The sequence below is a fragment of the Notolepis coatsorum genome, assembly GCF_963971535.1.
Source record: "Notolepis coatsorum genome assembly, chromosome: 13".
NCBI classification, from domain to species: Eukaryota; Metazoa; Chordata; class Actinopteri; order Aulopiformes; family Paralepididae; genus Notolepis; species Notolepis coatsorum.
In genome coordinates this window covers 41,941,690-42,013,778 of record NC_140177.1, presented here as the reverse complement: position 1 = coordinate 42,013,778, position 72,089 = coordinate 41,941,690, and the positions used below count along the sequence as shown (strand labels likewise).

General features: G+C 43.9%; 1 protein-coding gene across 1 annotated transcript; it reads left to right on the top strand.

Annotated features, from left to right (window-relative positions):
* Positions 1 to 36,083: 36,083 nt before the first annotated feature.
* LOC311238735 (calcium-activated potassium channel subunit beta-2-like) lies at positions 36,084 to 59,769 on the top strand (the record flags this gene model as incomplete). The annotated part of the gene is made up of 4 exons (XM_084326908.1): positions 36,084 to 36,176; positions 47,810 to 47,986; positions 48,289 to 48,484; positions 59,485 to 59,769. The coding sequence occupies exons 1-4, from the start codon at positions 36,127 to 36,129 to the stop codon at positions 59,767 to 59,769; spliced, it is 708 nt and encodes a 235-aa protein (XP_084183034.1). The 5' UTR covers positions 36,084 to 36,126.
* Positions 59,770 to 72,089: the final 12,320 nt, after the last annotated feature.

Here is a 72,089-nt window from a genome sequence, read left to right as displayed (position 1 = left end):
GACATTACACATAGTGGAGGAGATACAAAAACAAGGTGGTAGTGCGGTACTGATTAGCCTAGATGCAGAAAAAGCATTCGACAGTGTGAGCTGGACATTTTTATATAAAACATTGATGAGGTTCGGACTGAACGGGAGGGCAATGAAGATGATCAAGGCGCTATATCAAGAACCGACAGCGAGGGTTAAGGTGAATGGCAGCCTGACGGATAGAATCAGATTAGAGAGGGCTACCAGACAGGGATGTTGTCTCTCACCAACGCTCTTCGCCGTTTTCATAGAACCACTGGCACAACTGATCAGACAGACGAGGACATTAAGGGAGTAAGGATAAAGGGAACGGAATATAAACTAGACCTATTTGCGGACGACGTGATAGTATACATGAGGCAACCAGACAAGAGCTTCCCGGCACTGATGGATCTACTGAAGGAATATGGCCACTACTCAGGATACAAACTAAACGTGACAAAGACACAGACCTTAGCATGGAACTATACCCCAACGACGGAAATTAGGGAACAGTACGGGATAAGATGGGACATGGACAAGATTAAATACTTAGGGGTGAACATCACGAGAGGGGTGGGGAAACTGTTTGAGGCGAACTATACACAGATAAATCAGACCATCAAGAGAGACTTAGAGAGATGGACAGTAATGCCCTTGGACTTCAATTCAAGAATAGAGGTCATTAAAATGAACATACTATCAAGGTTACTGTACCTGTTCCAGTCACTACCGATACAAATACCACAGAATCAATTCAGGGAGTGGGACAGACTGATATCGAGGTTCATATGGGCGGGGAGAAGACCACGGGTCAGATATAAAACACTACAACTACCAAAGGAAGAGGGAGGGATGGCAGTACCCAGCCTACAAGATTATTATTATGCAGCACAACTGAGAGCAGTGACGTGCTGGTGTAACGACAGATATGAGGCAAGATGGAAAGACATTGAAAAAGAAGGGGAGGGATACAAGCTCCTGGTGGGAGATAGGGAACTATTCAAAGAAAAAGAGGGACTGTTAGATCCAATCACCAAATGCACCTTGGAACAGAGTAGTAAAAACACACAAATTGGAGAAGCAGTCAGGGGTTCTAAGATGGGTAGCACATGACAAGAGATTCAAACCAGGGAGGTTGGACCATGGATTCAGAAGGTGGGAGAGGGGGGGGGGGGGGGGCAACAGCGATATGCAAAATGATAGAAAAGGGGGAAATGCAAACACTACAAAAGGAGAAATTTGGACTAGAAAACAGGGACCACTTCAGATATCTACAGGTTAGAGACTACTACAACAAAGAAATAAGGGGGGCCAAAGACGAAGAACAGAATGGAATAATCAAGATGATAGTATGGGCATACGAAGGGGGGCAAGGAAGAGTAATATCAGCAATATACCGGGCTATAATGAACAGCAAGGGACACACGACCGATTACATAAGGGAGAAATGGGAGAGAGAACTAGAGATAGGAATAACAGAGAAGGAATGGGGTAACATATGCGAGGTACAACATTCAACAACAGGATCGAGGATATGGAAAGAATTTGGATGGAAAAACATAATCAGATTCTTTATAACCCCAGAGTTGAAGGGAAAATATGCACCAACACAAAGGGCATGCTGGCGGATGTGTGGGAAGGAGGGGGCAAACCACACACACATATTCTGGGGATGTCAGAAGCTGAAGGGGTATTGGGAGGAGATAGGGGAGGCAATGATCAGAATATTAGGATACGGGTTACCACAAACGGGACTGGTGCTTTACTTAGGGGACCTGACACACGAGGGAATACAAGGGGGGGACAAGTATTTAATAAAGATAATGTTGATATCGGCCAGAAAAGCAATAACGAGACTGTGGTACAAAGAAGACCCACCGACAATAGCACAATGGGTAGGAATAGTAGAGGAGATACAGGATATGGAGAGAATAACACACATGCTGAGGCTACAGGAAGAGAAATTTGGGGAAAGATCGGGAAAGTGGGAGGATTATAAGGGGAACGAAAACGACATCACAAAGGAAGGAACAAATGAAACACAAGAGGGCGAAGGGTAAAGGAGGAAAGAGGTTCAAGGAGGGTCTCTGAACCCATGTCACACACTTAATGTTTTCTAATTTTATTTTTGTTTAAGATATGACAATTGTTTTATGTTTTTTTCCACTTCATTATTTATGTATGTGAATATTTGCTTAAGTCAATATTTTTTATTTTCGTCTTTTTGGGTATTACATTTTTTATTTATTATTTATGTCTGTTTAATAGTGTTGTTGATGTTATTGTATATGTTGTGTTGTTTGTCTATAAATGTTCAATACAAATTTAAGTTTAAAAAAAAAAAATTATATATATATATATTTTTTTACAAAACGAATTATTTGCCCTATTATAAAAATTAAATCGATCTTAATAACAGTGTGACTATTCGAATTTTTGAATATTCGGTCCCATCCCTACTGCAAACGTCGAGTGAATCGTCAAGTAACGTTAACGTCATTGCTACTTTAGAGCTGCTCTAGTCTACCGGTATAGTCAAAATCCATACCGTAGCGCAAATTCATATCGATGTACTTTCTATACTGTCCACCCCTACCTGCACCTACTTGATCAATAATGAGAGCGGGAGAAGGGAAAAGAGAGAGAGAGAGAGAGCACTGCCCGGCAGGAACCATGACACACACTTGGAGAATGGAGAATGGCTTAAATGATTTTAGAATACTTCAGCTAATGAAGTTAAATGTTTATTATCATCAACTAACTTGTATCAAGTTCATTTTTATAGTGCAACGTTTTGCTACTTAAATGTTAATTGAACCAGTAGAGAGAGGGAGGGAGAGAGAGAGATGGCTCCCCCCAGAGCCCCGCTGCCTCCCACCCTTTCCTTACTAAATCAAATCAAATGTATTTGTAAGGCCCGACAACACACGTTAATGTGTTCAAGAAGAAACATAACAATAAGTCAAGAACAAAACAAGAACACACCATAAGGCCCAACAAATTTAAAATAAATGCAAAATAAATGAATGAATGAATGCAAACACTCCCAGACATACTCCATATACTCCACTAGTGGTGGAGATGAGCAGCTGTTTTCTCTGTCTGTGACTGGGTTCGCTAGCTTAGCTTAGCTAACGTTAGTGGGCATCAGGAATGACGAGGATGCATTCCAAAGCTTGTTAGAAGCATTGGAGTTTTCACTGCACATAGAAACAGTGCAGGAAAAAAAGCTGGGACTTATTTCAGGTTGTATTATACGACCAAAGCACTATGCTGTAACGTCTTCACACGGACGTTTCATGAGCTGTTGTTGGTGGGCGTATATGTAGCTACCTTTGGCTACTTCTGATTGGTGAGCAATGAGAGCACATAAATAAAATAAATAGACATAAAAACGATAGTACCATTTTGAATACTGAAGTATACTTACGGTAGTTGCACCGTTCTGGCCAATTCATTCAGAGGTAGACAAGCTGATTTGGGCCAATTGATTTTGAAGCCTGATAGTGTACCAAATTCGTCAATTATCCTAAGTAAGTTTGTGGCCGATTGGGAGGGGTCCTGCATAAAAATGTGTAAGTCGTCCGCATAAAGAGCAATTTTGTGTGGGGTATCTTATATTATAGGGACAATTTCTCCTGTTTGTCTTGGGCTAATGGTTCCAGGGAAAGCGTGAAAAGTCCGGGACTCAAAGGACAACCCTGCCTAGAAGATCTAGAGACTGGGAAGAGATGGGAGCATATTTTGCCATTATCATTGCTGATGGGGAAGCGTAAAGTACTTTAATCATATGTATACATTTTTGCCCAAGTCCCATAGCCTCCAGTACCAGCCATAGATATGTCGGCACGAGAAGACTTAGGGGCCTGTAGCTACCACAGTCATTTAGGTCCTTGTCCTTCTTAAAGGGCACTATTTGGGCAACTTTACACAATTCCTGTGAGTCTATTGAACACATCTGTAAGCTTTTATTAAAAAAAAATCATTGTTTTATATTTCTAATCAAGTACTCAAAAGCCACATTTTTCTCACTTTGGATTTCAGGCTGTGTTGGCCTGGCTCCGCCCATAAGCACTGTGTAAATGAGTATGTGCTACTGCTGCTTCCCCGCGAGGTCCAGGTTGTGTGTGAATGAGTATGTGCTACTGCTGCTTCCCCGTGCGAGGTCCAGCCCAGGTTGTGTGTAAATGAGTATGTGCTACTGCTGCTTCCTCATGCTCGGTTTGTTTCCCCGACAGAAGCTCCTCTCTCTCTCTCTATCTCTCTCTCTCTCTCCCTCTCTCTTTCACTTGCTCGTTGTCTGCCTCGCTCTGTTTAAGGAAGTGTCGGGTTACACTATCTGCCTCGCTCTGTTTGCTGTCGCTGTCAACCATAGAGGGGGCGTTAGTTATGCAAATCAGTACTATATTAACTTCAGCAAAACCATCAAATCAGCAAAACAGCTTAGGCCATGTCCAGACTAAAACGATTTTGGTCGTTTTAGGCAAAGTATTTGATCGTTTGCATCGTTCTGCCACACGGAACTGCGTTCTGGCAGCCTTTGATTGATTGATTGAAAACTTTATTAACAGATTGCAGAATGGGTACAGTACAGTACAGCTCAATACATACAATTGTTAAGGGGATGCAGACCAGAGAAAGACTTTCGTCTTGTTTACATCAGGGTCCCCCATTTTCAATTCGCCTGAAGACGGTACTTTCTGATGCCAGCTCCCAGAGTGCGGAATTCTGAAGACGCCGCCCACTCCGTCACCATCTTTACAAGCGATACACGTCTTCTCCTGAACCGATGACGCATAGCCCACCTCTCCCTTACCCGCATGTGCAAACTCAGCCAAACATCACCAACCACTGTCGACAACAGATTGACATCTCCCTTAACAGTGTTACAGAGCTTGATCGGGCTTTTACAGCTAAATGTACTTTTTCTGAAAACCCAAGTAGTAGCCAAGCATACTGTTCCATAGCATACCCCTTCAGTTGATCATGACAAATCCTCTCTTACCTTGACGATTAAAAAGCCTCCATAATTTAGTAAATAGTATCCCCATGGCATGGTGTTGAGCTGTAGCCAGCAAGCTATGCTATCAATATTAGCTAAATAATTAGCGTCACATATAGCTGGCCTTTTTCTGAAAACCCAAGCACATATTGTTCCATAGCATACGCCTTCAGTTGATCATGACAAATCCTCTCTTACCTTGACGATTAAAAGCCTCCATAATTTAGTAAATAAAGCTGTAGCCAGCCAGCTAGCATTGATGCTATTCAAAATGCTATCCACATTAGCTAAATAGCTAACCAACTAAATACAATAGACAGTGGTATCCTGAGGTAACGTTAAATACAACGTTTGCTAGTCGAAATGGGAGCATGTCTATGTTCCCCGGGTCCTATGTTCCCCGGGTCCTATGTTCCCCGGTAGCGATAGATAGTCAGACCACCAGCCCTGATTCCAAACTCTAACCTTAACCAACTTCGAAAGAGGGCCTAAGCTTAACCAGTTCGAAACAAGGCGGACATTAATAATTAATAAAATAATAAAAATTTATAAAATGTTCAATCAATCAATCAATCGGGGAACATAGGACCCGGGGAACATAGAACCCGGGGAACATAGGGATGACCCCATCGAAATGACTGGAGACACACAGGGACAAGTTAAACATCAATCAATTAATTTATTCCAACAGGTAGTTTGAACTGCATGTGAGCCGCGGTCTTTCTCTCCTCTCCTTTGGAAACGAATGACGTTACGTTAGCTCGAAAAGCACAGAACCGGCCGACACAAGTTAAGCTGCTAGCAACAGACACTATAACACTTCCGGTCAGGGGTTTTCAAAATAAGAAACAGGAAAGACATTTATTTAGTAAATTTGTGGCATGCACTTATTATCTTGAGACGTTTTCGTTTTTACGGAAACCTTAAAATGAAACGAAAACGAAACAGATAAAATCGCTTTAGTCTGGACAAGGCCTTAGTTGAGTGAGGGAGGATCTCGTGAAGTCGAGACTAGACTGATGAGTCAATATGGTAATTAGAGACACAGACCCATTGATACTAACCCGTATTACTATAAAACCATGCTAAACACAGAAAAAAGCCATTTATAATGCATGTCCCCTTTAAGTAGTAGAGAAATAAGCCATATTGAGAGGGCCATGGGTAATAGCGAGACATTGAAGCTGTCGTATAGATTGGGAGAAGAGAATAAGTAGTCAATCCTGGAAAAAGTATTGTGTCTGGCAAAGAGGCAGGAATAGTCCTTTAATGTAGGGTTAACTAGGCGCCATAGGTCAGTTAGACCTAGGGATGGGTATCGTTAGTATTTTATCGATACTACTAATCTTATCGATACTGCTTAACGGTTCGGTACTTTATCGATACTCGAAAATTATAAACGGTAAGAACTGTAATACCTTTGAAACAATAGTATATTTTAAAAGTTTGATACATATTAATACTTACCTGATTATATTACCTGATATATTGTTAACACAAAAAGAGGATATGGAGAGGGCTTCAGCGTTCTTGTTTTTGTTTCGGTAGACGTGCTCTTTGGATTAAATCCGGGGTAGGATTAGTTATAAAAAAGTTGAGATCCAAGGCAGCTCTACAAGTTTTAAAATGTCTTTATTTTATGGCTCACATTATTTAGAGAATTTAAAATAAACCGACATGTTTCGGCCTACACAGGGCCTTCATCAGGGTGTTGATAACTGCGACCAAACAAAACTGTGACTAATAAAGAAAAAAGAGAAAACAGAACTCTGGGAGAGACTCATTACAATGGGGGACAGCTGGTGTTAAATGAATGGAGGCACAGCATACTTAACATGACAGTTAGAAAAGGGTCAGTAAAGAATACAATCTACTTAATGGTAGGCTATGTCAACGTGGAAGGAATATACAATAATACTAAATATATATAAAATAAAAAATGAATACATTATATATACACACTCAAAGTATTGTATAAGGAAATTAGTCAAATCAAACAGAATAGAAAAAAATAATAGAGAAAATATCAAGAAAATATCAAAAATAACAATGTAAGAGTAATGAGTAATGCAAGAAAATACAAAGAATACTATATAATAAAGTAACCTACTTAGCCTATAGAAATGACAACATGTCTATGGAGTCATTTAACACTTTCCGTGCCGGCTGTGTTTTCCTTTTTACCCCCTTGAATGCCGCCACCCACTTCAATGATAGCGCTCTCATATTTGTGAACACATAATCTACACTGTAAACCCGAATAAGTTTCCAGAACTTAAAAAAATTGAGGCCATACATGGCCTCAATTTTTTTTAGTTGATAAACTCAAATGTTTTCAGTTGGCTAAGACTTACAATTCTCAGTTAAGGCAACTCAAATATGGTCTGTTACTGTGACTTAAGGTTCTCAGTTAAGTCAAATCAAATATGGTCAGTTACTCTGACTTACAGTTCTCAAGTGGAGTCAACTCAAATATGTTCAGTTACTGTGACTTACAGTTCTCAGTTAAGGCAATTCAAATATATTCAGTTACTGTGACTTAAGGTTCTCAAGTGGTGTCAACTCAAATATGTTCAGTTACTGTGACTTACAGTTCTCATTTAAGGCAATTCAAATATATTCAGTTACTGTGACTTAAGGTTCTCAAGTGGTGTCAACTCAAATATGTTCAGTTACTGTGACTTACAGTTCTCAGTTAAGGCAGTTCAAATATGTTCAGTTACTGTGACTTAAGGTTCTCAAGTGGTGTCAACTCAAATATGTTCAGTTACTGTGACTTACAGTTCTCAGTTAAGGCAATGCAAATATATTCAGTTACTGTGACTTAAGGTTCTCAAGTGGTGTCAACTCAAATATGTTCAGTTACTGTGACTTACAGTTCTCAGTTAAGGCAGTTCAAATATGTTCAGTTACTGTGACTTAAGGTTCTCAAGTGGTGTCAACTCAAATATGTTCAGTTACTGTGACTTACAGTTCTCAGTTAAGGCAGTTCAAATATGTTCAGTTACTGTGACTTAAGGTTCTAAAGTGGTGTCAACTCAAATATGTTCAGTTACTGTGACTTACAGTTCTCAGTTAAGGCAATGCAAATATATTCAGTTACTGTGACTTAAGGTTCTCAAGTGGTGTCAACTCAAATATGTTCAGTTACTGTGACTTACAGTTCTCAGTTAAGGCAGTTCAAATATGTTCAGTTACTGTGACTTAAGGTTCTCAAGTGGAGGCAACTCAAATATGTTCAGTTACTGTGACTTAAGGTTCAACCTTAAATCCATGTGATTAAGTTAACAGAACTCAACGACATTGAGGCCATCCCATGCCTCATTTATTTTAAGTTAATCAACTCAAATGTCTAAGTTAATCAACTCAAATATTTGCAGTTACTATAACTTAAGGTTCAGTTTTAAAATCCATGTGAAAAAGTTAACAGAAAAATAACTACACAAGCACATTATATCAACTTCAAACAACTCTTTTATTTTTTTCTATTCAAAGAGTATAAAAGAGTATACATATATAATCTGTATGTTAGCAATGTACAATAACACTGTAAACACCGTACACTGTTTTTGGACTATATATGTTAACAATACCGACCAGGTATTAGTGCCTTGCAAAGTGCAGATATGAAGTTTTCCCCTTTTTTTTATGCATTTAGGAGGTTTTGTTCTTCATCGAAACTATTTATCTTACAAAAACATTGTGTTACAACTTCAAACTCTTTATATTTATTTCTATTCAAAGAGTATACATCTATTTATCTTACAAAAACATTGTGTTGCCCTCTCCAACATTATGGCAATGTTAAAATTGAAAATATATATATATAGAAAATATATCTAGAAAATAAATACATGCATGTTATAACATGTACATACAATGTAATGTATATTACACATTTAATCCCTCTGGTCACAATAGTGTAATAATGTTTGTTATAAGGCTCTGAAAATGTTACTGAATGATGTATCAATGTATTTCCAGCAAATATTGAAATAATAAAGGGTCTCAATATGTGCAGTGCACATGACCAGAGCCGTTTACATCCTGGCTGAATTACTCAAATTTGTATAGTGTGGTCATAGAATGAGCAAACATGTTGACGGCAACTATTGTGACCGTTGGGATAACACAGTGTATCTATGTACAGTACAGAATAAAATGTATAGATTATCTGAAAATTGTCAATCCGCTTGGCACATGTAAAATTCACAAACGTTGTGCTGTATATTGGGTCCTGCCAATGTGGAACCAAAATACCAATCCACATTACATGCTATACAGCTGGCAATACTGTTAATAGTGCACATACCTACATATGGAAATGCAGCTGCATGTATTTGCTCCATGATGTATCATGGAACAAGATGGTGTTTTCATTGAAAGAGTTAGTCAGAATGTCAGAGGCACCATCCGTCATTTAGAGCAGGCTATGTTTGCAGAATGATAACTAGAACACTACAGTACTCTGTACTAAGAACACTATACAGTACACTAACTATACTGCCCTGTCAAGGCAGACCGCAGTAACTTCCAAACAGTGAAACTGAGAAAAATGGCTTTAAAGTTTTTTGACTTGCCATCCAAAATGTGTTATAGGTAGATAGATGATAGTACCCAGATTTAACATGTATTAATGAAGTAATCTTTAGGCATACAAAAATATGACGTAGTTATTTTAATTAACCCCAAAAAAGCAGATACTGCACTCTGCTGCACGATTTCCTTAAATAATTATACAGGTAATGTACAGGCAAAGTGCAGTAACTTCAAATGCAATGTTGTTTTCCCTCCAGCTTTCATAACTTCACCTAGCCATTTTATTTGGATCATCATCATTCCAATATATTCAGGTATTAAATTTCATTTTCAAAATGGCTAGGTTAAGGCAAAGTAGTACAGCAACTTTTGAAGGTATTATTTTGACATGACAAGACATTTCAGATGAGTTTCTATAGACACACTTTTGAGGTGTTGGTAAGTGCTTTGGGGTAGTGCATAGATTAGTCCAAACATTACAGGAAGGAATCACCAAATCTGGGGAAGCTGATCATGATATGACTTTCAATGACAATAGAGATTGTCACAGGCTGGTAGTGAACTGGACTTGTGTCATGATCACTGATTACAGTAAGGAATAGAAACTCATCTGAAAGAAGGATGTGGGGTGAGGTATTAATTTCCTTGTCATGTCAAAATAATACCTTCAAAAGTTTAATGCAAGAGCGGTCAGGTGACGTAGCGGAGATTGCGTTCGTCACCAACGCTGGAGACACTGGATTCGCGTGTTCGAATCCAACTCCCTGCGTTGTCACCAGCTTGGCTGGCCGTTCACACTAATACAATTTGGCAGTATTAGGGGGTGGGGAAGCTGGCGGGTGGGAATCTGGCGTTGTGGACAGCGACGCCTACAGGTCAGGTCTCGGCGCTTGCTAAGCGGGGCAGGACTTGGTGGAGATAGCGTGCCCTCCCACGCGTTACACTTCACCAATGAGAGCCCTCGCTGCCAAGTGAAAAGACGTCACTGGCTGTCGGCGCACGTCTCGGGGGAAGCGTGCGATCGACTCGGGACGCCCTTATACCGACTCGTAGGAGAACATGCATACAGCACCAGGTAGGGGGGGTGGGGGAATTGGCACAACGACTAATTGGGACGGGGAGAAAATCCATTGAAAAATCAGAAGAAAAAAAAATGATTGCATCATCAAGTCATTCTTGAGAGTCTGCAACCTGGGCAACAGTTTACCAGCTTCTAGACCTAGTAAAATCTTCTGAATGAATTCAAAAGTGTTGGTAAGTCCCTTGGGGTAGCTGAGGTGTAGTGCATAGATTAGTCCAAACATTACCAGGAAGGAATCACCAATCAGAGATTGTCACAGGCTGGTAGTGAACTGGACTTGTGCCATGGTCACTGATGACAGTAAGGAGGGCCACTGCAACACCCTGAAGCTCTGGCTCATCAGGCGTGTCCTGAAGGAATGAAAGAGACATAATAATCACAAATAAATCCATGGTTTCTACAAAGTGCAGCACAAAACTAAGTATATGGAGTTGTGTTTGTAAGTTGTTTATATTTTAGTTAGAACAATTTTTTTGGTGAGAAGGTTATTTTTATTTAACCAGGTTAGTCCTGTCGAGATCAAATATCTCTTTCACAAGGGAGACCTGGAAGGAAGGAAGACTGATACTTAGCATTTTGATTAACTGTTCACTTAATATACAGTTGTACTGTAAATTATTTTCACTCGGACTCACTGTGCAGGTTTTGAAAAATCCAGAGACTTCCTCATGCAGATACACAGGCAGGGCATGGAGAACAGTGGTACGCCTGGTGTGAACATCATGGATTTCCTATTAAGATGTAAGATTAAGAAGAAAAAAAAGAATTGTATTATATGGAAATGTTTACTGAACAAAGCGGATTTTAAACAGTCCAATCAGATATGTCCACAAATAACATGTTCACATCTTTAATGCAATCAGAAAAATGGCAAACACAATGGTGGACTAATTGTAAAATTCAAAAGCTCATTTGAATCATTGAACCTGTTCAATGTTACAGAGGTTCGACCTATGACATGTCATGTATAATAATCTATTCACCTGTTCATCGTGGATTTTTTTAAATGTGAGCCAAAGCATCTGCCGTGTTCCCAGTTTTGGACGCCTTCTGTCTGAATAACGTCATCAGTCGAGGAAGATGGCGGTCAAGCTCAGCGTAGAATGTGTTGGGCAGGTTCTGGTTGGCAATCAGCTGGAACTCTGCATACACCTATATTTAAAAACAGCAGGACAATATAGTATATCAACATCAATTAGTCACTTCAACTTGGTGGATCTCTTACTTTGTTTGGTTTGGGCTTCAGAGCATGACGGCGGGATTTCTGGCATTTTGATTAACTGTTCACTTAATATACAGTTGTACTGTAAATTATTTTCACTCGGACTCACTGTGCCGGTTTTGAAAAATCCAGAGACTTCCTCATGCAGATACACAGGCAGGGCATGGAGAACAGTGGTACGCCTGGTGTGAACATCATGGATTTCCTATTAAGATGTAAGATTAAGAAGAAAAAAATAATTGTATTATATGGAAATGTTTACTGAACAAAGCGGATTTTAAACAGTCCAATCAGATATGTCCACAAATAACATGTTCACATCTTTAATGCAATCAGAAAAATGGCAAACACAATGGTGGACTAATTGTAAAATTCAAAAGCTCATTTGAATCATTGAACCTGTTCAATGTTACAGAGGTTCGACCTATGACATGTCATGTATAATAATCTATTCACCTGTTCATCGTGGATTTTTTTTTAAATGTGAGCCAAAGCATCTGCCGTATTCCCAGTTTTGGACGCCTTCTGTCTGAATAACATCATCAGTCGAGGAAGATGGCGGTCAAGCTCAGCGTAGAATGTGTTGGGCAGGTTCTGGTTGGCAATCAGCTGGAACTCTGCATACACCTATATTTAAAAACAGCAGGACAATATAGTATATCAACATCAATTAGTCACTTCAACTTGGTGGATCTCTTACTTTGTTTGGTTTGGGCTTCAGAGCATGACGGCGGGATTTCTGGCATTTTGATTAACTGTTCACTTAATATACAGTTGTACTGTAAATTATTTTCACTCGGACTCACTGTGCAGGTTTTGAAAAATCCAGAGACTTCCTCATGCAGATACACAGGCAGGGCATGGAGAACAGTGGTACGCCTGGTGTGAACATCATGGATTTCCTATTAAGATGTAAGATTAAGAAGAAAAAACAATTGTATTATATGGAAATATTTACTGAACAAAGCGGATTTTAAACAGTCCAATCAGATATGTCCACAAATAACATGTTCACATCTTTAATGCAATCAGAAAAATGGCAAACACAATGGTGGACTAATTGTAAAATTCAAAAGCTCATTTGAATCATTGAACCTGTTCAATGTTACAGAGGTTCGACCTATGACATGTCATGTATAATAATCTATTCACCTGTTCATCGTGGATTTTTTTAAATGTGAGCCAAAGCATCTGCCGTGTTCCCAGTTTTGGACGCCTTCTGTCTGAATAACGTCATCAGTCGAGGAAGATGGCGGTCAAGCTCAGCGTAGAATGTGTTGGGCAGGTTCTGGTTGGCAATCAGCTGGAACTCTGCATACACCTATATTTAATAACAGCAGGACAATATAGTATATCAACATCAATTAGTCACTTCAACTTGGTGGATCTCTTACTTTGTTTGGTTTGGGCTTCAGAGCATGACGGCGGGATTTCTGGTCAACCATGTCATTACATGCTTTGCGGAATCGGTCGCTGATGACTAGCTCGCGGGGGCGCACAGAACACACACGCAGATGCGCCGCTAGAGTATATAAACCAGGCTTAAGAATCACAAGTTTCACTTTAAAACACACAGAATGTGCCAAATGTTAACACAGGAAAGAGAGCTGATCTATATTACCTCAGACTCCATTTTGAGAGCAGGCCAGAGGTCCATGAGCTCTTTCACTGGTGGGCTGGACTTCACTATGGTCTGTCGGCGCAGGGCAAATGTGGTCTGCATCAGCTTTCTATGTCACAAATACATGTAGAATGTAAAACGTTGGGTTGGCAATAGTTTAGCAATAGGTTAAAAGTGTACTTATATCATTTTAAGTTTTCTATTTGCGATCGTCTATTCTGACCCGGAACCGGAAATGGAAATGTTGAACCATCGGAATTGTAGTTTACTTGCCATTTTGTAGAGGAGATCGCTAGCTATCGGCCTGCGTTGAAATTTCTCCAATCTACACTTCCTGTCACATACTATGGTGGTTCAAAGTTCAGCGTTCTGAATGAATCATATCAATAATTGTTATGATTCGCGATAATAAGCTACAAAAGGTAACGTTTTTGACAAATATTGAAACGCAGTCAGTTTCTCCACACTATTGTTACCATGTAGGAAGAATTAGATCTGAAATTAGTTTCAAAATGGTTACACTGTGGGGGAAATAAAATAGTACAGTCGATTACAGTAAATATCAGTATCTGTTATTATGCACGCCTGGTGATACTATATCCAAATTGAACTCGGCCATTTGAAATATACTATATGTATATATATATAAATGTGCTAATTGGCTATAATAAGGTAATGTATAAGCATATATTCTATATTCTATAATAATATTTCAAATTGCATTGGTCCGGATGGGAGAATTCAGTACTGTACATACAGAACCTTCAGTTTGATCATCTTCCCTTTATCAATTTCCTTAGATCTTTTGTACACATGATCTCAAGAGGGTACTGAATGTTTAAGTTTGGTCATTATTATCATGGTTTTATTCACTGTCAAAGATGAAAAGAAAAATCATAATTCATATTTTCCTTTGTTTCATCACAATTTAAGCAAGCCTAGTAATAGACACAATATTTCTGACACTGAGAATACATTCATTGAGGTCCATAGATGTTCCTAGATACCAAGAATATGCAAATAGCCCTTGTAGAAGTGGAGCAATATTCCATTTACCTAGGTATACATTTTATGCAGATTTTCACCTGGGGTGGAACAGGTCACTAGTTACAACAATGCTTATGTAACTATTAAAAACGTACATTTTAATCACGAAACAAAATGGCAGACTAACGTTAGCTAGCATGCTAGCTAGCTAACGCTAGTAGCATGCTAGCTAGCTAACGTTAGTAGCATGCTAGCTACTGTAATAATATGCAATACTATTTGCTAAAACAAGCTCCAAACTATTTGCCACGGCACAGAGATAACATTTAGTCAAACGATAACAGCCCGGTGATGGTATCTGAACGTGATCATACTATTCCCATAAGAACTCACTTACCAGTTAACTAGTATTATACTATCTAGCATGCTAGCTAATAATGCTAACAATGCTACAAGCTTCGTTCTGCACTGTAGGCTACTAGTTGCTTGCCACCACGGTAATAATTCACAAAGTAGCATGTAGTCAAACGATGACAGCAAGATTATGGTATGTGAATGGCATAATACATTATATTGTCAATGACTTATGTAGTAAATTCCTACAGACTTTCTACAATAATTCGAGGTTATTGTAGCACAATACAATGAGATTGATTATCTGGAAGGAGGAGGAAAGATTCATACTTGATAGAATTGTTGGTCTCCTCATTCTGACTTAGCAGATGAGGAATAAAACGTGTAGGCCAGACAAACCAGAATTGTAGTTCAACTCAGCTGATTTATTTGATCAGAGCCAGGAGTCCAAGGTGAATAGAACAAAGGATTTATCAGAAAACATCAACATGGCTGCTGTGTACAGGAATCAACAATCAGGTTTGCATCTCAAACCTAAATACTGCACATCAAACAGTCACTTGGTTAACATAATTTGAACCTACATGGTTTACTGTACACATTATACATGAGTAAATCTGGTTTACAGATCAGGGATCTGTACATTACTCTAATCTATAAACAACCATTGGTGTTTCCCATGATTTACTCACGTAAAATGCAATCAGCTCACAGTAGTCTCTGGGTGGAAGGCGGTGGAGCCCCCAGACCCCCTTTTGTTGGGTCCGGCCTGAGAGCTCCCGAATAACCCTATGTAGGGCCTTATATCCTATCATTTCTAGCCAATAATACATATGGCTGGTCCAATCCAGCGTCTTCTTGTGGGGGTTGATCTCTTGTGGGGGGTGTCCTTGTGGGCGCTAGCAGCCCCCCCCCCCCCTGGGGTTGTGGCGACATGATGGGACAGACAGAAGGGGCCCATCGGTGGCCCACGTCCGTGTGATCTTTTGCTGAAATGAAGGGGCCTAGCTTGTCTCACGAGGGGGGGTGTGACATGATCGCTTTGACCCTTTGGGCCTTATTTACCATACAGTACTAATCTGATCACCTAGTGGGGGTTTATTGACTATTTCTGTAACACCAGTATCACTTAAAACACCCTCCACTGTTGAAAGGGCACACATTCCTTTTTGCAGTATGGTTCTCTAATTTATTCACACATATTAATTATGAAATTCCAAGGCAATATTACCACATTCCCCACTTTGGCAATTCAATTGTCATATACTGTATATTGACTTGATTTTCATACTAACCATACATAATAAAATTCATTTTTTCCCAAAATTAAAATTCATTTTTTCCCAAAATTAAAATTCATTTTTTCAAAATTTCTCCATTTTTTCTTTGGTACATCTCATTGTCTTCTTCTTTTCTTTCCCACATTTCCCCTGACTATGGCCCCCTCCCGGGGAATCCAAATGACCCATTCATCCAGATCCCCAATTAACCTACTCTGCCCTCATGATCCAGTGTTTACCACCTACTATCATTGGGCTTTGTTCCTCTGGGCTCACAGCCAGAGGCCTATTTGTTGAAAACAATTAAAACAATTTAATCTAAACATTACACATTTAAAGTCTAATCAATCACAATTTTTTTTAAGATTACTGTATTCGTTTACATGATCTGAGGAGGACACAGAGATTATTATTCATTCTTTCATACATTTTGCTTCTCCTCTCCTGTTAATTCCTTTTCCAAGTCAGCCCAATCACATTTTGCATAATCAACTCAGTTGGTCTTCTCACCTCTCCCCCCTTTTATGAACATCCCTATGGACATAAACCTTACCACCTCTGCGCACAGACGGACAGGGAGGGCGGAGCAGCACCCAAGGGAAAAAAATGTTCACCAGAAATTACCGGCCATAACCTACACCTAATCTCCTACCTATGTGTATGTGTTTAGTTCAGTACTCTTGCGTTGTGTCATAATCTATACCAGTTGTTACCGTTCAGTCACTTCCCGTCCAACATACCAATCAATCACACAGAGGCCCTTGTTCAACGCTTTGGTTGCACAGTCTCCGACCGTTTTCACCCCCCCCCCTCCACCCCATGTCGGCCAGCCTCAGCTGAAGCCAATGTTTTTAGGCCTGGACCTTGTCATATTCTGTCCCATGACTGTATTTCCATGGATCTACAGACGAACGACTCTGTCAGTCTGGAGGTTTATCTCAAACCCTCGGCCTTCGTATCCGGGGCTATACTGAAGGAGGGGTAGCGTCCCAAGCGACCTCTCTTCATAATCCAACAATCTCCCACAGGAACTGACTGAACAGGTTCACACCATCGTGTCATAATCTAATGAAATGTATTCCTACACATTTTCCCCATGCTCCCTCCACTTGTGATGGTCCATCCTCCCTCTCCGACTGAACTGCAAGGGAACAAAAACACAGGACAAATTTTCCTTATACAATATGTCAAATATTTCTCAAGAGACGCCAAATGGTTAATCATTATGCAAAACGTAATGGGACCACTTAACTGCCATCGATCTGATCCAATGTATCCTCATGCTTCAACCGTCCTCTCACCAGATCATAGAGAAACAACAAACAAAAGGCAAATAATCAAAAAAAACATTCCAACAGATGTGAAAGCAAATGAAATTAACCAGCTCCAACCGCAGACCACCTTAATGGTTATTTAGAAAGAAAAGAAAAGAAATCAAAACTCTACATCTAAACCTTTCATAACCAAAACAGTCAATCAAATGAAATAAAATAAAAACCAGGTTTTCCAAAACCCAACCGTCCCATTCACACATGTCAGTGACTTTGACACCTCTTAAGCCAGCACATTCTCTCTCTACAGTCTCCATTCACACCCATTCAGGCCACACAATCATAGATCAAAAATAGAAAAGAAATCTAAAAATTTAACTTCAATACCTCATCCCTGCAAAACATTCAACAGAAATCAAATCAAATGAAAGTAATAAAGACAAACTACTTCAGTAAAACAAATGATATGAAACAAATGATAATGGTATAACCCAAGTGGTTCGATACACTCCCTACTTAAACACATTTTGTTATTTTTAAGACTAGTTTCACCTTAAGTGAAAGCTAAGTTGTGTGTGTGTATGCATGTGTGATCAAATTGTGTGAATGTGTCTGTGTGTGTCTGTGTGTGTGTGTGTGTGTGTGTGTGTGTGTGTCTGCGTGTGTGTGTGTCTGTGCGTGTGTGTGTGTGTGTGTGTATGGGTAATGTAAGGCAGAACATGGGGCCCATCCCCCGCTCAAGCACCCACTGAAATCAAAAGACACTCAGCTCATCCTCACATGTCTAGGTAAACACTCATGCATCAAAACTCTCTCATTCAACACACACATTTAACTCATTAATCATCACTCAGGTCCACAGACAACGTTAGTTTCCCTTCCTTCCTGCTCTCATCTCTTCTACTCTCTCATCAGGCTACACTCATCCCTGGCTAATACAATTCACACTTTCTCACCATACAGTTCTCACTGTATCTTCTACTCCTCACATCCAGAGGAAGTCTGGGAACCCCCTCAGCGATAGACCCCAAAACATACCCAGTGTCCTGAGAGCCAAAGCTAATCCTTCTAATCAAACAGGTAGCCCCCCAATGTAATTAACCTCATCTGAGCTGGCTATCCTAATTCAATTACTGTGCTCACTCCTCCATCAGCTGTGTCCTGTATTAGCACGCTTCCTGTCTCAACATTTCCCCCGTCATAAAAATAACTGCCAACTGTTCTCTCACTCTACAACTGTCTCCTGCATCTTCACCTCTGACCTCTCTCTCCTGTTGCATCTAATCTCACGTCATCCTGTCATATAAGAACCGCCTTTGTAAGCAGTTGTATACACGACCCCCCTGGGCCGTTTACTGCCTCAAACGGATTCCTACCCCCCGGGCAATATCACCTCCTCACTTTTGCCTCTCCATGCATACAGTCTCCCCTGAGCATAAAGGCTTTTGACACAAAGACCCTATCTCCTCACTTCATGAAATAACCTTCATCTGTAAATCATTAAATGGTTAATCACACTTCTCATCTTCCCAGAGGCAAGCCGCCCCCAGGTTTTTGAATTAATCACACATTCCCAGGGAGAAGGCCAACCCCCTCCCCAGCGTATAAAATTATTAAGGATTAATAAAAACAATCATGTCAAAATTTGTCATCTTCAGCAAGCCTCCATCAATAAATTATCCCACAAGTCGGAGGCTTGTGTCAACATTTCAACACTGTATTAAAGATCTAACAATCTAAAACAAGCATAAACACATGTCCTAACCATATTAACAGTGTATTAAAGATTTAACAATCTAAAACAAGCATCAGTAAATTATCCTGCTTCACAACCGGGCTTGTATCAAATTCCACTACAAAAACATTTAGCAAATAATATAAACATTATCCTATTTAAATCAACAGTGTCATCAAAGCTATACCAAGTATCAACATCTGACATTTCAACATCAATGCATTCTATACAAGCATCTTAATTCAAGCTACATAAAACACAACATTACTATTCCAAGCTTACAATTGTACACATTACACAAATTAAAAAACTGGAAATGTCCATCAACTCTAATTATTATACATGTAGGCATCCTCCATCTCAGCATAACTTTTGTAGTGGTTAGTCCTAAATGCTCCTTTCTTCATACACATGTGATAAATTGATTTTACTGCAAGCATTGTGTAACTCTAGTGTAGAGCCATTTTCCAAATTCAGCCCATAGCTACTCTCAATTTTAACACGGGTGACTGAATTTGCAAATCTGGTATGTAGTTGTAGCAGTACTGACTGACTATCTGATGAATTGAAACTGGGGGACCCTGATGTAAACAAGACAAAAGTCTTCCTCTGGTCTGCATCCCCTCAACAATTGTGTGTATTGAGCTGTACTTATTTCTAATCAATCCCTATACATGTTACACCTCTTCCCCTGCTTACACAAAAATACAATGCACAATATACCAACACCGCCATATTACATAATGCAGAATATCCTCTTACCCGTTATTTCTATCCCCTGAGCGAACTACTTCGAATAGACCCAATCCACGTTGTACCGCGCATGCGCAGTGGCAACCGATGCGGCTGTTATAACGTTGCCTACGACAACCAAAATTTGCCACGACATTCATAACCTGCCACGATATTCATAATCTGCCACGACATTTATCACGTTCCTTTACCCCTTCCCCAACATCTTTCTCAAAACTCGAAACGTAACATATGCCGCCCCCCAAACGCCACAAAACAACGGCACGCAAGCTAACTAGCTTTAGCCAGCTCTAATGCGACGTTCAAGGCCCTCACGGGAGCCGTGCCTTCCAAGATCCGTTCATCCACGCAATTCGCTCAGTACCATCCAAAGCATAAACAACTCACATAAGCTTAAAATAGCCAACCACTCTAACAGAAAATAATTTTTAAAACATTCACACCAACCAACGCCGCACACATAGTTCAACACGAACCCTTTCTCCTACCTTCTCCGCCTCACTTCATAGCACCGCGAACGTTACATCCCATAGCCCCAATCACCAGCAGGGACTTGCCTCAAACATATGTCCGTTGGCCATTAAAATATCATAACAAAATCATTAAGTACTTATCAGTCAGTTCGACCGAATTGTTTTTGTATCACAGCGAACGTAATTAATCAACAGGCCGGTTTCGCTCAAGATTATTGTGCTATAATTCTATCATAGAACGTACAACGCACCCTGAACACGCCGGCACCCTACATTTCCATTAATTACTACGTTTTAATCCTGCAATCGCACAGACCCCTGCGCCGATCATGCCAGGGTCTAACAATCTTTCACCATACTTGACTTGCATGTTCTGAAATAGTAACAGAGCCCTTAGCCCGACGCATTTATGCCCATACTGACCCACTCACGGTCCCCGTCCCGCCTATTCTGTGGCTACAAGCAGGGACATAATGCACCTTGGACCCAGCTCCCCTTCCATTTCAGAACAGTCAAATCTCCTCGTCTTACCTGCGCCCTCTTCCTGAGAATAATTTTAGGGCAATTACATACTCAGAACGCGCTCCTGTCGTATACAACAGAATAACCGTGCTTCCTAGCAAGAAAAGCCTTTTACCTGCCGTCTGATACGACGCCACCCCCGTTATAACATGACCAGATATCCTGTGCGGCACCAATACGCAATCACATTATTATAACATGAGGCCTTGTAATTACTCCAACTTCCCCGTACAGTTCATAAAGTATATTCCATACGAGTTAATCAACCCAACCCCCGTGGCCCGCTGGGCCGAGACCGGCCTCCTGTGTCTGAATGAACATACAAACACAAAAAGCCCACGTTTGCATGTTCACTGCACAACAAGCGCGATCGTCATACCTCCGGACACACAAGCTAAGACACCGCAACCCCCAACCCTGCATGCAGACGCCATATTCACCGTGGGCCCCAAACAGTGGCGTACACAACCAACCTCCATCCTGTACCTCTCTCCCCTCCATTCAGACAACAAGCCCATCGTTAATCACTTCAAACGCAGCAACACCCCAGCTCTTCGCCCCGTGTCCCCAACACACAGCAAGGTCCAGATATGATACATAAGACAAGACCCTACCGCACCTTTTCAGGGGGAGACACAAAGGGTAGGGAAGAACGGCACCATTTCTGTAGTAAATTCCCACAGACTTTCTACAATAATTCGAGGTTATTGTAGCACAATACAATGAGATTGATTATCTGGAAGGAGGAGGAAAGATTCATACTTGATAGAATTGTTGGTCTCCTCATTCTGACTTAGCAGATGAGGAATAAAACGTGTAGGCCAGACAAACCAGAATTGTAGTTCAACTCAGCTGATTTATTTGATCAGAGCCAGGAGTCCAAGGTGAATAGAACAAAGGATTTATCAGAAAACATCAACATGGCTGCTGTGTACAGGAATCAACAATCAGGTTTGCATCTCAAACCTAAATACTGCACATCAAACAGTCACTTGGTTAACATAATTTGAACCTACATGGTTTACTGTACACATTATACATGAGTAAATCTGGTTTACAGATCAGGGATCTGTACATTACTCTAATCTATAAACAACCATTGGTGTTTCCCATGATTTACTCACGTAAAATGCAATCAGCTCACAGTAGTCTCTGGGTGGAAGGCGGTGGAGCCCCCAGACCCCCTTTTGTTGGGTCCGGCCTGAGAGCTCCCGAATAACCCTATGTAGGGCCTTATATCCTATCATTTCTAGCCAATAATACATATGGCTGGTCCAATCCAGCGTCTTCTTGTGGGGGTTGATCTCTTGTGGGGGGTGTCCTTGTGGGCGCTAGCAGCCCCCCCCCCCCTGGGGTTGTGGCGACATGATGGGACAGACAGAAGGGGCCCATCGGTGGCCCACGTCCGTGTGATCTTTTGCTGAAATGAAGGGGCCTAGCTTGTCTCACGAGGGGGGGTGTGACATGATCGCTTTGACCCTTTGGGCCTTATTTACCATACAGTACTAATCTGATCACCTAGTGGGGGTTTATTGACTATTTCTGTAACACCAGTATCACTTAAAACACCCTCCACTGTTGAAAGGGCACACATTCCTTTTTGCAGTATGGTTCTCTAATTTATTCACACATATTAATTATGAAATTCCAAGGCAATATTACCACACTTACCAAGGAGTTTGGCTCAGACTATTTGTCAAGCCAGTAGTGAAGACATCATCGCGGCGATCGCGCCAACAAGTTACGTTTGAATACCTCAAGTCCTGTGAGATCTTCTAGGTCTCGCGAGTTGCTTAGGACTACCCTCTCGAAGGGGAGGGGAGGGGGAGGAGGGGAGGAGGGGAGGGGGGGAGGGGGAATCTATTCTCCACTTGCACAATCTGATAGTAGCCACTTCCGGCTGACTTCCGGTTGCCAATGGCACTTCCTGTCCCATCCAAATACATTGGTTTTAGCTACTTTTCTCCCCTTATTTAAACAACTTTGTCGTCACAGAGAGGCAATGAAACGTTTGTATTATTATAGTATAGAATGTATTTAATAAGCAAACGTTTGTCAAAACCACTCAAGGAACACCTACAGGAGACTGCAATTCGAAACTGGCCCCTGTAAATGTCCTAACCCAACCCCCTCCAATGTACAGTAATTTACCTAGTATGGTTTTGTCAATATTCCAATGTACAGTTTTGCTTGTTCGTACAGAGTCCCAACCCCCTCCAATGTAAATGACCTAGTATGGTTGTCAATATCCCAATGTACAGTTTTGCTTGTACAGTTGTACAGTGTTCCCGGCCCTACCCAACCCCCCCCCCCCCCCCTCCCCCCACACAACCCCACCCAACCTCCTCCAATGTACAGTTTCTACGTCAAATGTATATACTCCCTTTTCTGGACTCTTTTTGTATCACAAACGGTACTGTATTTGCAAATCTGGTATGTCATAGATGTAGCAGTACTGTCTATCTGTATGTCATATATGTCCTGATGAATTGAAAATGGGGGACCCTGATGTAAACAAGACTAAAGTCTTTCTCTGGTCTGCATCCCCTTAACAATTGTGTGTATTGAGCTGCACTGTATTGTACCCATTCTGCAATCTGTTAATAAAGTTTTCAATCAATTCAATCAATCAATCAATCAGCAGGGTTTTTGGGCTGTATTTCATGTAAAAACGTTTACTGTTAGTTTCCTTGCTCAGCCAGCATTAGCTAACAGAAGCTAGTGGTTAAACAGGCCGGATTAGCTTTGAGCTAACTATCTTTCCCGACCCATGTATTCATTCCATTCTAAACATAACGTTAGTTTACAAAACATGACCTGTCTATATAACGTTGAGGAACAAATTATAAGTGTGTGGGTGTGTGTTTTGGTGAACATTGGACTGCAAACAGAAAATGCATCACAGTTACAGACAGTAGCTACTGTTAGCTGCACTCAGGCTGGCTGCACTCAGGCGGCGCGATCAGCCTGTTGGACAGGGAATGAAGATCTCCAGCGAACACTTCATTGCCTCGGATTATGTTGTTGGGGTGGAAGGTTTGTCCAGAAGACCACTAATCAGCTGAAGCCTGATGCGGTTCCCTCGGTCTTCGACAGACAGACCGGCGCAGGCTCCCGGGAGCGATGGCTAGCTAGTTAGCACCAGCCGAGGACCGGCGTTAGCTGCCGGGAGCGATGGCTAGCTAGTTAGCACCAGCCGGGGACCTGGAGCGATGGCTAGCTAGTTAGCACCAGTCGGGGACCGGCGTTAGCTGCCGGGAGCGATGGCTAGCTAGTTAGCACCAGCCGGGGACCGGCGGCAGCTCCCGGGAGCGATGGCTAGCTAGTTAGCACCAGCCGAGGACCGGCGTTAGCTGCCGGGAGCGATGGCTAGCTAGTTAGCACCAGCCGGGGACCTGGAGCGATAGCTAGCTAGTTAGCACCAGTCGGGGACCGGCGTCAGCTGCCGGGAGCGATGGCTAGCTAGTTAGCACCAGTCGGGGACCGGCGTTAGCTGCCGGGAGCGATGGCTAGCTAGTTAGCACCAGCTACCTCTCACACCTCTCACACCTATCACATCTCTCACACCTCTCACACCTATCACACCTCTCACACCTATCACACCTCTCACACCTATCACACCTATCACACCTCTCACACCTATCACACCTATCACACCTCTCACACCTATCACACCTATGACACCTATCACACCTATCACACCTCTCACACCTATCACACCTATCACACCTATCACACCTCTCACACCTATCACACCTCTCACACCTATCACACCTCTCACACCTATCACACCTCTCACACCTCTCACACCTCTCACACCTATCACACCTCTCACACCTATCACACCTCTCACACCTATCACACCTCTCACACCTCTCACACCTTTCACACCTCTCACACCTATCACACCTCTCACACCTATCACACCTCTCACACCTATCACACCTATGACACCTCTCACACCTATCACACCTATCACACCTCTCACACCTATCACACCTCTCACACCTATCACACCTATCACACCTCTCACACCTATCACACCTCTCACACCTATCACACCTCTCACACCTATCACACCTCTCACACCTTTTAATCGGTTCATTTCCGTTTTATAGCATTTTGAAAATTGCTTGTTTTTTTTTAAGTTTCAGGAAAATATAAAGATTCCGTGATAATCGCCCTTTACTGGAATATTCTGGAATACACAAAAAACGTTGTCATTTTTAGGCCTATTTATGAATCGTTTTCAAATAAACGCTAGATTATCGATAGTATATGTGTACTTATGCACGCTAGAGAAGCGAGCTGAAAAATCGAATGTCTCATTTCCTGATCAGCACACACACACACACACATAGGGCAAACGCTGATATCTCTGTGAAAACAGCTCTGATTATCCCAAGACTGGTAAAATAGATTCCTTACCTCAGATCAGATGTTCTCCAAAAAGATTATTCCAATTCCTGATCGCCATTCCAAATATCGATCACGTTTATTGATCCAACGCTGCATACTGGAAATATGTATTCCACGCTGTTCTGATGGTCCACAATGGGCTCGGATTACTTGCCTGAGAAGTAAAATGTGGATTCCGGATTTTTCTTTTCTCATCCATTTTCATTGAGTCCATTCCAAAAGGGTGCATTACCATCCGGGAGACGATAGGGGGCGGTATTTTCCCAATGGAGCTCAGAGAGAGTTTGAAGCACTAACGTGATACTAGATTGATGAAATATGAATTTAAATCGCTAATAAAAAAATAAAACCGCTATATCGCGTCGTTGGCAATAAACGGTCGGCATGAACAAACGACATATTGACATTGAAAGTGTTAAACCTGGGTGTAATTCCCTCCAAGCACAGCAGACACAAGTGGCTTTCTTTTTACGGGTTTATTGAAAGCTTGGTCCTCCAATCCACCATGAAAATAAAGAGAAAACATAAGTTGCGTTAGGTCGACACAAAACAATAATATACACAGTATGAAAAACAACACGTCAACAAAGCAAAATACAAACAAACACTAAATACCTTGTTGGCTGCATGCTACAAAAAGGGGGGTTTTCATTCTTCTGTTCTTGTCAACAGTCATGGTAGAACATGTACAACTCCGACCATACCTGCTGCTTGCTCACAGATGCCGTAATCAGTCCCAAAAGTAAAAACGCGAGAGCAGCAAAATGAATATACTATAAATTGTAGCAAATTAAATAACAAAGAAAATAAGAAATGCAACATAAATACATTCTCAAATATTACACTAGACTTACAAACCTTTTTTTTTTATCTACTTTTTTCTCCCATTTTCTATTTTTCTCCCATCCCAATTTTGTATCGTCCAATTCTACCCTCCCCTGTCTCGAAAGCTGTTAGGCCATGCCTCCCACAAGCCGGCTGCAATGTGGACTAAGCCTTACATCACGTGTCCCCTCCGGTACTCGAGGAAGCAGCAGTCGCATCTTTTCACCTGCACAGCGCGATCTCTCAGCGTCGGGGGTCTGCGTTTGGAGGGCACGCCGCCCCTGTCACTTCCTGATTCTGCTGCGCAGGCGCACCAACCGACCTGTAGGAGTCGCTGTCCACAACGTCCGATCCCCACCCATCAGCTTCCCACCCCCTAATACTGCCAATTGTATTAGTATGAACGACCAGCCAAGCTGATAGCAATGCGGAGAGCTGGGCTCGAACCCAGCGTCTCCTGCATTGGTGGTGAGTGCCCTCTAGACTTACAAACTTGAAAAACATATAAATTATGAAACCATATAATGGCCACAGCTACACTGGGAATGAGGTGACCTGTAGTCTATCAAAATACAGAAAAAGATAATAATGAACAATGCAAAAATAAATAATAAAGTGTCCTACTTGGCCTATAGAAATGACACCATGTGTGTAACGCTTCCTCTGGTCCTGCGGGAACCTCCTCCCGGTTCGGCTGGTCCAGGTTTCGGACATTCACAACTCCCCTTCCATACACCACTTCACACTTCAACATTGCCAACCGGTGGGCTGATCCAGATGTGGCAGATCTGGCATCAGCTCACTCACCCGATTAACATTATTTGCTGTCATTTATGTTTGATTTATTCGTTGTCTATGTTGTCTTTATTAGTTCCACTGTGTTAGTCTTGTGTCCCTACTGTCTGTGTTTTGTAAATGTGTTTTAGTCTCGTATGTCTCAGTTTGTACTATTGTTATTGTTTTCCCCTGTGTGCTCTGTATTCTGTTAGTCCTGTCTACCACACCTGTGTCCTGTTAGTAATTACCCTCTGTCTCTAATTAGTGTTTGTATTTAAGTGTTCTGGGCCAGCATACACTGGTTCATTGTTTAATGTTACCTGTGTGTCAGTCGTGTTTCCTTGTTTTCTGTTTGAGTAAACCTTGTTATCGTCACAACACCGTCTCCTGCTTCCTGTTAATTATATCTCTCCATTATCTGACATCAGCCGGTAGATGGCTTCGTACTAATTTATCTCTAGATTGGGGGCTCTCCTAAATGTACAGAGGGGGGGGGTCAGGGAATATGTTAGACAGGGGCCCTCATCACATTGGATCAAGCTCCAATTCTTTTAAATTATATTGCGAACAGCAAGGGCCTTAGTGCTATAAGTGGTGGAGAAAAACACCCTATCGGTTTTCTCTTTTAGTGTCTTTCTTATTAAGAGAGAGTCGCATTCTACAGTAGCGGCTTCTGATATAGCTGTTTTAAGAGTGTTATTTGCAGTGATGCCGGTAACGCGTTACTAAGTAACACGTTATTGTAATCTGATTACTTTCCCCCGAAAATAGTAATCTAACGCGTTAATCTTTAAAAGCCAGTAATCTGATTGCAGTTACTTGTCCAAGTGGCTGTGCATTACTATTTCGTTACTATCTCATCATAAATTCATAATGCAGGCGGAATGCAGTATTTTATTTCGTTTTCGACAGTCAAAAATACATTTTGAGCTGTTTTTCTTTTGGGAGTGACGTAGTGTGGCAGTGAAAGGGTTACACAAGAATGTGTCCCGCGGGCCGCGGCGTGACTGGACACTCTGTCTGTGAGTGACTCTGCTTTGGTACAATCACATTCCCCATCCACAGTCTGCGAATCAGAGGCAGAGTAGGGCGGGTCTTCACAGCACGTCATGTGACATATGCGCCAATCGTGTGACAGCAGGGCTCCGTCGTCGGAGAATTCCACCCCAAAACGCTTGGCAAAATTAAAAGTTAGTTTCTGTTCAGACTTCCATCCCCAAACGCTCGTCAGTCACTACTTCACGTTCATATGCGGAGGAAACAAAATACTGTCTACCGCTAAAAACAGCACATCCAATTGCATTGAAAGCATCTGGAATCACAACACTAGCCGACGCTTCGACTAGTAGGTACAGGAGGACTCGGAGGTCAGCCAAACAGCAAAAGAGAGAGATTGTTTCTTTCCCTTTTGATTAATGTATATTTGATGGTGGCAGAGCAAAAGCTCTTATTTACAGTTAATTTACATGTTAAAGAGAGACTGATTGTATGTTTATAGAGAGACATTTATAAAAACAATTTAATAGTTACAGTTGATATAATTGAATAGTTCAGCCTGCATTTGTTAGATGTGAATGGATACACTGGTTTTGTAAAACCACTGGCTGGCTGCTCTAATGCTGTGAGCATCATAGACTGTTGCTTTACCATACTTGATGGTACAGAAGCTGAAGCACTAGTTTAACAATTTACGTTATGTGCAGAGAAACAAGTTAAAAACAATTTATGCACTTTCAATAAAGCGTTTAAAAAAAGCGGTTGGGGGAACGACGACGACTTCGTAACCTAGTTACTTTCAAAGTAACTAAGTTACTCTGATAATCAAGTAATCAGTAAAGTAACTTGGATTACTTTTTAAAGGAGTAATCAATAATCAGTAATCGGATTACTTTTACAAGTAATCTGTGGCATCACTGGTTATGTGTATAGCCACGTTCGCTGAAGCGATCATACATTTCTCCGCTCTTTTCTCTAAAGTCAGCTTCACTGTCACAGATTCTACATTCTACATCTATTTGAAATTGACCGTAGGGGACATTGTTGATCAGAGTAGAGGGATGGAAGCTCTCTGCATGTAATATAGTATTTTTAATGCGTTAACTTCCTGTACAACAACGTATGTAGGTCACCATTCAAATCTTTAGTGATTTCTAAGTCCAGAAAATAGATTTGATCAGGACTAATATATATTCGGGTTGGTGTTGTTCAAATAACTATGAAATGCTTTCAATTCATCAATAGTGCCTTTCCACCACATAATGATGTCATCTATATATCTGGCCCACCAGATGATCTTATCTTTAAATATGTTTTGAGTGTTGAACACAGTCCTCCTCCCATTTTCTAGAGCCATATGAAATCCGTTTTATTATTTTCCAAATTCCATTTTATTTTTTCCCAAATTCCGTTTTTTCCGTTTTAATATTTCAGAATTCTGTATTTTGCTTTTTATGCTCATTTTACCATCAGAAATAGTGTCTAATAAGTGGGAATGAATAAATGTCTACAATTGAATATGATATAACAGTCCATTTAATGTTTTTAAGTGCTGCAACTCAGAAATACAGTTACATTTTACACAATACTTTTCAAATAATATTGTGACAAAATAAAAATACACATTTCAAGTGTAAACAATAGATACAGCTAGCTACTACTGACATTATCACAATGTCAGTAGCCTAGCTATATCTATTTTATTGTGATGAAATATAGTAATGCATAATTTAGGCACCTTTAGTTTAGTTTATTTCGTTTATAAAGGACAGTGTATAATGACAATCGTTTGCATTAAACAAATGGATTGCACCAGATTTAGCAAGAAGCTATCATTTCCATCTATAGTCCTATGTACTGTAAAACGTTTCATAGCTATTTAAGTTTATTTCGATTATAAAGGGCAGTGTATAATGACAATCGTTTGCATTAAACAAATGGATTGCACCAGATTTAGCAAGAAGCTATCATTTCCATCTATAGTCCTATGTACTGTAAAACGTTTCATAGCTATTTAAGTTTATTTCGATTATAAAGGGCAGTGTATAATGACTCGTTTGCATTAAACAAATGGATGGGTGCACTAGATTTAGCAAGAAGCGATCATGTCCTAACGTTATACTTATAGCTATTTAATCACAATAGTGTCGCAAGTGTTTTTGTGGCTCCAGTCCACGGAACGTTGACAGAATTAGCAAAACACCTTATCGCCGGAGGCATAAAAGTCATTAGGATACTGCTCTGCTCTGAATTGAGGGCTTATTGGGGAATTTATTAGCTTCTTGACGATGTAAACACCGAAGCAGCGAGACGCTTGGGAGACTGCCTGTGTTGTGTGTAACCCGCTCTAGCGTCCGCCTCCCCGGTCGCGTGTGCACCAAGCGTTCCACCCAAAAACGGAATTTCAGTCCAGATTAGGCCAAATTCTGCAATATTCCACGTTTTGCAGTTGATTCCATTTTTATTAGTCAATTCCGCGATTCCGTCCGCGATTCCGTGAACGCGGATTTCATATGGCTCTACCATTTTCCCATAAACAAGCCTGCATATGAAGGGCTAAAATATGCACCCCCATAGCACAGGCACCTGTCGATACATTTTATCCTGAAATAAAAATACATTGTTAAGTAAAGTAAATTTTGTTAGTTCGACCAAAAAATCTGTAGGGGGGTCCTGTGAGTCAGTGCGAGTATCTAAAAAGTGTCTCATGGCTGTCATTCCTTGGTCATGGGCAATACTGGTGTAAAGGGCTTCTACATCCATTGTCACCAAGTATGTGTCTGGTCCAATATTGCCTTGCTCTTTGATTTTATTAAGAACATCGTGTCCTGCAAATAAACTGGAAGCGTTGGAAGTAATGGCTTAATAAAATAATCTACGTATTTTGATATAGGTTCAGTTAGGCTATCGTTCCCTGAAATCACTGGTCTCCCTGGTGGTTCAGTAAGGTTCTTATGTATCTTAGGCAATAAATAGAAGGATGCCATACGAGGGTTAGAATTGTATAAGAACTTCAATTCTTGGTCAGAGATAAGGTTATCATCTTTCGACCTAACTAGGAAATCTTTAAGTTCTTCTGCTAATATAGTTGACGGGTTAGAAGTAAGAGGGAGATAAAAAGGGTCGGGACACCTTCTTAACGTATTGTTCTAGACCCCAAACCACTATGGCTCCTCCCTTGTCAAAGAACTTTCAGATAACAAAAATATTGTTATTAAGAGAGCCGACAAGGGAGGAGCCATAGTGGTTGAAAGGGGGGATGAAATATTCATGCCTTGAATATGTTCATTTATGACAGGCACGCTAGGCGCACATTTCTGTTTGGTTACCCACACATGGGGTCCTGATGGTCAGTTGGCTACTAGCATACGCTAGAACCAAACTCGTTATGCCGACGCTGAATAAAAATCTCAACTTACTCGTCCTGTCCTGAATGATTATTTATATCAAGCATAAATATGACATACAATTCTTTACCTGCAGTGGATGGAGATGGAAGCAAAACAGTCGAAAACGGCACATTTCTGCAGATGAATATTATGTTTCGACAACAGATGTTTTGACAAATTACTTGTATTGCCACCCTTACTGGCAAATGTTTTGTTGCACTTGTGGCAACGAGCATTGTCGGCATCGACTTTAGTAAAATGTACCCAGATTTACGAACGTTTCGTTCTCTCTGCCATGATGAGAGCAGAGCTGTCTGTCTGTGTGCTTCAGAACATCTCTCTCAAGTACCCATATGTGCGTGTGTGAGCGACTCAAGTCGCGAGTGTGTGTAAAAGCACAGCACAGCCCCGCTCCTCGTGCAGACAGAGAGAGATTGAGAAATTGAATTCCACCGTCCTGGCCGTGTGGCAATAAAAGGAACTTGGAACTTGGAAAGGAGAGATAGAGAAAACGGCAAACAAGATTAGTTTGCAACGTTTAAATTCCTCGTCGGAGCTTATCAATACTCCGGTTTTTTTCTAATTTAGAACCGGTTCCCGTTTAGAACCGGGTTTCGGGGGGCATCCCTAGTTTAGACCAGTATCACGGTATCATGTATTAAAGTCACCTCCCACAATAAATGCATAGTCATGGAGTTCCAACATTATCCTAGTGATTGTTTTATAAAAATCTGCATTGAATGTGTTAGGAGGAGCATACAACGAAATTAGTGCGAGTATTCAACTTTTGCCATCGTTATCCTCCCCTCTGTATCAGCCAATACATCCAACACCTTGATATCTAAATTACGTCTTGTCACTATAGCTACACCTCTCATTTTGTTGCTAGCAGAGGATGAGGATATTACATGATAGAACCGGTTCGCCAGTCTTGCCACATCAGTCACCATAAGGTGGGTCTCATTAAGAAGAGCTAAGTCTATTCCCTAGGGCTGACCTTCGATTTTTTTTTGGAATTCGAAGCTTCGGGGCCGAGATTAGATTTTAACACTTTAATCGCCGGAAACGCCGAAACTCGTCATTGCCCGCCATGCTCATTCTGCCGAAGACGCTGTAACACGTCTTTGATATCAATATTTCAAAAATCTGTGATCGAAATCATATTTCTCCTCCGGGGACCTGAGATATACTGCTGAGCTCTAACGGTTCAAGAACGCCATCTGGTGGCCGATCGGTAGATCGCCCAACAGGAAGTGACGCGCCAAACAGGAAGTGCTCACCCATATTTCGTCCGGGCACTCGCGATCGTTAGCCGGACTCCATCTCGACACACTGGATAATCAATCGCTCGCCCTAACTCAATAAACAACGTTATTTGGACGTATATAGTATTATACAACCTGGAAATGGTTCATCTAGATCAACATCCCATAATAGAAAACTGTCTACTCCAAGCTGATCGTCCAACGGCGCGAGGAAGATACGGTAAGATCCAGCGTTATTTTCCAAAGTGTTCTTTACTAACTGCTCTGATGACCATATCACCCACACTACATGAATCATCTAACGTTGGCCACGGAATTATAAACGACCCCCCGCCCATCCGGTCAACATCAGATGATACGTAGTAACTTCTAGAAGTACCTCCAGTCGAAATTTTTTATCTGGCACCGATCGCTATCAAACTGTATTTCATCATCAATATAATGCATTTGGGGCTATAAATCAAGTTCTGGAGAAAGCTGCAAAAAACGATAAAAACATACTTATACTTTAGACCGTATTTTAGTATGAATATGTGAATGAAAAAGTATAACGTTGCTACACCCTGAACAATAGATATAGGACATTGAATGGGCCATAATAATGTCAATTTAGCAATACAATTTAAAAAGTTATAGCCCTGCAAAGAAGGGGAACTTCTCCATAGACAAATAGAGATGGCGAGGGATGGTAAATTATGAATTTAACCATGGCGATCAAAGTGTTAATTCGAAGCTTCGACATAAAAAAAAAAAAGATTATAATTTTTTTTTAAATGTATTTTATGTTTTTAAAAATTATGTTGTGGGACTTGTACAGCACTTTGTTTAACTTTGTCAGTGCTGTAAAGTTTTATTTTTATATATATATATATTTTTTTAATCCTCTTTTTCTCTGCCTGATTTTCTGTGCTTTTCCTCCCATCCCAATTTAGTCGTTATGCCAATTCCCCCCTCCCCTACCTGGTCATTGTGCGCATGTGCCCCCTACTGGTCGGTCAAGGGAGCCCTGAGGTCTACCACATTCTTCCTCCGACAGAGAGCCAGCGGCTCTCTTTTCACCTGACAGCACGGACTCTCATTGGTGAAGTGTAACGCGTGGGAGGTCACGCTGCCTTCACCACTTCCTGTCTTTTGCTGTGCAGGCGCCCTAACCTGACCTGTAGGAGTCGCTGTCCACAACGCCAGATTACCACCCATCAACTTCCCTCCCGCTAACTCAGCCAAACGAGTTAGTATGACGGCTGGCCCAAGTCGGAGGCAATGCTGACACCTGGATTCGAGACCGGAGTCTCTCGCATAAGACACTTCATTTCTGAAGTGAAATATCAAATTAATGTATTGAAAACAAAACACCCTTTTTTGGGGTTATTACCCAATGAAATGCTTGGTTAGATCAATGTCACATACACAAAACATGTATTATCTCATAGAGAACATTAGACAAAAACGCCTGTCAATGATAATCTGCAATATTATACTATTGAACTGAAATATTTTATCTTTGTCCTATTTAAAGACCTGACAATGGAATCATTGCAAAGTCAGGCATGGACTATTTCTCCTCCATACCTCATTAACCAGAGTCATGGCCATTCCTTATAATGTCATTAGATAAAAAGTCACTTGCCACTGCAATTTTAGGTTCCATGGTGCGTGAAGCAGAGCCTATAGCTGCAAATCTGATGGGACTCGAGAGCCTTTAAAAGCAATGTCAAAACTCCAGAGTGGGTCGAAAGGAGCAAGGCGCTCATTCTGAACGTGGGGGTGCCGTGCCCGTTTAGCTGAAATCAATACAGTTATGCATGGACCTTGAGGCACTCTACAAGAGGTAATGGTCAGCTTGCTTTTGCTCAGAATATGGAGTCTAAAATGTACACGTAAATTTTATGTAGTGTTGATTCTGTCATGTAGTGTGCACTGTGGGGGACGTTGTAGCCATGTCTGAGTTTATGTTTCACTTCAGACTTCTTCTTTTGGACGTGTTGTGTTACGTTGAAGCTCTTTGTCAGCAACATTGGCCTAAAGCAGCTGGAAATGTAATACTATGAGGAAACGACTCCTCTAAGAGGAACTTGTCTTCTGTCTCTCTTCTGCTCCTGGCACGGAGGCAGGAATGTTATCCTTCACAAGGCACGCGGGCCTGTCTATTCTTTTAGATATGAGGAAACCTTTATTATTGTATCTTCATTTCTGAAGGAGTAACCCAAACAATATATTTGGATGTGCCCCCCTCAAATAAGAAAATATCCTAATAATAATATTACATTCTTGATTTGGCTATTAAACATATTTAACTTTTTACTGAAGGAGAAAAGTTATGTTTGGATGTTGTTGTTTAAAAAACAATAAGAATATGGTATTAATTATTGATAAATAACTATTGATATCTGATTCTGAGGCATTGGCCACACTGCTCCGATGGTTACAAACACAGGACCTGTAAGTAACATGTCAATTGATTTGTTCCAATTGATGGTTCTGAATAGAAAGCATGGCAATCTCCAAAGTGGGTCCATCATCGACCTCAAGGTTGACCCCTGGTAGGTCCAGGAGGACTAATAACTCACAATGTCTGGGTCGCCCGTTCGTTTTGCCTACGAGGCTAACGTCCAGGCTAACGTCTCTCTCTCTCTCTCTCTCTCTCTGCAAAGCTGTGTGTGTTCATTGGAGCTGGTAGGACGGAGGCTGGAAGGGGGGGAACAGGAGTGAAGTGTTGTTGTTGTGCCATGAGAGGAGTCAATGAGTTTGTGTTGACAGCGGAGGTGCTCCCACTGCAGCAGGTAGAGCTCATCAACATTAACACCTTTCATCCGCGCCACTCCTGTCATTTTCTCTGACCTTATCTAATCACCGTTTCTTTGTGTTCAAAATGAGATGTTTACTTGGTAGCTGTGACCTGTGTGTGTGTGTGTGTGTGTGTGTGTGTGTGTGTGTGTGTGTGTGTGAGTGTGTGTGTGTGTGTATCCATTATGCTCTACCGAGCTCAGGTCTCCTCTGGGTGGTGGGTCGCCATCTGCGGTGTTGTAAAAGAGGACATGTGTATTTTTGTGTTTCCTCCATTTAAAGTTTGATTTTCTTCTTTTGATTCTACATGAGAGAGAGTGGGTTTGACTGCCGACATGCACCAAAGGTACATTTGAGAGTGAGCGGGTTTCGTCAGAAGGAACGGGAGTAACTTGTGGTTTATGTTGTGTGCCTGTGTGTGTGGCCTTGGACTGTCAAGTGGCTTTGAAGAACAACAGCGGGTCTACATTTACATTTACATTTAGTCATTTAGCTGACGCTTTTATCCAAAGCGACTTACAAGTTCTGTACGACAAGTCATCAGGAAGGGCACAACTCTATCAGCTGAGTATCAATGTTCAAGTGTTGAGTGCTACGGTGTAGGTTAGTATATTAGGACAAGTGCATGACAGTAAGGTTAGCTAGGGTTTGATTTTTTTTTTTTAATTCTTGGGAGTTTTTCCAAATGAACAATTTTACAGCATTTGTTTGTTTGTTTTGTGACAGATACACAAACATTTACGATCCTTTTGCAGGTCTTTTCAACAATCCTTCCGCACCCCTTCAGTGAGAGCAGCGGGACGAGGGTCAGCAGGGAAGATGTTCTTTGTGGGAGCCAGAAACGCAGGAGCAGCAAGAGCTGAAAGGAGGTAACAGGGTTCATATATTCAAGATTCAAGATTCAAGATTCAAGAGTTTTAATTGTCACGGCATACAGGTATACAATGAAATGCGGCTGGTTATTATTATTATTATGCATAGTAGTAAAGACATATTAGCATAGTAGGTAGTAATATAGGCAAGAAAGATTATTTAGTAGCAAAGTGCATGATAGTATTTATTATTTTCATTTCAGATGTTGATTGAGTATAGTATTCTATTCTATCTCCTCTCTGTCCACCTGTGTCGCTAATATAATTTCCTTGTATCCACAACAATTACAGCATGTCTTTTTTTTTTACCATGCATATCTTGTGTCTTACCTATTTTATTTTTTCTATGTTTATTTTTTTCTATGCCTATTTTATTATTGTATTTTGCACAATCAATGCGGGCATGACCACCCGCATTTCACTGTATGCCCTGGTAAGTATGTGACAAATAAATAAACCTCTTGATTCTTGATTCTTCTTGACGTACTGTCATCCCCATGGGTGCTGCTTCGATATGATGATCGATCCCATGTAGAAAACGTGCATACAGATCTCACAAGAGTTTTTAGATATGGTTGAAATCCATAATTGACCATAATAGGGCTACCGTGCCAATAAGGAAGTCAATGGGAGGTAGGGGACATTTGCGAAGGTTTAAACCAGTGGTCACCAACCCGTCGATCGCGATCTTTGAGACTTTCCCTGTAGATCTTTCCCTGACATTTTTATTTTTTTAGATCTTTCCCTGAGAGTCCACATTACAGTTCTACTTTTGTTTTGATGTGAAAAGTGATGCTGCACTTAGCACTGACTGCACTTAGCACTGACTGAGAAAGTACACATTACAGTTTGTTAGATTGTGATCAAACTGGCCAGTATCACGTCTTCGTCTGTTTGGCTCTCCATCCAATTCCTCTGCGTTGTGTACTTTTAATGGTCCTGACGTCTCCGATACTGGTAGATAAGATCCTTATCTTCCCCCATTAGTGCAATCCATAAACCATAATACTCCTCCACTTCCGTAAGAATTCGACACTTCGACAACGTGAGATACCTTGTGAGGAAAAGCGTTGTTTTATTTCTCTAAACAGAAACCTCATAATCAGATGTTATCAGATGTTATCAAATTGTATCGTCCTTGAAGAGTCTATTCTAATGATCTTTCGGTGTGTTCAGATTGTCCTTTTGTGATTCAGTCCAATAGTGTTCAGGCCTGTTCGTTAGCCTAAGACCATCCTCGTGGTAGCCGAAGCTACTGATGTCGTGCCATTCTTCCTCCCCCCCCCCCCCCCCTCTCTCGTGATGAGAGGAGAGAAGGTCCTCTGTGTGATCTCAGTCCTACTCGCTCTCGGTCAGATTCTAGTCTGCCTTACACCCGGAAACACCGTTCGATTTATAGATGTTCGTCGTCGCAACGACGGCCCCGCCTTCTGGTTGTCATGCGACGTGTTGTCATGACAACTGCATAACCTTTAACACTAATAAACTCACGTTTCATTAAGATGAACCTCTCCCTCCTGGGCCTACAGTACACTCTTATCTGTGTTCTTCCAAGGAATGCAAAACAAAACACCCTCGCTGGCAGTGTATTCAATCCGCTGGTCACCGTTCTATCACCGTCTCCTGCTTCCATGCACATTTCGATCTACCATTTTAGCTGTGGTCACTCTCCCCAATCTATACATCACATACATTGAAAAAGCACCGTTTTCTCTCAATCCCCCCTTGATTCTTATCACCCCTCAGAATCATAAGACTACTTGGTTTTTCAATTAATTATACACAAAAATAGACTCATAACAATTAGGGCCCCGCCGTCTGCTGTTTTCCTTTTGTTTTCCATTACCCGCATCACACCCAAACCAGAAAGGATAAACAACGGTCATGGAGGAGAGAGAGAGAGAGATAGAGAAAAACACAGATTGCAACTTTTCAAACGACACACCTAAACCCTTCGGTCCCCCTATCAGGTACCCCACGTCCAAATCAGAGCGCTCCCTTCCCTCTCTTACAGTACACCTCCCATCTCGGGCCGGTCCCGTCTTCTAGGCAAGGGCCCCTTTCAGTGACGGCTCCTTTCCTGAGCTGGTCCCCCCTCCAGGGCGCGGTCCCCTAGGCAAAAATGGCTCCCCTGGTCTGCTACTGCTCAGTGTCTCTGGCTGTCCTCTCCACATCTGCTCCTCCACCGCCGCCGTCTCCTCTCTCTCGTTGTGGATGATCTGTGTACCAGGCGTCGGTGCCTGGCCCCTGCGGCTTCCTCCTCCTCCAGTCTGTCTCCTGGTCATCTCCATCGCTGTCGGTGTCATTCCCCCCTTGAAAGCAGAAACACAACACCGGCAGTTTTTCTGTACACTCGACCCTGTGTTTTCTATTAGTCTACCGTGGCTTTGGGCCTGCAGCTCGTTCTCTATATATTTTTTTCCTCTGCAAGCCCCTATTTGTTCTCTATTAGTCCCCCACCTTCTCAACACCCATATCTAATCCTACAGGGCTGTTCCCTGTTTTGTTGTCTTCCGGCGTGACACCAGCAGCTAAACGATACCCACTCGGCGCTCTACGTTTGTCCCACGGGTGACCCCCAGCGCGCGCCAGTTCTTTCTGGTGACGTGTCCCCTCAAGACTCTGCCTATTTATTAGGTGTGAGAAGGCCCCACTGGAATTCAAACTCCCTCTTTATTCAATTATTAACCCATTCAAATAACTGCACCATCTTTCTGTGCAATTCTTATTTAATCTCATTAGATTCACTATTGAATCACTCCCCCACTCCGCCACTAGATGGTAGTACAGGCCTCTATCTAAATATTCCCCCATGGGTAATGAAAACTCCCCAGCACTACCCCCCCTCCGCCACTAGGTGGCGACCTACTCCTCCTCCATGGTGTTTTAGTTGACGTGTCACTTCCTGGTTCTTTATCTGTTGTTATCTCCTCGTGGTGCTCACGGCCATTTTGACTCGCTCATAATGGCTACTCTCTCACAAACAAAACGAACGCTGCCCCTCCTTCCAAGGCCTAAAAACACTGCTGTTTTCCTCTCTTTCCTATCCATTATCAGGGGACGCTTTCTCAGACTAATACTCTTGCCTGATCGGACATAATACACACTGGTACAATCTCCTTTCGACTTTCCTTCTGTTATGAAAACAGTCCCGCCATAACAATTTTTCGATCTGATTCAAGCGCCCCCCCCCCCTTTCCTCATCTCGCATTTACCCTCCTTAAACCAAAACTGTGCAGCCTGCCTCGTTTGCTTTTCATTCTCTGTAGATAACACCCTCGATTTTCACCATGGCTCTCTGCTCATATTTTGCTTTCTTTCGTCATCTATGACTGTTTTGGTTCCCTTTCAGATAACACCTTCGATTTTCAAAACAAAACTGTGCCGCTCTGCTCTGTCCCAAAACACACTATTACAGCTCTCTGTGTCGAACTAGAAATGTTTACGTTTATGGATTCACTATCTGTTCGTTTTTATTTGGCTTAAGATCAAAACAACCGTGTGCACAGTGAACTCACATTTTTGATCGGAGCGCTGTTTCCCCTACAGCGCTGGTTCGCCTCCTGACCGCGACTCGCCGCTCTCTCCCAGGGCTGACCGGCCTTGCTTCGATCATGATTCTCCCACACATTGATGACTGTTGTCCACTGTCGCCCCATTATTGAAAAAGTCTTTATCCGTTGTTCTTATCTCTTGCTTTCTGGCTGTCATCAACAACCAACTGTTCCCGTTGTTTTAATCTCTTGCAAATCCGGGTCACGGCACCATCTGTAAGATTGTGATCAAACTGGCCAGTATCACGTCTTCGTCTGTTTGGCTCTCCATCCAATTCCTCTGCGTTGTGTACTTTTAATGGTCCTGACGTCTCCGATACTGGTAGATAAGATCCTTATCTTCCCCCATTAGTGCAATCCATAAACCATAATACTCCTCCACTTCCGTAAGAATTCGACACTTCGACAACGTGAGATACCTTGTGAGGAAAAGCGTTGTTTTATTTCTCTAAACAGAAACCTCATAATCAGATGTTATCAGATGTTATCAAATTGTATCGTCCTTGAAGAGTCTATTCTAATGATCTTTCGGTGTGTTCAGATTGTCCTTTTGTGATTCAGTCCAATAGTGTTCAGGCCTGTTCGTTAGCCTAAGACCATCCTCGTGGTAGCCGAAGCTACTGATGTCGTGCCATTCTTCCTCCCCCCCCCCCCCCCCTCTCTCGTGATGAGAGGAGAGAAGGTCCTCTGTGTGATCTCAGTCCTACTCGCTCTCGGTCAGATTCTAGTCTGCCTTACACCCGGAAACACCGTTCGATTTATAGATGTTCGTCGTCGCAACGACGGCCCCGCCTTCTGGTTGTCATGCGACGTGTTGTCATGACAACTGCATAACCTTTAACACTAATAAACTCACGTTTCATTAAGATGAACCTCTCCCTCCTGGGCCTACAGTACACTCTTATCTGTGTTCTTCCAAGGAATGCAAAACAAAACACCCTCGCTGGCAGTGTATTCAATCCGCTGGTCACCGTTCTATCACCGTCTCCTGCTTCCATGCACATTTCGATCTACCATTTTAGCTGTGGTCACTCTCCCCAATCTATACATCACATACATTGAAAAAGCACCGTTTTCTCTCAAGTTCTACTTTATAAAATGCTAATTGTAAATATGTTTGTCAATGTTAATAAAATGAGAAAGTCCACATTACAGTTCTACTTTTGTTTTGATGTGAAAAGTGATGCTGCACTTAGCACTGACTGCACTTAGCACTGACTAAGGAAGTACACATTACAGTTCTACTTTATAAAATGCTAATTGTAAATATGTTTGTCAATGTTAATAATATAAGAAAGTACATATTACAGTTCTACTTTGACGTTTTAATGTTGGACCAAAGCATTGCATGTAATTAGAATACAGGCAAATAAAAGTCATTTAGTTTAAAGTACAATCTTGGCTGGGCGGAGATTGCGTTCGTCACCAACCCCGGAGACGCTGGATTCGCCTGTTCGAATCCAGCTCACAGCTCCGGGGTTGTCACCAGCTTGGCTGGCCGTTCACACTAATACAATTGGCAGTATTAGAGGGTGGGAGAAGCTGGCGGGGTGGGTCCGGGTCGTTGTAAATAGCGACTCCTTCTAGTTCGGTCGGGGCGCCTGCTAAGCGCGGATAGGATCTAAGGGCGGTAGTGTGATCCTTCCACACGTTACACGCTCTCAGTGAGAGTCCGCGCTGCCAGGTGAAAAGAAGCGGTTGATTGGCTAGACGTGTGTCGGAGGAAGCACGTGATAGCCTCCACTCTCCCAGACCGACTGTGGGGGGTAAGTGCGCAGCGACCAGGAAGGGGATTGGGAATTAGCATAACAACTAACATTGGGATGAGAGAAAAATCTGAGGAAAAAGGAGGGGGAAAAAGATATATATAAAAAAAAAAGAAAAAAAATCTTGGCTGTCTTTTTCTCTCAACGCTTCAATAGATAGATCTTGCCTTCACCAAAAAAAAGTGATCTTGGGCTTAAAAAGGTTGGTGAACACTGGCTTAAACTATATCTTAAATTATGGCTATGGGTCTAAAACACCCCTCGCTTATCAATGACTTGCTTGCAGTCAACATGTACGAAATGGATTGTTTTTTCATTGGTACATTTCCGTTTTATACCGTTTTGAATACGAGTATAGTTTTGGAGAGTTCTAGTAATTCCAGAGAAATTCCGCGATAATAGCTCTTTAGTGGAATACACAAAAAAAAATTCGGCTGATTCATGAATCGTTTTCAAATAAACGCTAGATTATCGATCGTATATGTGTACTTATGCACGCTAGAGAGGTGGGCTGAAAAATCGATTATCCATGCCGTGCTTAGCGCTAACGTTACGCACACACACACACACACACACACACACACACACACACATGTTGTGATCGCTGTGAAAAAAACATCTGATTAACCCAAAACTGGTAAAATAGAGTCCTTACCTCACATCAGATGTTCTGCAAAAAGTTTAATCCAATTCCTGATCGCCATTCCAAATATTGATCGCGTTTATTGATCCAACGTTATAGTCCAAAACACATCATCGAAAGCTGCTCCCAGCCTCCCCAGTGAATGTGGTAAAAGATACTGCTTGCCAGAGAAGGGAAAACCCCGGACCAGACTTTTTTTCTGATGCACATGCCCACCCAATCCAATCCAATGATGTGCAATACCATCCGGGAGACGATAGGCGGCGGTATTTGCCCTTTTCGAGCTCAGACCCATTCCCAATGATAACGTCAGGCTGGATGAATGAAAAATGTATGGATATTGCTAATAAAAAAAATAACGATTAAAAAACGAGTTTTCTCGTGCCTTGGCACTCAACGCATGGCGAGTTAAAACGAGTGTCGTTGGCACTCAATGTGTTAATAATATCACTAATATCACAATATTTATAGCTTTTATATGGTGTTTAGCACTGCACCGTTTAAGTTTATGGTTGTCTCATATGTTTATTGAGTTTTTATGAGGTGTACACATACATACACACACACACACACCCCTTATACAGTAAAACATTATTTATTTTTTCATAGTCTATCGCAGTTCTCCCGATGTTCCTGTCAAAAATTCCCAATCAGGTCTCTGACATCAAGGCCACCTAATCATCCCTCCCCACTTAATTGGCTGATATCAATCCCTGTCTCCTGAACCGTTCAGCCATTGTGTAGTGTGATGTGTGCCTGATGCCATTGAGCCTGCGTCCCAAAGGTTGGGCGCTACACAGTGGTGGTGAAGGAAGCAATTTCCACCCTACATTGAGTGTCTAGAAAAACACTATATAAATACAATGATCATTCATTCATTCATTATTCATCTGTACAATGCTTGTGAAATAGCTGTATTCATAACCCAATATTCAAAACACATGAATAAGTAGTCAGTAGTACAATCTGGCTACACAGGCATACAAACCCAGCACCTCATCATCCTAAATATAATTAAAATACATTAGAAGGTTGGATCAGGCGGCTGGGTGACGCAGCGGACATTGCGCTCGTCACCAACGCAAGAGACACCGAGTTCGATTCCGGCTGTCTGCGTTGCCTCCGGCTTGGGCCAGCCGTCATACTAAACTCAATTGGCAGAGTTAGCGGGTGGAAGTCGATGGGTGGTAATCTGGACGTTGTGGACAGCGACTCCTACAGGTCGGTTGGGGGACACCTGCACAGCAGAGACAGGAAATGGCGGGGGTAGTGTGAGCCTCCCACACGTTACACCTCGCCAATGAGAGTCCGCGCTGGCAGGTGAAAAGATGTGACAGGCTGCCTCCACATGTATCGGAGGGGACATGTGATGCAAGGCTTCTATCCTCCCTACAACCGGCCAGTGGGGGGCATATGCGATCAACGTTCAAGACAGGGGAGGGGAGAATTGGCACAGCGAAATTGGGATGGGAGAAAATAATTTTTTTTTTAAATAATAATAAGAAGAAAATATAAAAAATAAATAAGAAGGTTGGATCAGAGTATACCCACCTCCTTCAGCAGTAATGACCCTGTTATTTCACAACCATGACACGTTAATAGATGTATAATGAATGTGTTATGACCCTGTTATTTCACAAGCACGATACGTTAATAGATGTATAATGAATGTGTTATGACCCTGTTATTTCACAAGCACGATACGTAGGGCTGACCTTCAAATTTATTTTTGGAATTCGAAGGTTCGGGGCCGAGATTCGATTTTAATTCGAAGCTTTGAGATAAAAAATAATAATAACAATAATAATAAAAAAAAAATGTATGTTGTGTCTTAGACAAACGAAACACTTTGCTTTCATGAAATATTGTAAGCCGTCATTTGAGGCTTTATAAAAGCAGCACAATGAACACAAATCTGTCAGTGCCGAGTCCGACCTCATCTTAACACTTTCTTCGCCAGGCTTATGTACATCATTATACCATCCTCTGCCAGCTCTATTTGTCTATGGAGAAGTTCCCCTTCTTTGCAGGGCTATAACTTTTTAAATTGTATTGCTAAATTGACATTACTATGGCCCATTCAACATCAAGTATCTATTGTTCAGGGTGTAGCAACGTTATACTTTTTCATTCACATATTCATACTAAAATACGGTCTAAAGTATAAGTATGTTTTTATCGTGATTTATAGCCCTAAATGCATTATATTGATGATTGTATACAGTTTGATAGCGATCGGCGCGAGATAAAAAAATTCAAATGGACGTGCTTCTAGAAGTTACTACTTATCATCTGATGTTGACCGGATGGGGGGGGGGGTCGTTTATAATTCCGTGGCCAACGTTAGATGATTCATCTAGTGTGGGTGATATGATCATTAGAGCAGTTTGTATCAAACACGTTAAAAAAAAACGCTGAAACTCACAGTAGCTTCCTCGTAGCGTTGGGCGATGAGCGTGGAGCAAAAATATTCCTATTATGGGATGTTGAAATATGCGATCCATCTCCAGGTTGTATAATAGTACATACGTCCAAATCATGTTGTTTATCGAGTTATTGGTAACGGATTGCTATCCATTGTGTCTAGCTCGAGTCCCGGGACTATTAGCGAGTGATCGGATCGAATTGGAATGAGCACCAACTTCCGTTTCCGGTTTCCGGTTTGGGCGATCCGCCGATCGGCCACCAGATGGCGCTCTTGAACCGTTGGAGAGTTGAGAGGGGATCAACAGTAGATCTCAAGTCTCCGCGGGAGAAATATGATTGCGATCACAGATTTTTGAAATATTGATCTCAATGACGTGTTACGGCGTCATTGGCAGAATTAGCATGGCGGGGAATGACGAGTTTAGGCGTCCTTGGCGGGGAAAGTGTTAAATAACAAACAGAGTTGATTTTGTACCAAAAAATATATATAATAAATAAATATATATATATATTTATTTTTTAATATATTCAAATTTTATTTTCATATTCGAATCCCATGCCCATCGAACGAAGCTTCGAAGTATTTAAGACAGCCCTAACGATACGTTAATAGATGTAATAAATAGGGCTGTCAGTTTATCGCGTTAATTAGATTAATTAATTACACAGCAATTATGAAAATTAAGTCAATTATTTAAATTTTTTTTTATATAATTTTTTTTTGTATCTCATTCATTCCATAAGAATGTAGAATACACATTTACAGACTTTTTTTTTAATATGGTCCATTTGCATGTTCTTGGTATCTGATTCTAGGGACATCTATGAATCTCAGGGAATGTATTCCCAGTGTCAGAAATACTGTGGGCTAGAGCCACAAAGAATGGATTGCACGGTGCAAGTTGCACCCTTACTTACAATTCATTATGAATTGAAAATGGGGGACCCTGATGTAAACAAGACGAAAGTCTTTCTCTGGTCTGCATCCCCTTAACACAATGGGGATGAACAACGGAGATCTCCGTGTTTCGATTCCACCCGTTGTGGACAGAAGCACGGATAAATCCGTGGCAAGTTGTTATTGCTTTTATTCCATATTAATAACCTATTCAAGGTTGCCGAGCGGCACTGCAGATTTACCCTACTCTATGAATTCGAGAAGGTGCAATACCGGCCAGATCCTCTTAGGGGCGCTATCGCGATAATGCAGTGTGCCCTGTGGCTGAACGGAGCAGTCTTTTTTTTTTTACTTTCAATGGAGATTTCAGTTAGCAGGATTCTAGATGTGCAGCATGTAGCTTGGATTACGTTTTGCATCGCAGATTTCACCATGCAATAAGGGGATTTATCATCAGCCAATGGACATATCGATCTACCAGATGGCGATCGATAACGGGGAAATGCTCAGGGGGATCCCACTGGACCACGGTAAGATCTTTTTCACGTAAAGTACATCCCGATCGGGCCTTGTTTTGATAGCCATCCAGGCGTTCGGCCTATGAGGCTAATGAGGCTAACGCAGTTATTGGTAATCAATAATCAGAAACGACGTCCCCCGCCCCCCCCCCCTTTCATGCATACATGCGTGAGGATCGTGCCGATCATATCCAGTTTGAGTTTTAACTGGAGCGTATCTATAACCGAAATGCCATTGGATTTAACGTTATTAGCTATTAGCCCATTATCTCGGCTTCCAGGAAATATACTAGACCAAATCCGGTATAATGCTTATATTCACGGCGCTATAAAATGAGAACGTATTGATGATTTTTTTTTCCTTTAAGCCATTTTGAAGGGACGGTTTATGGTCTCAATTCACAATGAGAATGGACAGATAGCAATACTATAAAGTATAGATTTAGCTCTACAAACAGCCCCATGTCTGTTTACATTTCACGGTCCTCTTGAGATTAATTAGACTCATCCCAGTGGCCGCGAAAGTGTTAACAATTGTGTGTATTGAGCCGTACTGTATTGTACCCATTCTGCAATCTGTTAATAACATTTTCATTCAATCAATCAATCTGCGCGGTGATTGATTGAATGAAATTTTTATTTTGAGTAAATTGTAATGAACCAAATGAGAATATCAATACATTTTTTGTAATATTTGACTGTGAATAACACCATGCTCAAATTGACCAGACCTGAAAAATCTAAGCAAATTAATAGATGGAAGATGATTAAACAGAACTTACGTTTTTTTTTGTATTTTATTTTTTTATAATTTTTTAAACAAACACATAAACAAACATGACAACACATGATAAGATATACAAGCATTAGTTGACAGTGCACATTCAATGAAATCACCATTTAGTTAATTGTCTTATACAGGATATACCCTTAATACCTGTTATCTAAAAACCTACACACATATGCTCTAGCTCGTACCCCCCCCTCCCAGACCCCCCATTGGATAATCCATCCATTATCCCTCGCTCCTAACAAGACACTACCATTATATGCTAGCTTTTATTTTCTCCACCACTTCTAACCACAATGTCATTTTGGATTCATTGAGACCCAAAATTCTTGCTGTAGATATTTCCTGATAGATCACATCGAGATATGTAATAATCCAGACCTTTCGGCACATTTTTTCCGGTTGGAACCATCGTGATGCTATCAGCTTTTTAGCCACTGTGATACCAGATAAAACCAATCTCTTTAGCTGTGGATGTACTGCACACTCAAAAACATCATTCAGCAGTAATACAGAGGGGTGTACAGGTATATTCCAAGTTAAGAGATTTGATAATTGCTGGGTCACCTCTTTCCAGAATATCTTAACTGGTGGGCAGTCCCAGTACATGTGCATAAATGTCCCCTCGTCCCCATTTGTACATAAGGAGCATTTGGAGTCTTGTATAAGACCCATTTTTTTCAGTCTTATAGGAGTCAAGTATGTCCTGTGAATATAGTTAAGATTGATTTGTTAATGGTCCGGGTTCCTTGATGTATAAACAGACGGTTTTGTAGATACAGTACTGAATTCTGCCATCCGGACACATGCTATTTGAAATATGATTATAGAATATAAGGCATAAAATGGTTATGCGATTAAAATGCGATTAATTAGATTAATTAATTACAAATCCTGTAATTAATTAGATAAAAAAATGTAATCGCCTGACAGCACTAGTAATAAACCATCACACTACAAGGCCTGGAGTAGAGAGGGTCACATCTTCTTTCTTTTTGTTTACTTTCCTCCTCCTACCTCCTCTCCTCCCCCAGCAAGTCAATGTACCAGAAGTTCCGAGGTGAGGGGGACGTATTGGACAAGAGGAAGACTGTGACAGCTATGCAGGCAGGCGAGGATCGAGCCATCATCCTGGGTCTGGGAATGATCATCTTTTCGGTCATGATGTACTTTGTCTTGAGCATCAACGTACTGCGCTTGTACACAGACAGGTACAACGCTGCTCACGATGCATTTCAGCCACGTGTCTCACTTTGGGTATTAAAATATAATTTTCTCAGATGTTCTAGATGTTTTATTCACAAGGTGAGTTTGTTTTAGAATGCTGTTGCAATGCCTTCTCCCCTCCATCTAGAAATGTATAATGAGGAAAGTGTGACCCAGAACCACCCCGATCCCATTCTGTAACAACCCTCGCCACAAGTTGTTGTTGTTGTTTTCATAGCATTCCTTTTTTTCCTTGCATTTATTCAATTCAATCGTCGTTGATTTCTTCACACACACACACACACAGCGTTTGGACAGAGGAGGGGGTGTGTGTCATCCTCAACTCTACCCTCACGGCAGACATGAACTGCTCCTATAACTGTGGAACAGACTGCTGGAGAATGTCCAAATTCCCGTGCCTGCAGGTCTACGTGAGTGTCAACGGCACGGGGCGAGTCAGTCGCTTATCCCACAACGAGGATTCGCAGGACGCCAGCGCTGAGGTGAGTGCGACGTCAGAAGGGGAAATACTGGGAATTACGGAGCCGCTTCAAATATTGACACGTGCTGGCAGATGTCGCACGTTGGCCTTGGTACCTGATTTAGACTAACACTGGTCCCAATAAAATGCTCCCAGATAGGACCTGGAATCTTTTCTGGTCGTGTTAGATGGACAGGAATAATTCTGTTGATGGTCCAATACATCAACAGTTATCAACGTGTGATCCAGTGACCCCCAGGGTCCTTGAGGCCCAGAAGAATGGGGAATTTGTGTATTTCACTGCTTAGAACGTATAGCTCAATGAGGGAATATATGAAAATTACTATTCAGGTTCCACTGTTATCTCCCCATCTACAGTATGGGCAGCTATAGAATTCTGGACTCTATCATATCTAACAACCAAAATATTATCAGACAGGGTTCCCAGAGACAATCTTGTCAACTGGGGCTCCTTGACGTGAAATAGGTGTAAAGCACTATGATACATAAAGGTATATGCATGCCTGGATTACTGAGGCAGGCCGGAGGCCCAGAGACTCTGGTGTATATTAATTGGATCATTTCACAATTTCAAATGGTGTTTAACCCTCACTACCAAAGGGTTAACCCTTTCACTGTGACAATACAGCAGGTTAACCCTTTCACTGCCACACAACAAATGGTTAACCCTTTCACAACCACACTACAAAAGGTTCTATTTCATTCTGGCTCCGCTCAGCGTCAGTCTGCACTGACTTCACTTCGTGCACGTGCACTGAATAAAAAATTCCACAATGTACCTTTACATCCCAACATTCGTCTGGCCACACCCCTATCCGCTTACCTTCATAAGCAGGTGTGTGGTCACCTACTCGCCTCCTTCTTCACTTTCACCACAAGGAAGTGCCTTCGGTAGATCCCACACTTGACGAGGTTGTTAGCTGAAGAAAGTTGAGACGTGTTTACATTTTTTCTTGCTTTTTTCTTCTCATATATTTAGAAAGAAAAAAGCTAAGTCATAATGTCTACTTCGGAGGGTCGCGCTCGCAACGCCACTCTTCACCAGCGGTTCTCCATCGCCGCCTCTGTCGTGCGTCTTGGAGCGGGGTTGAGGCCTCTCTCATGGTCGGCAGCCACGCCCGGTAGGCGTCCGATGGGTAGTTTGCCTCTCCAAGGAGCTGGTGCACCAGTGCCGTCTCCTGTGCGATGGCCTGGTTCCGGCTCTGGTTCCTCTGCTTCTGGGGAGTCGTCCACTGTTGGGCGGCCGGCGCCTTTGGTTGCGGGGGATTTGAGACGCAAACATTTTGCGTCAGCTCGCTCCCGTCGCAAGATGGTGGCTTGCAGACGCGAACGGCCTGGTTTTGTTGAGTTGCTGGAGCCGGATGAGGATGCGTCTGTCTCTACATGGCCGATGGAAACAGAGGACTACATGATAGAGGCGGACGGGTTCTTGTTTGAAGGCCCGGTGGAGACACTGGAGGGGGGTGAGATGTCTCCTTGGGGTTCCTCGTCCGCAGATGTTGGGTTAGAACCTCCGACTCGGCGGCGGGATGCCCTGCTATCAGCCACATCAGAATGTGGCTCCTTAACCAGTAGTCTGCTGCATGTGAGGGACGCGGGCTCGGAGGGGGAAAGTATGCAGGGGGAACTGCATGCTTTGTTCCCCGAGCTCATGGCGGCGGCGGCAGTCGCAAAAGGGCGTGCCGCTGCCGCAGCCACTGCCGCAGCCACTGCCGCAGCCACTGCCTGTTCCTGTCCCTGATGATCTCATAGGTCATCTATGGCAACGTCTCCCGGTGAGAGGGGTGGACGTTGTCTACCCATTTTTCCCTTCAATGGCGGCCTACGTCCGTCAGGGCCAGGTGGTCTCCCACATCATGGGCCTTACTCCTGCCTACGTGCAAGTCACGCGGGTGGTGGGTTTGGTTGACGGCATGAAGGAGGGCGTGCCATGGCTTGATAGGCCGATGGCGGCGCTCCTTTGTCCTGAGGTGGTGTGGGAGCCGTTACGGAAGCCGGTTCCCCAAGGGAAATCGGTGAGGCGGTTGGCGTTTTGGAGCGACCAGTCATTTATCTCCGGGACACAATCTCTAGCTGCCACTTCCAACATCGTGCAGCTGGCGAGATTCATGTCCGGGGATATTGACGGGCGGCACGGAGCTGACTGATTTACAGCATGGTCAGCTCGCCCAGTCGGCAGGAGCCATCCTGCATCTGATTCAGCCGCAGGCTATAGCCGCTGGGAAAGTGCGCGCCCTGGCCACTCTGATCCAGCGCCACCTTTGGCTAGAGCAGGCGCGTGTGCCGGAGAAGAAGAGGACTCCACTTCTGACGGCACCCCTCTCCGAGGCTGGACTATTCGGGTCGGCACTGCAGCTGATGACCTCAACCTGCAGGGAGATGCAGGAGGAGCGCTCCGTGCTCCAGCCTCATTTCCCCCCGCCCGATGTTGCCGGTGGAGTCAGACGGCCACCGCGTCGTCGAGGTTCCTTTGCCGTGGCCGCTGCTGCTACCACCGCCACTGCTGGACCTTCGGCGAAGAAGGCCAGGAGGAGAGAGGGCGCCTCCGCCACTGCAGCCGGCCCATCTACGCCCGGAGGTGACAGTAGGGATCGTCGAGACCAGCCGCCGATCGTTTACCGTCCCTCCGGGGCTCCACGGGGTGGAAAGCCCTGAGCGGCTCGTGGCAGGCGTCGCTAAATTCATTGACTTTTTCCCTCTGTGGTCCCCCCCTGTTCCCTTCCCGGCCCCACTATGATTTTGTTGAAAAATAAAGAGTCCCTCCTAAGGAGGACCTGTATTTTTTGTTAACAAACTGTGTGTTTATTCACCAAACATATGATGGGGATGCAACGTGTGAATCTTTCGCTAGTATGGGTTTGATAGGAGGGCTAGACGTTACTTTCATGTTAGAGCTTAAGCAAGGCCTGCAGCCTAGACTCGGTTGAAAAAGGGTTTTTTCTGCCTCGACCTGAATCTCCACATAAAGGTAGAGGTTAGTTGTGTGCTCTGTTGCTTAAACAGTGATATTGAGCTGCAACACTATTGTGTTGGTTTTCAGTAATGCTCGTATGAAAACGTACCGCGGCTCAGCCGCTCTCTCTCTCTATCAGATTTTTCTGTGTCTTACAACATAGATACGGGTGTCGGGTTCACAGACACACAACTTGGCCTTGCTATAAACCCTGTTCACAGATGTGTCTGTGGCTAGCGTGCATTGGATTAGCTTGCACTATTCATTGACATTGCTACTGAAGGTATCATATGGCTGTTGTTGTCATATGCGAGGGTTGGGCTTTGCGAGGGGGTACCGGATAAACCCCTCCTTCCCTCTTCTGATTCGTCAGGGGGTTTCTGAGACTCTTTTCATTCGGTCAGGGTCAAGCTGTTAGGCAGCTTGGCACGGGGGGGGGGGGGGGGGGTTCCCAGACTCCGCACCTATCACAGGCGATTGAGTCTTGGGTTTCCCCCCGTCATAGCAAACGTCACTAGGCACGTTTCTATTGGACGACGGCTTCCGTGAGTTTAGACCCGTATGTAGGGTCTGTTGTTGTCAAGTTGTCGGGGCAGAGCGTAGGAACTTACTGTTCTACTACGCTCGATATACGTGTAACTTGAGTCGGTTGGTCACATGACTCAATGCTACCGTGACTTTTCAATCTATGGCTCACGTGGGAAGTCGGCCACCGCGTCGTCGAGGTTCCTTTGCCGTGGCCGCTGCTGCTACCACCGCCACTGCTGAACCTTCGGCGAAGAAGGCCAGGAGGAGAGAGGGCGCCTCCGCCACTGCAGCCGGCCCATCTACGCCCGGAGGTGACGGTAGGGATCGTCGAGACCAGCCGCCGATCGTTTACCGTCCCTCCGGGGCTCCACGGGGTGGAAAGCCCCGAGCGGCACGTGGCAGGCGTCGCTAAATTCATTGACTTTTTCCCTCTGTGGTCCCCCCCTGTTCCCTTCCCGGCCCCACTATGATTTTGTTGAAAAATAAAGAGTCCCTCCTAAGGAGGGACTGTATTTTTTGTTAACAAACTGTGTGTTTATTCACCAAACATATGATGGGGATGCAACGTGTGAATCTTTCGCTAGTATGGGTTTGATAGGAGGGCTAGACGTTACTTTCATGTTAGAGCTTAAGCAAGGCCTGCAGCCTACACTCGGTTGAAAAAGGGGTTTTTCTGCCTCGACCTGAATCTCCACATAAAGGTAGAGGTTAGTTGTGTGCTCTGTTGCTTAAACAGTGATATTGAGCTGCAACACTATTGTGTTGGTTTGCAGTAATGCTCGTATGAAAACATACCGCGGCTCAGCCGCTCTCTCTCTCTATCAGATTTTTCGGTGTCTTACAACATAGATACGGGTGTCGGGTTCACAGACACACAACTTGACCTTGCTATAAACCCTGTTCACAGATGTGTCTGTGGCTAGCGTGCATTGGATTAGCTTGCGCTATTCATTGGCATTGCTACTGAAGGTATCATATGGCTGTTGTTGTCATATGCAAGGGTTGGGCTTTGCGAGGGGGTACCGGATAAACCCCTCCTTCCCTCTTCTGATTCGTCAGGGGGTTTCTGGGACTCTTTTCATTCGGTCAGGGTCAAGCTGTTAGGCAGCTTGGCACGGGGGGGGGGGGGGGGTTTCCCAGACTCCGCACCTATCACAGGCGATTGAGTCTTGGGTTTCCCCCCGTCATAGCAAACGTCACTAGGCACGTTTCTATTGGACGACGGCTTCCGTGAGCTTAGACCTGTATGTAGGGTCTGTTGTTGTCAAGTTGTCGGGGCAGAGCGTAGGAACTTACTGTTCTACTACGCTCGATATACGTGTAACTTGAGTCGGTTGGTCACATGACTCAATGCTACCGTGACTTTTCAATCTATGGCTCACGTGGGAAGTCGGCCACCGCGTCGTCGAGGTTCCTTTGCCGTGGCCGCTGCTGCTACCACCGCCACTGCTGGACCTTCGGTGAAGAAGGCCAGGAGGAGAGAGGGCGCCTCCGCCACTGCAGCCGGCCCATCTACGCCCGGAGGTGACGGTAGGGATCGTCGAGACCAGCCGCCGATCGTTTACCGTCCCTCCGGGGCTCCACGGGGTGGAAAGCCCCGAGCGGCTCGTGGCAGGCGTCGCTAAATTCATTGACTTTTTCCCTCTGTGGTCCCCCCCTGTTCCCTTCCCGGCCCCACTATGATTTTGTTGAAAAATAAAGAGTCCCTCCTAAGGAGGGACTGTATTTTTTGTTAACAAACTGTGTGTTTATTCACCAAACATATGATGGGGATGCAACGTGTGAATCTTTCGCTAGTATGGGTTTGATAGGAGGGCTAGATGTTACTTTCATGTTAGAGCTTAAGCAAGGCCTGCAGCCTACACTCGGTTGAAAAAGGGGTTTTTCTGCCTCGACCTGAATCTCCACATAAAGGTAGAGGTTAGTTGTGTGCTCTGTTGCTTAAACAGTGATATTGAGCTGCAACACTATTGTGTTGGTTTGCAGTAATGCTCGTATGAAAACGTACCGCGGCTCAGCCGCTCTCTCTCTCTATCAGATTTTTCTGTGTCTTACAACATAGATACGGGTGTCGGGTTCACAGACACACAACTTGGCCTTGCTATAAACCCTGTTCACAGATGTGTCTGTGGCTAGCGTGCATTGGATTAGCTTGCGCTATTCATTGGCATTGCTACTGAAGGTATCATATGGCTGTTGTTGTCATATGCGAGGGTTGGGCTTGCGAGGGGGTACCGGATAAACCCCTCCTTCCCTCTTCTGATTCGTCAGGGGGTTTCTGGGACTCTCTTTTCTTTTTTATTTTTTTTTGGTCTTTTTCCCCCTCCATTTTCCTCCGATTTTCTCCCATCCCAATGTTAGTCGTATGCCAGTTCCCAGTCCCTTCCTGGTCGCTGCGCACTTACCCCCCACAGTCAGATCATCTGGGAGAGTGGAGGCTACCACGTGCTTCCTCCGACACACGTCCAGCCAATCACCGCTTCTTTTCACCTGGCAGCGCGGATTCTTATCGAGAGGGCGTAGCGTGTGGGAGGACCACACTATCCCCCTCGAGTCCTATCTGCGCTTAGCAGGCGCCCCGACCGAACTGTAGGAGTCGCTGTTTACAACGACCCGGACCCACCCCGCCAGCTTCTCCCACCCTCTAATACAGCCAATTGTATTAGTGCAGACGGCCAGCCAAGCTGGTGACAACCCCGGAGCTGTGAGCTGGATTCGAACAGGCGAATCCAGCTCACAGCTCCGGGGTTGGTGACGAACGCAATCTCCGCTCGGCCACCTAACCGCGTTCTGGGACTCTCTTTTCATTCGGTCAGGGTCAAGCTGTTAGGCAGCTTGGCACGGGGGGGGGGGGGGGGGTTCCCAGACTCCGCACCTATCACAGGCGATTGAGTCTTGGGTTTCCCCCCGTCATAGCAAACGTCACTAGGCACGTTTCTATTGGACGACGGCTTCCGTGAGTTTAGACCCGTATGTAGGGTCTGTTGTTGTCAAGTTGTCGGGGCAGAGCGTAGGAACTTACTGTTCTACTACGCTCGATATACGTGTAACTTGAGTCGGTTGGTCACATGACTCAATGCTACCGTGACTTTTCAATCTATGGCTCACGTGGGAAGTCTCTCTGAGGAGTTCCGTCTCTCCTCTGTGGTGAGGGTGGCGGGATGTAAAAATGTAAACAATTTTTACCCTCGGCTGCGTCACGTGGGATTCATGTTAGTCTGTGTTTCTTTCTTTTTTAATAAAAAAGAGTGGAGAATATGAAGCACGACAACCTTCTTGTCGTTCTCCCAGGCGCCTTGAAGGATCAATGTGGGGTCTGGTTAGACTGTCCATTGATATGTTTTGGGTCCCGACGCATACATAGTGCTGGCTCGGGGTGTTTCTGTTAAGAATCATGCGGGAGGCTAGTACGCCTTGGTTGCTTGTTATTAAAACAGCGTTTTTATAGGGCAACTGGGATGGGGGATTTTTTCTGGGTCTCGACGGATTCTCGTTCATATCTGGGGGATGTTAACGGAATAGATCAGAACATAGGTAGAGGGGTCTCACGCCCTTGGGGTGGGCCACTGAGCGCGGTATAAATAGGACCGTCTGGGTGGCGCCCTCTTTTCATGTTTTAGATCAACACGCATACCTGCCCCCTCTCCTGGAGTGGGCATGTCGGCGTGGTTAGGGCACGGGACTGGTTCTGGTCGCGCTGGTCCAGGTCAGTTAACCCGTTGTCCGCCGGGGATGCAGATCTGCTGTTCTGGTACCCTGAGGGACTTGTGCTTTTTTCGGGGGGAAAAATGCCGGGTCGGCCCGGGTGTCACGGGGTTAGGAGTTATGGAGACCCTTTGTTGGGTACACGTTGTACCTGGCACTATTATAAGGGGCTGGTTCTCCTTTCTTTCGCTCCTCTCTCACGCATGGCGAAGAGGGGACTGTTGGGGTGGTCTTCTGGACCTCCTCTGGTAACCCAGTGTGCTTCCCGAGCCGCCGGGCCCGGTCCGAAGTAATGTTTAGTTGAAACCGTAGGCCTGGGATAACCCTTTTTTCTTGAGGGGTTATAGGAACAACCACCGTATGTGGTACCAAGAGGGTGGTTGATTCCCTGGTGTGTTGGAGCAGAGTCAACTCCCGGGTTACCCGGTTGAGTGTGCCCCTGCACGTTCATGACGTCTGCCAATCGTGTCAGCCTTCTCTGCCTCGACCCCTCTGGGTGGGGGTTTTTGATGGAGGCTTTGTCATGGTGCGCAACGCCAGCATACGCCCCTTCCGCCGGGGGGGCTGTTTTCAGTTGACCCCTTTGGCGCCTGTCTCGTCCGCAGTGCTCCAGGCTCGGGTCTACAGCCTGCTGCCTGGTTTCCCCGGTGCGCTGCCTGCTTCCGTTGGTTAACTTTTTGAAAGCTTTATGGCCATGCTGACTGCTTGTGTTGCAGGGTCAGTGTGCCAGGCGGTGTACTAATGGGGGGAAAGGGCCCGCTCTTGCAGGGGCCCTGTCCGAATACGCTGGCGATGTGGGGGGCGGTGTCACTAAGTGACCGCCTGGTGGGGTCTTGATGCCTGGCATCATTGACCTCTCCGGGCCCCCCTTTTTTCCAGGGGATCCAGTCCCTTTAGTGGGTCTGGGTCTTCCTTCGCGCTCCGCTGCTACGGCCTTGCCACGGGGTTGAGTTTGCTCTTGACCCCGTGATTTTGGGGGCAGTAACGAGGGTTGTTCCTTCCGTTCGTTCCCTGGTGGCATGCGGGTTGTGCGTGTGCGTAGTCGTGGGGTCAAGCCACAATCTGCTCACCCTGTGCGTTGAGTTGCTTGAGTTCCTCTTCACACGGTCGGATCCGTCTCCCTCCCGTCCTCCAATAGGGAGGGTATCCTCCATTAGGGAGGGTCGGGGGGCTCGGTCCTCCCCGGTCTGATGGTTGTGGGGGGCCTCAGCGGGGTACATTTGTCGAGCTTCTGGCTTCCGCTCAGCTCCTCTTGTGCAGACTGACGCTGAGCGGAGCCAGAATGAAATAGAACGTAAGGTTATGTATATAACCAAGTTCTATGAATTCTGGTGACGCTCAGCGTCAGGACGCCACTGCGGCCCTTGATCTCACCTTGTGGTGAAAGTTTGGGAAGGAGGCGAGTAGGTGACCACACACCTGCTTATGAAGGTAAGCGGATAGGGGTGTGGCCAGACGAATGTTGGGATGTAAAGGTACATTGTGGCATTTTTTATTCAGTGCACGTGCACGAAGTGAAGTCAGTGCAGACTGACGCTGAGCGTCACCAGAATTCATAGAACTTGGTTATATACATAACCTTACGTTAACCCTTTCACTACCACACTACAGACAGTTAAACGTCTGTGGTAGTGAAAGGTTGAATGAATGAATGAATGAAAACTTTATTAACAGATTGCAGAATGGGTACAGTGCAGTACAGCTCAATACATACAATTGTTAAGGGGATGCAGACCAGAGAAAGACTTTCGTCTTGTTTACACCAGGGTCCCCCATTTCCAATTCATCGTAACATATATGACATACATGACATACAGATAGACAGTACTGCTACATCTATACATTTATGACATACCAGATTTGCAATTACAGTACTGTATTTGTGATACAAAAAGAGTCCAGAAAGAAAAGAGTATATACATTAGGCGTAGAAACTGTACATTGGATTGGGTAGGTGGGGGTGGGACTGTACATTGGAGGTGGTTGGGGGGGGGTGGGTAGGAGTGGGGGGGGGGGGTTGGGTAGGAGGGGTGGGTGGGGACTGTACATTGGAGGTGGTTGGGTGGGTGGGGGGGGGGGGGAGGGGTGGGTGGGTGGGGGACACTGTACAACTGTACAAACAACACTGTACATTGGATTATTGACAAGACCATACTTGGTAATTTACTGTACATTGGCGGGGGTTGTGTTCGGACATTTACAGGGGCCAGTTTCGAGTTGTAGTCTCCCTTAGGTGTTTTTTGAGAGAGTTTTTGAAAGTGGGTAGTGATTCACATTCCTTTACAGCTTTGGGTAGGGCGTTCCACATTGATGTGGCATAATTGCGAAACGTGTTTAGTCCCTTGTTTGAGCCGAATCTGGGTTTAACATGATTTGTGGAGCTCCCTCTGGTGTTGTGATCGTGGTATTCACTGACCTTTGGGAAGTATTTAGTCATGTACATGGGTACCTTGGTCGTGTAGTGTATCTTGTAGACCAGGCCCATTGCAAGTTGCTGTACTCTGTCGTCTACTCTAAGCCATCCTAGGTTGTCAAAGTGGGCAGGGGTGAGGTGGGTTCTAGGAGTAAGGTCAAGCAGTAGTCTGACCAGTTTGTTTTGAGATGTTTGTAATTTTGTTTTTAGCGCCTTTGAGGTGCTTTGGTACCATGAGGTGCAAGCATAGTCGTAGTACCCTTGAATGAGTGCTCCTGCTAGAGTCTTCAGGGTATTCTTGTTTACCAGTGAGGAGATCCGGTACAAGAAACGAGTTCGTTGGTTGACTTTTTTTATTACATTGGATGCCATTTTGTCACAGGAAAGATTTGCCTCTAGGATGGAACCCAGGTAGGTAATATCTTCTTTCCTTGTGACAATATTGTCACCCACTGTAACTGAGAAGCCGTCGGTCTTGCTGAGTTTGTTATTTGAACCGAAGAGAATGGACTCTGTTTTGCCCATGTGTAATGATAGTTTGTTATCAGCGAGCCATATGCAGATTTTGCTTAGTTCTGAGCTGAGGGTTTTTTCAACCTGTAATTTGTTCTTGTCAGAGACCAGCAGGGCTGAGTCGTCCGCAAACAGGAACAAGTTGCAGTCACAAGCTGACGACATGTCATTTGCATAAATTAGGAACAGTAGCGGACCTAGTATGCTTCCTTGTGGAACACCACAGTTTACTGTGAGGGGGGGGGATAGGGTACCGTTTACCTCCACCATCTGCTCTCTCCCCTCCAGGTAGGATTGCATCCAGCTCACTGATAGACTATCAAAACCAATTGCTTTTAGCTTGTCAATCAGAATGGTGTGATTGACAGTGTCGAAGGCCTTTTGTAGGTCCAGCATGACCATGCCGCAGTATTTGCCCGCGTCCACCTCTTGTTTGATGTGGTCGTTTAAATAGAGAAGGCATGTGTCAGTGGAGTGGGATGTTCTGAAGCCAGATTGGAATTCGTAGATTAGATTTTTTTCCGCAAGGTATTTTTCGACCTGTTCGTATACAATTTTTTCCATGACTTTCGAGATGGAGGTAACCTTCTGTAGTGTGGTAGTGAAAGGGTTAAAGTCCAGGGGCCCCGATTGTGTCAGATATTCTTCACCAAAAGGCAATAGAAATTAGTATTACAGAGCTGTTTATTGAAAAGTCTTCCTCCCAGGGGAGCATGCACTTTCCAGGGGGCCTGTAGCACTTTCTTGCCCAGGGGCCCCCTAGTGGCATGATGCGGTCATGTCTACCATGTGTTATGGTCCTTTGTCATAAACAAACAGTGTGAACTGCAAGTATGACTGGTTGTCCTTGAACTAACGACGGTATCCGCCACCTCTCTACCCCCTGCAGTGTTTCTACGTGCCCAAGTGCCAAAGGGACAGTTTCCTCATGCACGCCGTGGTCGCAGACATCTCCGAGCGTCTGAAGGTGTACCACCAGGTGCCCTGCTACTACGACCCCAGTGAGCAGCAGGAGAACGTGCTCCTGACCCGGCTGTACGGCCAGAGTGCCGTCTTCCACTCGCTCTTCTGGCCCTCCTGCATGCTCACGGGAGGAACCCTCATCATAGTGATGGTGAAACTCACCCAGTACCTCTCCATACTGTCCGAGGAGATAGGGAAAAGCAAGAAGTGAACATGCATGCAACGGGGGAGGGGATAGGGGGCAGCCACTCATGTGGAGCCGGTGATGGACAGACGACGTGAATGGGATTGTTTCAACCAGATGACCCCGCGGTGACCTCAACTTTCCCCTCTCTCTCTCTGGCGGAGACATTTGGAACAGCTGGCTTCCTTTCCACAGCATGCAGAGGATGTGGCTGTCTTTAAAAGTGAACTGAATGTTCCAAGGCTGCGACTGTTTATGGTGTAACCTCAGTGGTCGTTAAAATGGAAGAGCATAGCTGACATCATGCATGTAGTTAAACAAGCAACACATTGTTAGGTTTGGTTTAACCAGGAGCTCTGTAAATGCCTCTTTCTAAAATCCTAAATTCTGCATACCGGTGAGTACGTGCCTGTTAGCCCACATAGGCAATGATACCAAGCTGTAAAATTGTCCATAAATGTGTTGTGTGTTTTTTAGATAATGTTGTGCAAGTTTAGGGTTCAGGTAACTCCCAAGATCAGTACTCTCTCCCAGAAGCACACAATTAAGTGGTATCATTATATCTCCACTTAACCCTCGAGTCAACCTTCAAAAAACCCACTACCTGTCCAAAACTGCGATCTCAGTAAAACATATCTTTTTCATGTATTTTTCTTCCATGAATATCATTATTAACTTCAGTCCTCACGATACATATAGAATATTTATTCATTTTCAGGATTTTAACCATTTAGTAAATTAGGGTTAGGGTTACCCTAACCCCCTAACCCTAACCTGTCCAGTTATGCGACTAGGGTGAAAGTTGTGACACTTGTTGTTCACACGCTTAACACTATGGGTGCCGGCCAGAAATCCGGAAAATGACTGTGGATTGCCAGCGCTATTTGTCTATGGAGAAATTCCCCTTCTTTGCAGGGCTATAACTTTTTAAATTCTATTGCTACATTGCCATTATTAGGGCCCATTCAAAGTCCTATATGTATTGTTCATTGTGTAGCAACGTTAAACTTTTTCATTCACATATTCATAGTAAAGTATGGTCTAATGTATAAGTATGTTTTCATCTCTTTCTGCAGCTTTCTCCAGAACGTGATATATAGCCCCAAATGCATTATATTGATGATGAAATACAGTTTGATGGCAATCGGGGCGATATAAAAAATGTCAATTGGACGTACTTCTAGAATGATCTACGTATGATCTGATGATGACCGGATGGGCGGGGGATCGTTTATAATTCCGTGGGCAGCGTTATATCATTCATCTAGTGTGGGTGATATGTTCATCATAACAGTTTATATGGAATACGATCAAAAATAACACTGAATCTTACCGTATCCTCCTCCCGCCGTTGGGCGATGAGCGTGGAACAGTCATTTACCTATTATGGTATGTAGAAATATCGGGTCCATTTCCAGCTTGTATAATAGTATATATGTCCAAATCATGTTGTTTATCGAGTTATTGGCAATCGATCGCTATGTATTGTGTCGAGATCGAGTCCCGGTAGCCAAACAGAGTGCCCGGAAGTAATACGGCCGACCAGCACAACCTCCATAGCACTTCCTGTTTGGCGATTGCGCCGATCGGCCACCAGATGGCGCTCCTGAACCGCCAGAGAGCTCAGTGGGTCCTCCTGGTGGATCTCAGGCCAGCGGAGGGGAAATATGAATCCGATCGCAGATTTTTGAAATATTGATATAAGGACGCTGTAAAGCGTCCTCCGGCAACTTGAGCATGGCCGGGAATGACGCTTTTAAGCGTTTTCCGGCAGTCAAAGTGTTTAATAGTGATTGTTTTTAAAAAACAAACATGGATTATTGTAATGTGAGTCCAAGATGTGATACTGAGCTACTTTTTTAGCATATACATAAAATCTAGCCAACGCTATCCACAAACACACGTAAAAAAAAATAAAAATGCTTTTTGACCAGAACTGCGACAAGGATGACTCGAGGGTTAATCCACTGGCCTAACAACATGACTCCCTTATCATGAGAAGTAGCCCAACATTCATTGTTGAGTAGTTTACAATAGATGTGTAGCCTAGAATTTAGTTATTGTATTGAAGATAATTCCTGGATGAACGACTCTAAGAATGCAATTGACCAAATAATGAACTACTTCACGCTGACCTGACATACAGTATTTTTGTATTTTTACTCTCAAGTACTGTACTTAAGTACATTTTCGGGCTACTAGTACTTAACGTGAATATTTTCATTTTAGGGAACTTTATACTTTTACTCCACTACATTTCAAAGGAGATATTGTAATTGTTACTCCACTACATTCATCTGAACGTAGTTAATCAGTTACTAGTTACTTTGATGAAAAATATTTTGCATAGAAAACATGGAAGAAATGTATGAAGATTATGTACTCTCAAATTTGAAGCCTGCCAAATTCAAGAAGACTTTTTTTCTTCTTTTTTTAAATAATACATCCACAGAGCTTTTAAAAAAGGTACAGAATTGCCCCAAACATTATTGATTAATGAATTTATCATTTAAAAATGTTTGCAGGTCCAAAATGAATGTTGTTGTTTACATGTTGTATGTGCATGTATCCCCTCCCTACTTGCCATTTCCCCACATGGAATACACCTGATTGCATAAATGTTGGTGGTCTATAGTGACATCTAGTGGCGGAATGTTATCTATAGCACCTTTAAATCTTTGTGTCCTTGTTTTTCTTTTCCTTTTTCTTCTTTCATCATATTTTCTCTCAGGCCAAACAACACAGGCTACAGTCATTCTTGATTTTATTTTCATATAGTGAGAAATTTTTCCTTAGGCTTTGCATACGCCTGGCACAAGCTACAGATAGAATGTTACCACATAAACTATATATTTTTATAGAATGTTACCACTATAGGGAGGTGTAGTCTGACGTCACTGGTTGTTCCACCCGTATAGGGATTTATCATTGGGAAAATGGATTATCGGCTATTGTAACAATTCTGCCGCATGGAAATTGAAAAGCTTTCCATTTCTGCACAAAATGAGTTCCCTTCTATCATAATCACTAACATTATTGTTTAAGCATTTTTGGTTGAATTTTTGGCGTTTTTTCTTTATGATTAATTGCGAATATTTTCATGTTGAGCTATAGATTGTGGATGAATAAGCACAGAAAGGTAGGCTACACCATGCAAATGTTAATGCTTTATTTGTTTTAAACGAGACGATTTTGAAATGGGCAATGGGGAAATACATTGCGTTGGACAGAGGGTGGAACACGAAAAACGGCAATGACGTAACCACTACACCTCCCTATTTGTTTTGGTTTTGTTAGGTATATGTGCTGGTGCTTCCCATGACAGGCAATAAGCCTAACAGTGTTTCTTCCATGGAGAACACTGGGCAGGGGGATTTATCATTTCCTCTCAGCTGGTTTTTATGACAAGCTGAACTCTCCACACAGTGATGTTTGACCATTTAAAATGTTGATGCAAATTGGATAGTCCTGGTTGATTCCATTTGAGAAGTGGCTATAGCCTAGCATACAGTAGCAAAGCTGGGATAAAACAACACTACACATGTCGTGAGAGAGTGTTTTTCACTTAAAGTGAGAAGTCACCTGATCTCGACCACATTCTTACCACTACTCGGTTATGGTGACTTACTTTACATGCATGCACCTGATGAGTACCTTAGAAAGCTGGATACTGTGTACCATTCTGCCTTACGCTTTGTCACGAGATGTGGCAATCGAGTGCACCATTGCACCCTATATGCCATTGCAAGTTGCCCATCTCTACAAGTACAGTGATTTTCTCGATGGCTCTCTCTTGTGCACAAAGCGTTAGGTTATGACTATAACCAAGTTCTGTTAGTTAGGGGCGATGCTTGGCATCGCTACTGCACTATCTCGCGTACGTGCACGCGTACTGAATAAACCACAAATGTACCTCTAATACCAGTATTAGTCTGACCACACCCCTCATCAGCTTACCTTCATAAGCAGGTGTGTGGTCACCTGCTCTCCTCCTTCCCAAGCTTTCACCACAAGGTGAGGACAAGGGCTGCAGCGGCCGTCCGATGCCAAGCATCGCCCCTAACTAACAGAACTTGGTTATAGTCATAACCTAACGTTCTGTATCGTTAGTGGCTTAGCTTGGCATCGCTACTGCACAAGGGAGGCCAAGCGGAGCCACTTGGCTGACAAATACACCCCGCTGACAGCCCCCCAAAACCATCAGAACAGGGAGGGCCGAGCCCCCCCGACCCCCCCTAATGGAGGGTAGCCCCCCTATTAGGGACGTCACGGGAGGGCGACGGACCCGACCGTGCGAAGAGGCACTCAAGCAACTCAACGCACAGGGTGAGCAGACCGTGGCTTGACCCCACGACTACACACACGCACAACCCGCATGCCACCCGGGAACGAACGGAGGAACAACCTCGTTACTGCCCCCAGAATCACGGGGTCAAGGGCAAACCCAACCCCGTGGCAAGGCCGTAGCAGCGGAGCACGAAGGAAGACCCAGACCCACCAAAAGGACTGGACTCCCTAGAATGGGGGCCCGGAGAAGTCCATGATGCCAGCATCAAGACCCCACCAGGTGGGCACGTAGTGCCCCGCCCCCCACATCGCCAGCGTATTCGGACAAAGGCCCCTCAGTTACTGCACCTGGTATTCCCAGGCGGAACCAACCAGGCCAGAACCTGCCCAGCTTCCGAGATCGGGCGTGTTCAGGTCGGTATGGCCGTAAGCCGAGCGGGCCCCGTCCCCCCAATAGTACACCGCCTGGCACACTGACCCTGCAGAATAGGCAGTCAGCATGGCCGTAAGCACACAAAAAAGGTTAACCAACGGAAGCAGGCAGCGCACCGGGGAAAAACCAGGCAACAGGCTGTTAACCCTAGCCTGGAGACTGCGGACGAGACAGGCGCCAGAGGGGACAGCTGAACACAGCCGCCCCGGCGGAAGGAGCGTAAGCTGGCGGTGTTGCATGACCAAGCCTCCATTTAACAACCCCCACCCAGAGGGGTCGAGGCAGAGAAGGCTGACACGATTGGCAGACGTCATGAACGCGCAGGGGCACCCTCAAACGGTGAACCCGGGAGTTGACACTGCTCCAACACACCAGGGAATCAACCACCTCGGTGTTACCCAATGCGGTGGTTGTTCCTATAACCCCTCAAGAAAAAACTCCAAAACACACCTGCGGGTATACACCGGCTATACCGCAGTACAAGTGTTTCAGTTTCCAAAAAGGGTTAACCCAGGCCTACGGGTCGCAAACATCACTTCGGACCGGGCCTGGCGGTACGGGAAGCACAGGGTCACCAGAGGAGGTCAAAAAACCACCCCCACAGGCCCCTCTTCGCCATGCGTGAGAGAGGAGCGAAAAATAATGGAGAACCAGCCCCTAAGCACACCGTACCCGGTATTCCCCGGCGGTCTCCCAACCAAGTACTAACCAGGACCAACCTGTGTAGCGGCCGAGATCCGACGAGATCGAGCGCGTACAGAATGGCATGGCTGTAAGCCATGACGACAGTGCTGAGTAAAAACATACCCAACCAGGGTCTCCATAGCGCTTAACCCTGTGACACCCAGACCGACCTGGCATTTTTCCCCCTGAAAAAAGCCCAAGTCCCTCAGGGTACCAGAACAGCAGATCTGCATCCCCGGCGGACAACGGGTTCAACTGATCTGGACCAGCGTGACCAGAACCAGTCCCGTGCCCTAACCACGCCGACATGCCTACTCCAGGAGAAGGGCAGATATGCGTGTTGATCTTAACATGAAAAGAAGGCGCCACCCAGACGTTCGGACGAACCGCGCCTGGTGGCCCACCCCAAGGGCGTGAGACCCCACTACATATGTTCAGATCCATCCCGTCATCATCCCCCAGACATGAACGAGAATCCGTCGACAACCCACCCAGGTCATGGGATGTGGTCGCCGGAAGAGGAAAAACCCCCATCTCAGTTGCTTTATAAAAACGCTGTTTCAACCACAAGCAACCAAGGCGTGCCAGTCAATCGCCTGTTTACAGCGAGCTAGCACTATACGTGCGTCGGGACACACCCCCATCAATGAACAGGCTATTTAGACCTGTCATTGAATCCCCAAGGCGCCCAGGGGAACGACAAGAGGGGTGTGACACTCCCTAACTCCAACACTTCTGGAATAGAAAGAAGGAAGCATCAACAGTATGTATCCCAGTCTACACAGCCGGGGTAAAAAATGTTCACATTTTTACATCCCACCACCCTCCCATAGGAAAGAGACGGGGATCCCCAGAGAGACTTCCCACGCGAGCTGTACAGATTGAAAAGAATATATTGCACCTTGAGCCATGTAAAAAACTGGTTTTAGGGCCTCCGGGGAAGAGGCACCGAACCCATACACACTCAATAAACGAATTGAATCGAATATACATACAATAGAAAAGGACCCTTCTAGAGGGTCCACTCACTTTGACAATCTGAGGAGGAAGGCTCTGTACTCTGATGGAGGCTTCCTCACATGGAAGAAGGAGTCCGAACTCACAGAAGGCCTGAGTAGGCGCTTGGTGAGGAGGAGCCCTGACCACCCCCCCTGAAAACAGATCCATCACATGGACCTGAACAGCACACGGAAGTCCTACCAACAGAGACGCGCACGGTGACGTACTCTATGGCGGGGGAATTCCTGCGGTGCACACGCCCAATATACCAGGCCGTGGGACCAGGAACTCCCTCCCCCCCCCCCCCCCCCCCCCCGTAACGTGCCGAACCGCCACGTGACGGGAACCTTGAAGGACAGGGGGTGTACCCCTGACCGACAGAACAATGGGGAGAGGAAAGGTTACCAGTTCACCCCTTTACGACCCCACACCCATGATACGACGTAACGACAAAAAGAGAATATGACACAGTCATAGTCAGCTCTATGAAGCGTTTCACAGCTCCACACAGCGCATGAGCTAACCTGCTATCTGATTTTTACTAAGGAAAAACACAGAATAGAGAAGGCTCTAAGAACCCCGGTCCAACATACACATGTGCTTCTGTGGCCAGTACAACCCAGTTGTAGGTCACATGACACACACAACCCATCATCACCTACAAAAAATGGCAAAAACACTCAACAGAGGAACGCCGTTTTTTTCACAATGAGAGAATACATCATTCTTGATTAGTATCGACCACAGGCCTTGCTAAGCACACATGACAGCAACCAAACCAATTTCCCTTTAGGAAATAAGTTTCTCCAGCAGATTTAGCACAACCTCAGCAATCAAGCTAAGAGTCACATCGTATCCCTACCACACAAAAGACACAATTAATGCACAACATGTCTGATAGGAGGTGATAAAGTCCCCAGGGAACCGGGGGGGAAAAACACAATCCTCCTATTTTACCCTCAATACGGCCAGTTAAAACAGGAAAACCTGTTAATGTGTGAACTCACTGTCCATTGTCATTACAGTCTGAGAAAGAACATTCTTTTACTCACTTGTCACCAAGCATAGCTTCATAGGTCAGTTGCCTTAGTAGTGAGTACACGGTACACATAAACACCATGATGTTTCTCACACAACAACCAGATCAATACATCACGATCTGCACGGAGAAGCTAACTGCCAGTGACAAAAACAGCTCACACACAACCCGCAACGTATCCCAAATGCATTGCAACAACACACGTTTTGGGAAAAAACACCGTTATTTCACAATACATTTAGCAAAGTAAAACCAGAAGACGTGTTATGAGGTCTGGCCAACCCCGTACCTACCCGGAACGCAGATCAGCGAAGTGCAGTCACAAGACACCGTAGAACACAGCCGTCCTGTGTTGTTCGACCCGGGCAGCGTCGCCGCTCCACCAGTCGCTACAGTCCTCTTTGTTGACGCAATCCCCGTCTAGGCTCAGGCAGGGTCGACGAACATCCCCTGTCAAGGATGACGTCGTGGTCAAGAGTGTAAAACATGTTAAAATCAAAGCACGTTCAACAGAATAGCATCAAGCTAACGGCTGCTCCAACCGTTCGGGTGCTATTGCTTCCGCTCGCGAGACGCCGATCTAACGACGCACGCGATCAGAAGCGAGCTCCCGGCGGCGCGCGAGAAGCCAAGCTACCCCGCGCCAGGCCACTGACCGGCTAACCGTAAGCCATGAACATGTAAACAATGACATAACACTCACCCAGACAGGCCGCCGTTCTGAACCCCTCCTCACTTTTTAAGAGAAAAGAGAAAACAAGACGTCAACACCGCTTCACAACGGTGACATTACCACGTCCGGCGGAATCAGCACAGTACCAACTGGCCTGTATAGCTGACTTTGAACATGAATCTGCCGCTATCGCACATTACATGCACATATCCCCTCGTGAAGGAATACTCTCATTTGGATATGAAAGATGGGGTCTTAACACGGTGACAGAGAGAATCCACTCGTCCAGAACACACAGGGATCACCAGTGTCAATGGTCGCGGCCCACTAGTTAAAACTACAATGGTCGCCAGACCAAGGCCTTCTGTCGCCTAGGCGGCTAAACAAAGGACCCTAGCCTGGGGCCGGTTTCCATAAACTTTGTCAAGTAGCCCCCATAGCACTAACAGACAAGTGGAGCCCGCCAGCAAACACTACTCACCCAACCTGGAACGCACCGCTCCTCACAACAGCGGCATGTCCGACAGTTCAGCTGAGGCCTGACAGGTTTCACCCCAACAAACACAGCAAGGAACTGCAGTTGAGAAGCATGCAGCGGCGTGCTCCCAATACGAAAACCGGTGGAGGGTTTTTAGAATGATCATCATCTTCTAGACACTCCAGTACGAAGACAATATCGCCGTATTTTCTCGAAAATAGTGAGAGAGAAAATAAAGATATGATGTCAACGTATCCTTGTTTCCCAAGCTGTTCCTAATCCAATTTCTTCCATCATGGTGTCAAGTGTGGGGATCTACCGAGGCACCTCTTCCTTGTGGTGAAAGCGAGAAGGAGGAGAGCAGGTGACCACACACCTGCTTATGAAGGTAAGCTGATGAGGGGTGTGGTCAGACTAATACTGGTATTAGAGGTACATTTGTGGTTTATTCAGTACGCGTGCACGTACGCGAGATAGTGCAGTAGCGATGCCAAGCTAAGCCACTAACGATACAGAACTCTGCTTAAACTGGTTCCCTCGTACCTAAGCGTGCTTCTGTGCACTAAGCAATACAACTATGCCCTTCGTTCCCAAGATGCTCTGAAACTGGATGTTCCCTATATGAGAACTGAAATGGGAAAAAGGGCTTTTAAATATGCTGCTCCTTCATCCTGGAACAAGCTACATGAGGACCTAAATTTGCCAGGACTGGTCATCCTCGGAGAATTTAAAGCCATCTTAAAAACCTACGAATTCAGTTCCCTCGGACAGTGCAACTGTGTTTGATAACTTGCCTGTTTGATAACTTGCCTGAAATTGGATCTTGCTGATAATGTTTTATCTGTATTTTATTGAGATGTTCTTTTTTATGTTGAAACTTTCTGCTGCCTTGCTTGGCCAGATCGCTCTTGAAAAAGAGATTTTAATCTCAATGATGCTTATCTGGTTAAATAAAGGATTTGATTGAGAGAGATTCTCCAGGGCTTTAAAATGTACTATAAATCAAGTGTTCATTTGTGATCCGTTTTGATTTCTTTTTTTATGTTTTGAATATTTAACCTGTTCTGTGTGAATCACCATGTGAACTGTTTTTAGGAGACATAGCATTAACACTATCAGTGCCACTTGTTAACATGGTAAAGCATGGTTGAATGCCACCACCCACTTCAATGATAGCGTTGTGAATGCATAATCTCTGTCTTAAATTATGGCTATGTGTCTAATCTGCCCGTCGTTTATCAATGACTTGTTTGCAGTCAACATTGTCGAGACGGATTGTTTTTTAATCGCTTCATTTCCGTTTTATAGCATTTTGAAAAGCTCTCGTTTTCAAGGAAAATATTAAGATTCCGTGATAATCTGCATTTACTGAAATATTCTGGCATACACAAAAACGTTGTAATTTTTCGGCCTATTTATGAATAGTTTTCAAATAAACGCTAGATTATCGATAGTATATGTGTACTTATGCACGCTATAGAAGCGGGCTGAAATATCGATTCTCTCATTTCTTGATCGCACACACACACGCATAGGGCAAACGCTGATATCTCTGTGAAAATAGCTCTGATTATCCTAAGACTGGTAAAATAAATTCCTTACCTCAGATCAGATGTTATCCAAAATTATTATTCCAATTCCTGATCGACTAGATAGGGGGTGGTATCTTCCCAATTGAGCTCAGAGAGAGTCTGCAACACTAACCTGAGGCTCGATTGATGAAATATGAATTCAAATCGCCAATAAAAAAAAATACGACAGACAAACGCTATAGCGTTGGTGGCATTCAACTGGCGGGCAGTGGCGGCATGAACTAACGACAACAGGCGTTGCTGGCACTCAAAGTGTTAATAAAGTTATTATTATTATTACTGTTGTTGTTGGTCTATTGTTATTATTATAAGCCTATTATTATTACTTCTTTTTATTCCGCTTGGTGGGGATTATGTGATTGGTTGCGTGAGTGTGTGTGTGCACACATATCTTGCCAATTATAAGGCTGTGGTGGATGTGACAGGCCACGGATGTGACTCCTGCAATACTTTTCAAATCGGTCAACGACAAGTATTTTATTGGAATCAATTTCCACAATTGTCCATTCAAATATATATTAAGTATAAAGTTACACCTTTTGGACACAAGAAGGCAATACTATACAGGTTCACTTCTCAGAGCTTCAGCTCTCTGGCCCCTGTTTACAAAATGGAAATGCCATAGTGAACCTATCTCACAGGGGACATATTCCCAGCTGCTCCCATCTCTCAAGTGTTTGCTGCAGCTATAGACGGGTTTCTTGTTTGTAAACAAAATGTGTTCGAGCCAATCACCAGTAATACCCTGGAGTCACGTGACTGAGTTGCCCCCTACCTGTGTTGAGCTGCGGCACTAAAAAAAGTACAACGGGGCTCTATGGAGAAACTATGGCACTCCCCTGTCATTTTTCCAAATCAGCATGGCTGTGATTGAGTTTGAGTCTTTAGATTTGGCATGGGTTGATTGTTTAGCTAATAAATGCAAATATATTGTAGACTGCCCCATTGTTCTGACCAGGATTATGTTCTTTTTTGCCTCCTTGATGCGCACACACACAGAGTCTGACATGGACGAGAAACCCATCTATAGGAAAATGTATGGACTATTAACTCATTGAGAGGCACGCCCTTTTCCCATCTTTACTCAATGGTGCCAGCGTTATTGACCATTTTAGCGATGTTTGCAGACCCATCGTGTGTTCTGTATTATAGCTATGGAGACAATAGTATGGCTCATTTGACAGGCATTGTTCATAGTCCATCACTGACTAATGAGTTAATTTCTACATAGTGTAGTTTGTGCACTATTACATGCTAAACATCGCCCCATTCCAAAATAATCCAGTCTTTTTTCATAGATCGCGAGATATGGCATGTTATATGCAATATGCCCAAATTGTTCTGGTTGCTCGCCCGAAACCCCAAATCCTTCCAAATCAAAGGTATATACCATGTACTATATGTCTTCACAAAATCATCAAGGGGGGGGGGGGGGGGGGGGGGGGCGGCTGAGTGGCGCAGTGGGCAAGGCGCTCGCCACTAATGCAGGAGATGCTGGTATCGAGCCCAGCTCTCTGCGTTGCTACCGGCATTGCTACCGGCTTGGCCGGCCGTCATACTAACACAATTGGCAGTGTTAGACTGTGGGGAAGCCGGTGGGTGGGGATTGGACGTTGTGGACAGCGACTCCTACAGGTCGGTTGGGTGACGCCTGTACAGCAGAAACAGGAAGTATCGGGGGCAGCGTGAGCCTCCCACGCGTTACTCCTCGCCACTGAGAGTTCGAGCTGTCTGGTGAAAAGATGCGACAGGCTGCCTCCTCGTGTACCGGAGGGGACACGTGATGCAAGGCTTCTATCCTCACTACAGCCGACCAGTGGGAGGCATAGTCTAGCAATGTTCAAGACAGGGGAGGGAAGAATTGGAATCACGAAATTGGGATGGGAGAAAAAATTGAAAAATAGGAGAAAAAGTGGATCAAAAAAAAAGAAGAAATTCCAGTATCGTGACAACACTAGACTTGTGTCTACTACACTACACCGTTACAATGATATATAAAATATATTATATTTTACCCATTCAATATGCACATGACAGAAAATATTATATGCCATATAATATTTTCTGTCATGTGCATATTGAATGGGTATTACTAATACTATTACTACTAATACTAGCCGAGAGTAGGTAACATTTTGGCTGGTAGCTCTCGGCTAGGTGGT